Source organism: Natrix helvetica (genome assembly GCF_964273705.1).
Source record: "Natrix helvetica genome assembly, chromosome: 2".
NCBI classification, from domain to species: Eukaryota; Metazoa; Chordata; class Lepidosauria; order Squamata; family Natricidae; genus Natrix; species Natrix helvetica.
The window spans coordinates 261,050,827-261,122,915 of NC_138552.1; positions in this window are offsets into that span (position 1 = coordinate 261,050,827).

A 72,089-nucleotide genomic window follows, 5' to 3' on the forward strand; every position below is an offset into this window, starting at 1 on the left:
TTCCTAACATTTTGGGCAATCTCTGCCAGAACCATTCTGCAAGCACACCTGCAAACTATTCTCAAAAAGTTAGTTGTCAATTGTTCTGCAATATAATCCAATGCCTTTCTCAAACTATGTTCCACTGAATTCACTGCAACCTACTCTTGAGTAAGTGTATATAGAAGTACAGCCTTAGTTGATTAAAGCCATCTAGATTAATCTGAGACAAACTTTGAATGGTATAGAAGAATTAAGAGCTGATAGAGAATTCAACAGGAGCACAGGGAGCGGATTAATATTCCATCCAATAACTCTTCCTCTCCCATCGTCTCTCTTCTCCTATCCTTCTATTTGTCTTATGCAAAAATGCACAATGGTAGTAAATAATCAAGAGTTGGCTTGGTGCAATGCTTATGGTATTGATTACACTTAGCATCAGGCTAGAAAACAGGAACCATGAGTTCTAATCCTGCTTTAGGCATGAAGCCAGCTAGACGACCTTAAACTAATCACTTTCTCTAAGCCTTAGAAAGAAAGCTATGACAAACACTTCTGAAAAACTTCATTTAAAAAAAATTGCAAGGAGTTGTGTAGGCTGTCTCTAAGAATTGAAAAAAAGGAATGGTAAGTAATAGCAAACAAGTGAAATTTGAAATTAAAGGTATGAGAAACAAAAATAATTCTAGCTTTATCACCTCCGTTCACTATACCTGTCTAAAAAATTTTATGTATGTAAACCATTCTTACTGCCATTAGATCTCCCTCCCTCCCCCTTCTCTTTCTCTCTCTCTCACCATTCAGCTATACCAGGGCTGTCAAACTCGTGGCCCACGGGATGGATGTGTCATGTGCTGACCATGCCCATGCCCAGTTTAGCGAAGGGAGGGAAAGTCCCAATATGTCATGTGACATTGCTGTGATGACGTGAGTTTGATACCCCTGAGCTATACCCTTCGGTGAATACCTGGGACTTTAGATAGTTAACAAATAAATATACACAATATAATATAACCATGGTAAATATGAATAAAGTATCAATAAATAAATAACTCTCCCACACAGGAATGCAAACTCAGAAAACAAAACGAAAATCCCAGAGGGTAGACACTCACTCCAAAAAGATGTCTTCCAAAATGAATATACTTATTGATTTCCTTCTTTTGTTTTTTTAGATTTCTACCATTCTCTTCTCCAGAACAACTCCACTCAATCACAACTTCTCAGTCCTCTTCCTTCTCTTAACCTTACTCTGCCTTTATAAATACAGCCCTCCTTTATTTTTCTGTATGACCAAACTGTCTTGATGTACTTCTTTCGGGGGGGGGGGGGGCTCACCAGAGGGGTGTTCCTTCCTATATGGTCCTGTACTCCAAAAAAGGTAGTGAAAATCTGGTGTGCCAGATAGGACCAGTAGTAAAAATGGTGGGTTGGCCACGCCCCCAAAACTGTTCCCTGTCAGAATAGATAATGCTGAGAAATAAAAGATTACTCAAATTGGAAGGCCATGACCTCCAAGCAGGCTGGCATGCCTTTCTCTGGTATGAAAAAGGATCGGCACACAAATATTTTAGTAGACATTACATCAGACAGTCTCTGTTACTAATATGGAACAAAATTAAACATGACCACTATACCAAAATACCTATTTGGCCATCTACGATGGAAGCATACATACACCCAAATTTAATCAATATGGAAAATATAGTCACATATAAAGAGTTATTGAACAGGCAGGGGGAGATCAAAACCAGATCAGAATTGACAGTACAAGTAGAATGGTGGTCTTATTTACAGATACAATCAAGGTATGCACAGGATAGGAAGAAGGAAGGTATTGCCAAAGACTACACAATATTAGATAAACTTTTGATACAGTCAGAAAATAGACTGATCAAAGTGCTGTATAGATTCTTGTTAAAATATAAGCTAGAGGAGGAACATGTCAAAGAAACCATGGTCGCCTGGGCGAAAAATTTTGGTTACAATGTGGAATTGGCTAAGTGGGAAAAACTTTGGATACTTAATCAGAAACTAACATTGGCCATGGCCTATAAAGAAAATCTTTATAAGATGTTCTACAGATGGCATCTCCCCCCAGCACGGCTTTCCAAAATGTTCAAAAATCTGGCCTCAAACAGTTGGAAGTGTAAAAAAAACACCAGGCACTTTCTATCAATGAGGCAAAAAATATTGGAAAATGGTTCAATCATGGTTAGAACAAATGGTGGGAGAACAAATTATGTTTAAACCAGAAACTTTTCTCCTAGGCATAATACCGGAGGGGTTTAAGAAAGATACACTTTATCTAATTATACATATACTAACTGCAGCGCGCATAACCTATGCACAGTATTGGAAAAAAGAAAATACACCATCAGAGCTCGATATAATCAGAAAAGTGTTGGCCTGTGCAGAAGCAGCTAGGCTCACTCTTGAACTTAAAAATAAAGGGGAATCAGAATATTTTGTGGTATGGAATAGATTTTATGATTGGTATAAGACAAGATGTCAAGACTGGAACAAATGTATATATTGTGATTGGACAGAAGGATAGACAATGTATTAAGTAGTTTAACTGTTAATGGTTGAAACTAGCTGTATATAATGTGAATGTATGGTCACGCCGACTCCGCGGTATTGCATTGTTTTTAAATGTAAAAATAATAAAAATATATTTTAAAAAAACTGTTCCCTGTCAGAAGCTTTAAAATAGCTTTAAAAAGTGAGAGTGAGAATAAGAGAGGGGGGAGGGGGGGAGATTCAGCAAAGGAGAAAAACAAATGCTGTCACTTTAAATCAGAACTGAGCATACCTGGTTGTGGAATTCTGGGAATTGAAATCCATAAATCCTAAAGCTGCAAACTTTGGAGTCCTGCTTTAAATTGAAAAGCTGCTGAGGTTTGCAAAGTGACATTCAGCAGTTATTTGGGGAGGGGGTTGTTTCCCACATAGGGAAGGGAGAAAAAAAGAAAGAAAGAAAGAAAGAAAGAAAGAAAGAAAGAAAGAAAGAAAGAAAGAAAGAAAGAAAGAAAGAAAGAAAAACAGCACAGTAATTTAGGGCTAGATGGCTACTCAGATGTCATCTAGTCCAAACCCCTTGCTGCAGCAGGAAACCTTACATTGTCTGGATTATTTTGGTGCCTCTAACAGACAGAAAAATTGCCAGAAAGGAGAAGGAGTTTACTAGGACAAAACTACCATGCAGAGGAAGGCAGAGATACTCCTTGACTTATGACTACAATTGAGCCCAAAAATTTGGTTACTAAGCAAGAGCGTTGTTAAGTGAACTTCACCACATTTTACTCAATCCATGACATCTCCTGGTGAGTGACATCAAGTTGGCCACGCTCACCCAGTCACATGACTGGCAAGCCACACCCATAAAATACGCCACGTCCACAGAATTGGTAGTAAAAAGTTTTAAAACCCACACCTGTCCCTCACTTTTGTATTTAGTCTCCATTCTTCAGTATTTGTGCATCCTAGCTCGTGCTTTAACACAGATCCTTATAAGTGCCCCATGCCCACAATATTTGATATATTACCTTTATGTTTCTTTTGACAGACTAAACTCTCACTCTGATGTAATAGTTCTCTGGGTTTTCAAGAAGCAGTTTTCCCATTTTGTCCTGCCAGTGCTGGAGTCTCCTGCATGCAAACCAGGGGTGGGTTCCTGCCAGTTCTAATCTCTTCTATAGAAGAGGTTCCACAAATCTACAGTGCCGTTTAGAACCGGTTCCAGCTCCCTCCCCCCACCCATCCGCACATCATCAAGATGAAGAACGAGAGGAGGAATTCTGGAAGTTGAAGTCCACAAGTCTTAAAGCTGTCAAGTTTGAACACCCCTGGGGTTTTTTTTCTAAAGGGTTAGGGATGCAAGGGCCTTGTAACTTGACAGCTTTAAGACTTGCGTGCTTCAAATGCCAGAGTTTCTGAGCCAACATTTTGGTTGCTAAGCAAGAGCGTTATTAAGTGAGTTTCACCAAATGTTACAAATTGGCCATACCCACCCAGTCACATGGCTGGCAAGCCACTCCCACAAAGCAGGCTACACCTACAGAAGAGGTTCTAAAATTTTTGAAACCCACCACTGATGCAAACCATTATCTCTGTCACTGATCTAGTCCCCAAGGATTGCCAATAATGAGAGAATTCTAAAAAGGAGGTTTATCAACAGACAAAGGGAAAATAATTTAATAAAATGACAGGCTATTCAGTGGCACAAGCATATAAATTCCTACAACTGTATATGAAAATAATAGTAATGAAAATTAATTCTTAAATGACTTCAGTCATGACAGGTTAATGAACATTTTACAGCCAGTTACTCTTTACACTTAATGAAAAATCTGCTCACTTTCAACCTTTTCGTTCATGAGATTTGAAATTCATTGGATTGAATAGCATTATTATCATTACAACTTTAGATATGAATGCTCTTCTTTTCATTTTCCAATTGCTGGGGTGGCAGTCTCCAAGAGGCCTGATTTAAAATGAGTTCACTTCTTAATGAAGAGTGGATGAGGCTGAGGAAGGACCTTTCTCTTTGGGACAAACAACCAGATCACATGTGAAGAATTCACTTAACTGTTTTATTGCTTTAATACAGCAATCTTCTCAACCCAATGGTTTCTATGTGGGTGAGACTAGGTAAGCTTCAATAGCATTCAAGGGAGTAGGGGTGGTGTCAAATACCACCCTCTTTTGTCCATATGGGGATTCCAAACTAATTCCCTGTTTGACTCTTCGACTCCCACTCCCACACCCGCTTCAGATAGACCCCCTCCAACATTGCTCCTCTTTCTCAATCCCTCTTCCCATATTTTTCTGGAAAGGAAAAAGGAAGGAAACAGCAAGCAGGAAGATGGATATCTATATTGCTTCCTTTCTAAAATGGGGACTAAAACTCCATGTGTAATTTCCCATTGGAGATATTAACTCATGATTTTTGGAGTCATAATTCCCCCTAATTGCTCTAATTTTTGAAAAAGTACAATTGGAAGAATTCCTTAGCAATATCTTCTTTGGAACGCATAGAAAGCATGGGAAGTCAGGGCATCTGTATACCACTACAATTATTAATTGTACAATAAAAAGACTTTTGCATGCAGGGACATCTTATTATTTGATAAGTGAAATGAAACCATATTCTATCCATGATGATCCACATGAATTTCTCTTCTTTGAAAGAACAACCAAGCTGCTTTTTATTTCTTCATAGTGAATGAAAACTGATAGACAAAATTTGTAGGAAAATGTCTTTCTAGCTGGGAGCCCAATACAAGGAAACATGGCAGAACTTATTGGAGAATAGATATAAAGAACTGCAGAAAACAAAAGTAATGGATTTGCCCACTAAGGGCAGAGAGTTTGAATATTCTTGAATTTAGGTTTAGAATAGAATAAGAGAGTTGGAAGGGACCTTGGAGGTCTTCTAGTCCAACCCACAGCTTAGGCAGGAAACCCTACACCACTTCAGACAAATGGTTATCCAACATCTTCTTAAAAACTTCCAGTATTGGAGCATTCACAACTTCTGGAGGCAAGTTGTTCCACTGATTAATTTTTCTAAGTGTCAGGAAATTTCTCCTTAGTTCTAAGTTGCTTCTCTCCTTGATTAGTTTCCACCCATTGCTGCTTGTCCTGCCTTCAGTGCTGTGGAGAATAATTTGACTCCGTCATCTTTGTGCCAACCCTGAGATACTGGAACACTGTTATCATGTCTCCCCTAGTCCTTCTTTCTCTTAAGCTAAACATACCCAGTTCCTGCAACCGTTCTTCATATGTTTTAGTCTCCAGTCCCCTAATCATCTTTGTTGCTCTTCTCTGCACTCTTTCTAGAGTCTCCACATCTTTTTTACATCATTGCGACCAAAACTGAATGCAGTATTCCAAGTGTGGCCTTACCAAGGCATTGATAAGAACACCAAATAATCCTTTTCTTCTTCCATGTATTCAGAGAAGACTATTTGTTCTATTTCTTCCAATAGATAATTTAAAAAAAGGAGGGGGAATATCTCGGAGTGAATGTTATTCTGTAGGAGAGTGTAAAAAGAGGATATTGCCGAAGGCATATTCTGAAGGAAAGACATTAAGAATCCCCAGAAGGATGTCTTCCCACTCATATAGTAGTTCAGTATTTTTCAACCTTAGTGGCCTGCTGGCTGGGGAATTCTGGGAGTTGAAGTCCACATATCTTAAAGTTGCTAAAGTTGAGAAACACTAGTACATGATCTCAACAAGAGTACTGACCCACAGAAACAGGTTAAGCGTATGCATCCTCCTTGCTAATTGAAAATGTATTCAGGTATTGCGTCTTGACCTTTGTGCCCACAATTCCATATTCCCTAGCAGTAGTATCTTAAATGTTTCAATATTTACCCTTTGAAGCCATGTATTTGGCTGTAGAGCCAAAGTGCAGAGAAGTTAACACTTGTGGGGCAAGAGCGAAACTCTACTGAGCGCTTAACCTTAACTCTCCAATTTTTGCTGGACTCAGTAACAAATTATCAATACGGTTTTTTTACACTGGAAATAATATGGAACATGTTCAGTGCCAGTCCAAAACTTGAAGAATTATAGGATTATTCCTGACCTTTTCCATAATCAAATCTGTTCTTTTATTAGGTAATACAGAGAGAAGAGAATTTTCTTTGTACATTTTATATTTTCCTCAAGTATGTAGCTATTTTCACATCTCTCTCTCTCTCTCTCTCTCTCTCTCTCTCTCTCTCTCTCTCTCTCTCTCTCTCTCTCTCTCTCTCTTTCCCTCCCTCTCACACACACACATGATGAAACTGTTAAGGGAGACATGCCAGATTAATATCAATTTTATATGATATGAAAGGTTTTCTCCTTTTCTCACAACGTCATGATTAGGGATGTTCCATTGAAATAAATGTGGGGTCATTCAGGAAGATAAAAGCATGCATCTTGTTATATAAAACACAGTTAAACTTTGGAATTTACTGCCACAAGATTTATGATGTCTATAAATGTGAACGAAAGGAATTCATGAAGGATGGGACCTTCACTGGCTTCAGGTTTTAATGGATTTTTAGTATCTGTTTAAATTGCAAGCAGCATATTTGAAATACCAACTGCTAGGCAGCAACAGAGAAAGAGCAATATTGGCCTCCTACTGTAGAGTAAAAAAGGCAATGGCCTTGAAGGATTGGAGGAAGAGCTGCTACCAAAGAAACAGTCAAAACAAGGGGATGAAGGTTTGAGCCAGCAAAGTAACATGCATACACATCTCAGTCAAGCCCCTCCCTAGATTGCACAAGATAAAAGGAAGAGTGAGGAGTGCATTCAGACTTGCAAGATTTGTTTATAGATATACTTGAATCATATGATGATGATGATGTCTGCCATGCAGTGGTATATTAACCATTAAGCAGACTAAGCATGTGCTTAGGGCACCAGGCCCAAAGGGGACACCACAAAGTTGAAAAAGAAAAAAAAAACAATGAAAATTTGTACAGTAAGTACAAAGGAGGGGGGGTACCAACATTTGTCAGTACTTAGGGCACCAGGGAGCTTTATTCCGCCACTGCTGCCATGGCTTCCTACACAGGATCTTTTTAACAGGTTGAACTGAGCAGTTCCAATTAAGCATCTTACCTTCCCTGACATCCTTTGTAGCAGTTGCCAGATTCAGCTTTGTTGTGAACTTGGCAGTTGCGTAGAATTTATATTGCGCATAGCAAAATGGCAAGGTTTTCCATGTTGCTAGCATTTTACCAAGTTAATAGGAATATGGAATATGTTTGGCATCAAGAGACTAACTTTTGAATACAATTTGTATATTGCACCTCTGAATTACGTTCTTCTGGAATAATTCAAGGAGTGGCTTTGGATAGACTTTGCAAAACCCTAGCTTATTAAAATAACATAAATATGAAAAGAAATGAGGATACCTCTTTTGTAGTTAATATATTCATCATTTTAAGATTGCTTTTTGTGCAAGGGCTATCAGATTTTATTGACTGACTGATTGATTGATTACATGCCTTCAGATCAGTGTTATCTCGTAGTGATCATTCTCCAGGCATTCTCCAGGATGTTCTATCTCCAAACTCTCTTTTAAATATATCCATTACTACGGTAATCGAGTCCTTCCACCTTACTGCCGATCATCCTCTTCTTCTCTTTCCTTCCATTTTTTCCAGAATTATAGACTTCTGAAGGTAGCTATGTTTGTGTATAACATATCCAAAATATGACAACTTAAACTGGAACCTTTTGGTTTTCAAGTGAGAACTCAGAGGTACCAGATTAAGTATTGTTGGATGTTATCACCCAGCCCTCTCCCAGAAAAATGAAATATCCTAGGAAATTTGAAAAGGCAGAATATTTCTCTAGAATATTTCTCTGGATGTGAAAAGAAACATGTTTCAAAAAGACAAGGTAACTCTCCTTGTAGCTTCCTGCCCCCACCTTTTGTCCATGAGCCATTAAAGCCCGAACTAGTCCACTTTACATAATAAAAGACTGGATGGGAATGAAGGCATAGTAATATAAGCCTTTACTCAACTGACCACATGGCATCTGAACTCAACGAAACCTGGATTCAAAACTCAGCCTAGAGGATTGCCCTTGCATGGGCCCAGGTGAGTCTGAAACCAATCAGAATACATTTCTTACACAGGAACAGGAAACAGATAGATGGGACCGAACAGATTATAAAAAGCCCTGCAAGCCCTTCTTCGACCCTTCTTCCCTTTTCTTCTTCTTCACCCAACACCTGGAAGCATGTGATCACCTTTTTCCCCAGGACCTCCAGTCATGCGGTCCTGTCCTCCATTAAAACATTAAACCATCTTTGTAAGCAGCCTCCATGCCTCCAGTGTATTTTTCCCCACTTGGGGGCGAACCCAGAAGGACATTTCTTCCAACAGTATCCAAAGCCAAAATCCAAATGACCACTTGGTGGCAGCAGATAACTGTCTCTCTTTGCTACAATTCTGCAGCCCACAGTCAGTATGCCTATTTTAATCTTACCTTTCTTAAAGCAGGATGGCAAAACTAAAATCACATTTTCAGTGAAAGCAGTGAAAATCTTTTACAAGTTTTCAAAAAATTGAAAACTTTTGAAACAAAAATGGGGCCCGAAGCTTCTCAGATGTTTACTGATATAGATACTTTATTCAAATAGGACAGACTACTGTTACTTCAGTATGCTAGAATTGCAAATTTACCTATTAGCACTCTAACAGGTACAAATAGTGGTGGGGAATGTAGGGAATTAGAGAACAACAAATTGGGAAAAATTGGATTAGAGATAAAATCTCTAATCGATTTTATCAAAAGAGAATAGTTTTTTAAACTCATTGATTTGTGTGTGTGTGTGTGTGTGTGTTCAAGTCATTGTTGAGTGAACAATTCCTTGCAGCTTTCTTGGCAAGTTATTTGGAAATGGTTTTCCCTTGCTTTCAAGGACTGAGAAAGAATGACTGGTCTGAGGTCACACAGCTGACTTCATGCCTAAGGCAGGACTTGAATTCACCATCTACTGATATCTAGCCTGGGGCTTTTAAGCACAATACCAAACTGGCCCTCCATGGAAATTTAGGTCATAATAAATCTATTAATGTGTAAGACACAGTCACACGATTTTGCTTTGAAAGTTACATCGCACTAGGAAAGAATATTAGAACTGTTATATGAAAGAAATTTAAAAGAAGCAAAATAGATCCAGTATGCTAGATAAGAAAATATTGATGGAGAGCACAGACCTTGAACAAATGCCTTGTTCACAAAGATGATGAGGACACTTTAGCACCCAGAATGTAAAATCTGCCTTCAGTGAAGCCAAATATCAATGCTGAGGCATCAGTAATAACCATTCCAGTCAAGCACAAATCAGAGTCAGAATAATTTTGGACTCTATGGGAAAGTCAAATTCAGGTTATTACCTTGACTATTTGGTACTTTGTGTCCCCTTTAGTCCTTAGTTCAGACATTGTCTCTATCTAGCAAATGGACTGCTTTCCTGGTTGCTATATTTTCCCAGTTCTATATTTTCCAGATATCCAGAATTTATTTCGGATCTAGTGGAGTGATTCTTGTTTAGGAATGCCAGTGCTTGCATACTCATCTCAGCTTTCATCTCATTTTCCTTCCTCTCTCACTTCTAGCTCTCAGCTTTCTCTCCTCCTACACAAACATCTGAAATGGATGATCTCAATCCTTTGGACCATGATTTTTCCCCCAATCACTATGACCTCCCAATTCTTAGTCCAATTGCTTTGCCACATGCAGTTCAGGCAGTTGTCCTAGATTCCACCAAGTCTCAACCACAATGTTATAAGAATATTATCAATTATTTGCTTTTAATAAATTCTGTATGCATAGATGTTGACCTGTGTATATACCACCAAATGCAGCATCTTTCCTTGCTTGCTCATCAGGCAGTGAATTTCTCAGCTATGCTTGTTTATATACAGTATTACATATTACAGGTTTATTCCTAAAGCAAAATTTTATTTCTATTCTGGTTTACATTATGTCTGACGTTGAGCTCAACATGAGTAAGTAGCAATTAGCTTTCACACATCTGAATGCCTTTTTACCTTCTTGTCTTTTGTCAGAAAATGAATGAAAGAAGACTGAAGAGTTCAGTTTCACATATCGAAAATATGTATAATACATGCTGCATTTGTTAGTATTTAGAGTATCCTGAATTCTCCATGACACCACATTACCTCCTCTGCTCATTACCTTATAATGTCTGATCACCTACTGTGAACTGTCTGTGGCTGGCATCCAACTAAGATGTGTCACACAGCAGTCAAAAACCTCAAGAGAGTTAAGAAGCAAAACCAGTTTGGGCAAACAGTTTATAATTGAGATATTTTATGCCCAGCTAGTAAAAATGTATAATATTTGGGATTGCAGTCTGAAAAGATTTTTACTTATTCTTTTGGAGGGGAAATTTATGTAGCATGGTGATCAAAGAAAGAAAATTGTAAAAAAGAAAAAAGGAAGGATATCTGTTTTACATAGATATGCTTCAAGTTAATTTCTAACCTAGATTCTGAATCCAAAGGGTATTATGGGCAGGTTCTGGCAAAAATATTCCCTGTGAGAATTTGAAGAACTACACCTAGTAGGAATGAACTGAGACAGAGTTAAGAGTTAACTCTAGCAAACCCAAGTAGCATGGCTAATAGTTTTACTTGCTGGGAGTTTTAGTTCAGTAATGTTTAGAAGGTCACAGATTCTTCATCCTTTATAGTACTAGGTTATACAAATTGAAATTCTTTCTAATTATAAGATGCTATAGTACTTTCAAACCATAGTGCCAGTTACTAACTTGATTATACTCATGATCAAATACCTCTTCATACCAACATTTCAGGATTCTAAATTTCTATGGAGATTCTCAGTCATCCAGGTCATGGTTGTCCCAAAGGTGCTTTTTCGAAAGGCAACTGGACTTTCTGTTTTTTCTTTGAAGATGATTTGCTTTTCATCCAGGAAGCTTCTTCAACTCTGACTGGACAGTGGGGAATGGAACGATTTATATTCTTTGAATGCAAATGACCAGATGTCTGCAAGGAATATAGATCCTTCCATTCTTCACCATTCAGCCAGAGCTGAAGAAGGTTCTTGGATGAGAAGTGAAACATCTTCAAAGAAAAACAAGAAAGTCCAGTTGCCTCTTGAAAAAGCCTCTTTGGTATTTCAGGATTCTCTTAAATTTCACTGAGTACATCAAATTGCTTTTCCTAAGATTGACAGAAAGATCACTGCCTTGCTTATATGAACAGTTATCTTGAAATGCCTCCTATAGTAATCTAGAAACAGGAAATATGCTGTAGAAATACTGTACAGTGTACAGAATTGGTCAGCTGAATGAAAGGAGATATAGCAAAACTCGAGTTACTAAAGCATCATAGCCTAAAATTTATAATTAAAAATACATGCATGATTGAAAGCCAAAGTAGTTTGTGGATCCTTGACATTTACAAACATGGAATTGTATCCATGGCATTTGAAATAATACACATCTTAGGTTCAGATAACAAAACTATTTGATATTTTGGCTATTCTGTCTGAAGATGAAAAAAAACCTGGATGGGTTTTTCAGGCATTTGGCAGGAAGGATTGAACAACCTCAATAGTTTCTACTTCAGCTTCCGGTGGCACCGTAGGTGTTGAAGGGCATTCTTTTGGGAACGCCAGCCTCGTGATCACGTTTAAGATGCTAGAACAGCGTAAATCAGCTGTCAAGTGGCTTGAAAACTCTCCCCTAGGGAAAAGAGGGGGAGGAGAGCAGTCGGGCAAGGGTAGAGCTCCCCATAGACCCCCAGGAGCAATTCTGGGGCTCGAAGGGTGAGAGCCCCCAAGCAGCCCGACAAGGCTCCGCATCTCGGGACGCTTCTGCTGCAGCAGAAACAAAATGTCACGACCACCCCTGCAATCGATGTTTTAATCTACAATTGAATAAGAAGCAGGAAGAGCAAAGACAGGAGCGATTATAATTGCAAGTATAAACTTTAACAACGACGCAGTATCACTTCCTTCTGTGAAGATTGAGGAGAACAAAGGGTAATAAAGATGGCGTCTGCAAGTCAAAGGGTGTGATCAAAGTGAAACTTAAAGGGAAAGTATTTCTTAAGTGTTTGTTAACATCATTCAAAGACTCAAGAGCTGGAGTCAACTTCTGGTCCCTGCAGGCGATGGACGTTTTGTCTGCCACTTGTCCTCTCGGTGGGCTCTGTTTGGAGCACAGGGGACCTTGGAGGGGACCCCTGCCATAGGGCAGCTTGTTGGAACCCCCCAGACTCGGCGGCAGCTGGTGGGGGGCTTTCCAGCTTCGCCCAGGAGCTGGGGAGCAGAAGGGGGGGCATGCTTGCCCCTTCGCCGAATGGGTTCCGGAGGAAATAAGCTAATCAAAGGAAGTGTGGCTGAAATGTTGGTTGTGGAGGATCCTTCCTAATCTCTTCAACTATCGGTAACGGACAAGCAGCAGGCTATCGTAAGTTTCTGTTCAATCTATTTTAAACTGAAGATTGGAGGGGGGAGTTTTTCTCTTCTAACTCCCCCTCGGACAAAGCAGCATTCAAACTCTCTCTCTCCACTTCAGAATGGAGAGAGAACAAAGGCTGACTTGCCAGTTGAATTAACTATGTGAGAAAGACTGAAATCACAGTCGCAAGACTGCTTGCTGAACTGTTTTTAAAAATTAAAACTTTTGCTCTTCTCCCTGCGGAAAGGAGGAGTCAAGATGGCTCCTCTCCGTTCTCGTTTCTGTACTTATAAATGAAGTCTGCCTTTTTAAACCACCCTGGGGGAAAAAATGACAATTTCTGGCATCTTTTAATATCTCCCTTGAGGGTGCTCCGGATCTCTTCTGCTTCGTGGACTTTCTGGATTTGATTATTTGGTTTTTCCCTTCCTGGTGTACCTCTGTGTCTTGGAACAGTGAAGGAAAACTAACTTTTTACTTTCAGATTTGCCTGCTACGTTGGACCCACCCCCGCCCCAACGACAACATTTTCTTTGTAAAAGATTTACCATCTCTGAACTTAGACAATGGGACCTAAGAAACCACCAACGGGCAAGTCACTTTCAGCTCCTGCATTAGCGACTTCCAGCCCAAGTACCCAGCAGCCAAAAATTACTTCATTGCTACAAAAAGAAGCGGCTGGAGAAAATTCAAAAGAATTATCTGTTAACCAAATGTTTCAGGAAATTATGAGAGGCCAAAACAAACTGAGGAAGGAAGTGGCAGACCTCAAAAATGAACTCAGAGGGGTACAACTTAACACAACAGAAAATAAACAGAGGATTGTGGTGCTGGAGGAGGCGGCAGCTGGGATGGGGGGAAAGGTTAAGGAGGTCCGAAAGGAAAATTTAGAACTGGAAAACTTTATGGCCAAAATAGAATTGGAAAGAATGTCTTTTTTTCTCAGGTTCCAGAATCTACCAGAGACAGAAAATGAAGATCTTAAAGATATTATGAGCAGAATTTTAGCAGAATACCTTAAGAGAAACAAAGAGCAGATGTGGTGGGATATGGACCTGGTCTATAGAATTAATTCAGCATATGTCAGAACTCATAATGTTCCAAGAGAGGTACACGCTAAATTTCTCAGGAGGACCACGAGAGACGAGGTGTTGGGGGCCCAAAGGGAGGGACCTCTAAAATACCAAGATAAAGAAATTACCATTCTTAAGCAAATTTCAAAAAAGATTAGAGAAAAAAGGAGGAAGTATTCTTCCTTATCAAAGAAACTATACAATAAAGGATACAAATACAATTAGGTTCAGATGGTTATTGCCAGAAGGAATGCTGATTTTCTGGGAGGGAAACCGAATTAGAATTAAGACAGTGGATGAGGCAGAGACCTTTATTAAAAAACACTTTTCCCTCCCAGAGGATGAAGATAGTGGAGCTGGGGAAAAAGCCAGCAACGTACAAGATATGGAGAAGGGGAGGGCATGGCTCCACCTGGGGGCAGGGAGGAGGGAGTAATATCAAAAAGGCTCAGGTCACAAAAATAAATATATCTGAAATATTATTGTAATTGTTGATATACTAGAAAGTGACAAAGAAAGAGATGATTGAACACATTGTTGATATAAAGTAAGAATTCTGTTTATGCTACCCTTTACATGTTATTTCTGAAATTGTAGAAGTGTGACATTTGGGGGGATTTCTACTGCCAACATGGGAGCTACTAAAATTTTCTATGTACCCTATTACCTTTTCCCTATAAATGTTTTAAAACCAATAAAAACATTTTACGAAAAAAAAAAGACTCAAGAGCTCAAGATTAAAGAAAACAGTTTTGGTTTACTAATGAGCTATAAGATTTAACAAGTTTGGGAATTAAGTGGACTTTTTGGACTCAATAATTTGGTTGTTGGAAAGTGTGATTTGAATATTCGGAAATGTCTTCAAAACAAATCAAAATAAGTGCGTCTAAGAGTGCTGGAAGTCACCTGGCCCAGCCACCTAAATTGCAGTCTTTATTATCTTTAGCGGATACACAAACAGTGACATTTGAAGCTCTCCAAGGCGCTTTAAAGGCACAACCCTCGTTTTTGCAAGAAAAAATTACATCTGCCCTTAAAGATGTGTCTGATGAAAAGTCTGAAATTAAGGACTTAATTCAAACCCGCAATCACAAATAAGAGAGGATATAGTGGATGCATTTAAGGGTTTGTTTGCTTTTGTAACATCATTGGATGACAGGGTGGAAGAAATTACTCAGTCTAATGTGAATTTGGAGAATAAAGTTGATGAGATTCAAATCAAGATTGAAAAATAAGAGGCAGAAGTTACAATGATACAATACAGAGCGATGGAATTTGCTTTGAGAATAAGAGGCCTGAAAGAAAATAACCAAGAAAATTTGAAACAAATCTTTGCAGAAGCTTTCACTCAGTTAATTGGTGAACCAAAAGCAGAATATGATTGGCAGATTGAAAAAAAATATCGTGTTAATTCATGAATTGCTAGACAGAGACAACTACCAAGAGATATTGTAATCTACTTTGTTACCAGGAGAACAAGGAATGGAATATTACAAGCGACTTACGAAAGCTAACTACAGGTGGCAGGACAGGAGGTGGCAGTACTGAAGGAAATTCGTTTTAAAATATTGAGATCCAGAAAGGATTACGCATTCCTAGTTAATGAATTTAGAAATCGTCAGATACAGTGTAGATGGGAGGCCCCAGCCGGATTGGTGGTGAATTATTTAGAAGAAAGATATCATCTTAATTCAGTTTGGAAGGCAAAAGATTTTTACATTAATGTACTAAAGGCTGGATATCCACCATCCCCCGGATAAATCCAAAAGAAGAATCAGAAAAATAACAGGATGTGAGATAGTAAAAAAAGGTTATCTACTTAGGAGTCTATATTACAATTTTAAATGGTCACCTCATGGCTGCTGCTGTGTTGCAATATTTTAGGGGAGGGCTTATTTTGGGGGGCAGGGCTTATTTTAGCACATGTACTCAAAAGCTCGATTGGGCTTATTATCTGGGGAGGTCTTATTTTTGAGGAAACAGGGTATTACATTGATTAGTAATGGTATGCTGGACATTTTCTTCTGTCTTTCCTCAGTCTATTACTAATCAAGTGCCTTTGCTGACTCTGGGCTTTAGCAAGATGGGTGAAAGAGGAATGTTTCCATGTATTTGCTGCCTTCATGAATCAATTCTGAACAGGTATCACAGCAAGGTAAGTGTTCATAGTTTTCAGATTGACTTAATGGACCATTCTGTTATTAGTAATGGTAAAACAGATATACCTATTACTGATGGGCAAAGGCCAAAATTAATACCCATTTATGCAATACTTGCCATCCTGTTATCCTGTGAAATGCAATTATGTCTTGAACTAATAGAATTTTCATTGCTGAAAACCTCCCAGATAATTTACTGGAGGAGCATTTGTGAGTAGAACTCTTTAGCATTTATAGTATTACCAAAGATTATGGAATGGTTGAACATAATGATGGGAATAGACAATTTTGCTTGTACATGTAATTATTTTAACTATACAATAAGACATATCTGGATAAAGTACATTGCAGAAAGATCAAGCTGAATATCTCAAGTGTTTAGGGAAGAGAAAAATGAGACACAAGAGGGGTTTATTGTACCGGTAAGTACAAATCAATGAAAAGATACATAAGAATAGTGCCAGTTGCAGTAGTTTTTAGTTCATTTTCTCTAATAAGATTAATAATCTTAAATGAATAATTTAAGAAACAAGGAGTAAGAGTCAGCATCAATTGAAAAAAAAAACATGATGTGTGGAAACTCTCTCTGTCTCTCTCCATGGAAACAAAAAAGAAACATATCGTCTCCCCCCGCCCCCCCAACAAACATATCAGGCTCTACAGAATATTGAATATCAGTCAGCCCTACTTCACATTCAATGACATCACCAGGAAACAAATCTGCATAGAGATTTCACTGCCACATTCTCCAATTTATGGATGGGTTATAACAATGATGGCGAACCTTTTCGGCACTTAGTGGGGAGTGCATGCATGCATGAGCATTTTGCACATGCACACATGCTTGTCTGGGCTGCAACCCTAGAAGAGGAGCTGCCCAGGAAGCCTGCGCGCAGGAAAATGAACTTCTGGTTTGTGGCATGCCCATACGTGCTGGCCAGCTAGTCTTCCAGTTACTGTCATGCATGCACACATGACGATCAGCTGGCTGGCGTGCATGCTCTTGCCAGAAAAAGGAAGACCATGTCTTCCAGTTTCTGGCACTGCCACACGCATGAAGGTCAGCTGATCATTGCGCACATATGTGTGCCATAAACTCAGAAGAGGAACGGTGACGCCGCACATGCCAGGTGACATGGCTCCACATGCTACTTCTGGCATGTGTGCCATAGGTTCATCATCATGGGGTTATAGCATAATTTCCATGGAGAAAGATCTAAGATTTAGATTAAAATTTCCACTTGGGTAGAATTTAGGTAGTGAGACTGGATCTTGTGTGGAATGGAAGCTACCATCCATCAAAGAATGCGACTGATAATCAGAAAGAAACTATTGTAATTAGGGGTCTTGCTTGGTAAAAGCAAGACTCCATATATGAAGATTTCAAGGGATTTCCTTAAGTGCTAAATTCAAGACAGTGCCAAATGTATACTCAGACCAGCCAGGGATACTTGAAACCATGGAAAAATTAAATATCTCTGATTTACCTCTTGTTTTACTGATACTTTATTCACTGTTTTGAGTGAAGGAGGTATTTTAAAATAATCCTGAAATATCATTATCTCCCTTAGGGAGGGAAAGATTGACTTTTTCTTATTTCATAAAATTTTTATTTTCAAACAAACACAAACAAACAAAACATATAACATTAAAAACCTCTTCAACTACATACGTACAGTGTGTCGATTGGTTACAAGGTCTTTCTGCATCCTTTCCATAGTCATCACTTGAACTTTATCAAAATTCACATATTGTCAATCAAATACCTTTGTATACATTATTGTTATAATTCATTTGTTTGATTATCACTATTGTTCCTCCATTTTAAACAAGGTATTCTAAACATGTATCCATTTATGTTATAATGATTCATTATATCATCTTCAATATATCCAATAATAAAGTATTTTATATCCTATTCTAAGTCATTCTATTATTTTAGCATTGATAACATTCTCTAATAATTTTCAATTCCATGTTTTTTCCATTATTAGTATCATCAATCTAATATACATGTATACAAATTATTATGATTATTAAGCATCCATTAGGCATAGCAATTATTACATCCTTTTTATATGAGGCGTACTAAATTTGAAGTAAATTTATATTATGGCATTTCATTACGTCTTCCTCTAATCATCCAATGATATTACATCTTTATATTCTATTCTTTATAGAATTATTTATCTTTTATAAAAAGGCTTTTCAACATCATCTCCATAGTCCTCACTTACAATTTGTAAAAAAATGCATATTATCAATCTAGTATATATAAATGCTTTATTATCATTATTGATCATTTATTTGACTATAGCTATTATTATTTTGTCTTATACATAGTACTCAAAATCTAACTATGTTTAACTAAATTTTATTGTGACATTTCATTTCATCATCCTGTATGCTTCTCTCTGTCTCTGTCTCTGTCTTTCTGTCTCTGTTTCTCTGTCTCTGTCTCCGTCTCTCTCTTTCTGTACCTCTCTGTATCTGTCTCTGTTTGTCTGTTTCTCTCTCTCTCTCTCTCTTTCTGTGTCTCTCTGTCTCTCTGTCTCTCTCTGTCTCTCTCTCTGTCTCTGTCTCTCTGTCTCTGTCTCTGTCTCTGTCTCTCTATCTCTCTCTGTCTCTGTCTCTGTCTGTCTCTCTGTCTCTGTCTTTCTGTTTCTCTCTGTATCTATCTATCTATCTATCTATCTATCTATCTATCTATCTATCTATCTATCTATGTCTCTATTTTTGTCTCTTCTCTGTCTCTCTCTGTCTCTCTCTCTCTCTCAAAGTGATTCAGTTAATTTCCAAAGCTGAGAGTGGATTTGAACCTAGGTCTTCCTAACCTTCTTAGTCTTAATACAATACCTTAACTACTACCCCACAAATGATCAACTTGAGAAGCCTCTGGAAGTATAGAATCATAGAATCATCATAGGGATGGAAGGGACCTTGCAGGTGAATATTAGTAAATAAAGTTCATCTTCTCTATTCACTATGATTTTGCAGTGAAATATCATTTCTTGTGGCAGGAAATTAATTTAAACATAAAAATGACATGTAAACAATTATTTGAGTACATATTTAGTTTGAAGCACTACTTTTTTTAAAAAAAAAAGATCAGAGATATTGGGGTTGGTACATAAATTATGTCTGATTTGGGACTGGAAAGTAATATAAGTGAACAGTAAAGGAAAATTTTATGTTCAGTCTTGAGAAAAATCACCTGGAGAAATGGAACATGATTAACCTATTCTGGTTTCTGGCATTAAAGAAAGCAAAAGTAAAAACCAGCATTAGATGAATTAGCCATAAACTAGTAATCAGTAAAACTGGTAGAAATCATCATAATCTGATTATGCTGTTTAACTCAAACCCCAAAAGAACCACATAAAACTTCTGGATTATTTTCTAAGACCTACATAAGGCATTTCAAGATGAATCATGTCCATTTTTGACTAAGGACTGGTTATGCCCAAAGCAATAAAAACACAGAATGGGACAACTTGCTGCAGCCAACAAGCCATAGCTAACTCACAATGATTAACTCGCCATGGCCAATTCACTGTGGGGCAATTTAACAATTCAATTTAATTATTGAAAATAAAATAAAAAAATATTTTAATTATTGACATTCACACATTTCATCCTGTCTCTCCTTTTGCATCATTTATTGATTCTATGCCAACATTTCTTTGATATTAGAGTAACTCTTGTCCTGTAGTGAGTTGTCCTGTGGCAAGATGGCCATGGCAAGTTGACCATGGCTAGTTGGCTGTGGCGACTTAGCCATGATGTTGTATAAATTGTGTTGTACTCCAACCTGACCCTTTAAAAAAAGTTTTAAACAAACTTTATTTTGGCAATGTACTTAATTTACTGGATACAATTTGTTGACTCCAGATACTCTGTTAGCAGAGGAAAATTTCATGAGTTTATATATATATTCAAAAATACTCACAAATAGACTTCTCTTTGTCCATGTTTTAAAAATGTGCTTTTTGGCAACGTTTCAACTGTTAATGTCGCAGCTTTCACTGATGATTTGTTCATTAATGCTATTTCCCAGATCTTTTAATCCTTCAGCTATTTGGCATCAATTAAGAAATAAGGATTTACTAGAAAATGATTTTTACAAATGGTAACAGTGTCCTGCAATAATAATTATGTTTCTCAGAAACATAAGTCTTAAACTGAATCCAAAAGGATTATTTTATAGTGACTTACGGATATAATATTAATTCCAATTAATGCAGCACATAGAGATATTAATACTGGAAGCTGCCTAACATTCAATTGAATGATCCATCCTGCTTAGAACTATATGCAGAGGCTGTTTATGGTTCTCCAGGGCATTAACAACTTTGTACCTTCCAGATGTGTGGACCTACAACTTTAGAATCCCAAGCCAGTAGGCCTCCTAGAATTCTGGGAGCTGTATCCCAACAGATCTGGAGATTAACAGATTGGGGAAGATTTCTCTTCACAAAAGTGCAGCTTGATGCCACATGGAATCTGCCTCTATTTGTGGCCTAAAGCCAACATTTTGATGGTTTGGCAGGTTGAATAGATATGGGTTAATAAAAAAAATCTGGCAATACTTAAACATTCATTAAAATACCTAAACCATCTTTTGGGCTATGTTACTTGTTTAGACTGAAGGCTGCAGGGAAGAAGAGTTATATGCAGGGGTGAAGTGCTCAGAAGTCTGCTACCAGTTTGTGTCGTGTCTGCATGCGCGCTTCGCACATATGCACACTGCAGGCACTTCAAAGCCTTTTCTGAATCTGCAAAGGTAAGTAGAACAGCGAGGGGGGGGGGAACAGCTGTGCCATGTGATTTAGATTTGCTAGAAAGCAGGATTTCCTGCTTTCTACAGAATATAAACCACGAGGCACAGGTGATTATCGCACAGCTGATTATCGGAACTTTTAAAAACTTTTAAAAACTTTTAAAAACGTTTTAAAACTTTTAAAAGCATTTTTTTACTACCGGTTCAGGTGAACTGACCCGAACCGGTAGCATTTCACCTCTGGTTATCTGTGTTGAAGTGCACGGCATGTAAAATTTTCTTTAGCAAAAAGAGTAGACTAATTCATCCTGTGTGTTTACAGATAGTCCTTGACTTACAACCACAATTGAGCTCAAAATTTCAAAATTTCAGCAGGACAGTTAAGTGAGTTTTAGCCCATTTTATGACATATATTTTGCCACTGGAATTGTGAAGCTAATAACATGGCTGTTAAGTGACTCTGGCTTCCTCATTGACTTTGCTTGTCAGAAGTCCGCAAAAGTTAATCATTTGACTCTTGGACTCTGCAGCCATCAAAAATATGAGCCGGTTGCAAATGTTGCAATTTTGATCACGTGACCATATGTTGGGATGCTACAAAGTGTGTAGGTCGCAAGTGTGAAAAATGGTCATGACTCACCTTTTTCAGTACCGTTGTAACTTCAAATGGTCACTAAACGACTGGATGTAAGTTGAAAACTACCTGTATATATGTGTGTTTGGGAGAAAATTATTCATTTCACATAGCAATACATGAAAAATGTATTGCATAACAAAGGATTTTTATATGGGAAAAGATTCACAGAGAACCATAATTTGCCTAGCTGAAAAGTGTTTCATGCCCTGATAGTTATTTGTGCCTCTAATGTCAGAAATGGATTTGGAAGAATGTCCACGCTACAACTTAATATTTTAGGATGAGTATAAGGAAAAATATATCTGTCCAAGTGGGCAAGAACTAGCACTGCTATTTTAGTTTCCTGTAGGAAAAAAGCTGATGTGCTGTTGTTATTATTATTTTTCTAGTTCAAGTTCCATAATGGTGTGATGGAATTGTATGATGATGATGGATGAAATCCAGTTTTGGTGCTGTCCTTCAAATCACAAAGTGTCCTGGAATGACCCCGACTGTTCATTTTGTGAGAACAAATGAGATCCAATGAATTGAATTTTTATCAAGAGAGTTGCAAGTGCTAGAGGGGACAGCCATTAACAAGCTAGTTTTATTCATGTATAAATCAATACTTCATTCAGTCTATGCTGTAAGTGAATATGTTGTTGCAGTGATTAACTAAAATTATATTTTTTCATCAGGTTCAATTCCACTGCTCGCATGAATCAAAGTTCTTTGGCAGAGGAAGAGAAAAAGGATCAAATGTTCTAACAGACCTTTCTTAGACTTTTTGACTAATTAAGTGTAATTATCAACAACAAATCACATGCATTAATTGGGTGTTCAGTCTTCCATAACTGAACAGGCATCAGGTACTTGTCAGAAGAATGTACGCAAATGGAGGGACAGCACCTACAAAAATTGCCTGTTTGAAAACATCATTAGTAAACTAAATCATTAGTTTACAAGTCAAAGTATTGTCTTTCTCAAGAAATGTCTGGCTGATTTTGGTGAAGATATGAAAGAACTGTTAAAAGGAGGGCGGGAGGAGAATGAGCAATTAAGGACTGACTTAGATAAGATCTTACACAGTCCAAAGATTAAAGCACGTATGAGAAAGAAACTCAAAATAATCCTGCCCTAATTTTGCATAAATGGGACAGAAAAAACAATACCTTGGACTGGCTTTCAATATTCTGTTTTTCTATGCTAAAAGTAGCAGTCTTGGGATCTCTTCGGAGGTTCTTGATCTGGCCTATCTCAAAAGGGTGAAACTAATTCAAAAATAAAGGATGGCTGAATTCTTTTCTTTGTGTTTACTTGTTGTTTTTAAAAGAAACAGGTAGTAAAAGAACCTAGAGAGAAATATTTAAGTAGGGAGGGGAGAAGGAAAAAGTTGCTTTATCAATGATAGTGGTTTAGTTTACTTTTGATTCTCATATATTCACTTAATAGGAATGATGGACTTCCAAAAACTGAGCATCTAACTATGCAATCATTAAGTAATTCCGTAATGGTGAGCGAACGGGATTATTCTTTGCCAGCAAATACAGCAATAGCGATAGTACTTAGACTTACAACACACTCTGTGGTTTTTAATGTCAGCATATTGCCCCCAACAATCTGGGTCCTATTTTACCAACCCTGGACAGATGGAAGGCTAAGTCAACCTTGAGCCAGTCAACATTGAACTACTACAATATGCTCTAGAAAGGGCTATCCTTGAAAAGATTCTGAAAGCTACAATTGACACAGAATGCAGTAAAATGGGCAGATTGCAGAATGCAAGTACATGGACTCCTAGAGTAGCCCATGTAACAACTACAGTTGCGCAAACTACACTGGTTGCCAGTTTGCTTCCACCAATTCAAGATGTTGATTATTACCTATAGTGGCATGGACCCAGGCTACGTCAGGAACTGTCTCACCCCTATGGGATTGGTCTATCCTACTTGCTCTGACAGAAGGGTATGTTGCAGACCCAGTGGGTCAAGAGATTTTGGCTTGCAGGGTCCAAGAGAAGAATGTATTCTGCTGTGGTGCCTATCCTGTAGAACAGTGTTTCTCAAACTTGGCGACTTTAAGTCCTGTGGACTTCAACTCCCAGAATCCCCCAGCCAGCATAGCTGGCTGGGGAATTCTGGGAGTTGAAGTCCACAGGACTTAAAGTCGCCAAGTTTGAGAAACACTGCTGTAGAACATTGTGCCCCTCAAGGTGAGATCTGCCCCCAGTCTTTTGGGCTTCCCAAAGTGCCTGAAAATGGGGACATTCCATTTTGGGGGTGTTTAGTAGATTAGGAGACACTCCCAGTACCACTATATTTATATAATAGTCCTTTTTATCTTTTATCTTATTAATTTTAATGTTTTAACTTTTAATGCTAAATGTTTTAATGTTTTTAATTTTCTAATTGTTTTATATTGATATTTTATGGTATTGGAAGCTGCCCACAGTTACCTGACAGTGAAATGGGCAACATACAATTTAAATAAATAAATAAATAAATAAATCCATCTGACTAGCAGTACTGCATGCTCATCTAACAAGTACATAAATGATCATTCTTTACAAGATGGTATAGTAGTACTGATTATCATCTTTGTTCCTGTAAGAAAGGACATAATTTTAGTTTGAGAAATGTGAACTAGGCTTTCCTAAGAAATTTTAAAGAAATGTAGAAACCACGTCTGATTTAAATTCCATTTTAGCTAAACATCTATGCCAAGTTGATGGATATATGGTGACCTCTAATATCAGTAATATTAGGGAAATCTTTTTGCCTTTCCTTTGAAGTACTTCTGGAAATTTAGTTGAAAAGTTTTAGAATTTCAGGAGGATCATTTTTGCCATTCAGCAAGGTGAGGATATTATGGAAAAAGATGATATAGTAGATATACAAATGAAACCATTTGATTTTGTAAGATATTATTTGAAGGGATTATAGGCTAATATTGTTAAAAGTAAAGTGAAATAAATTAAAGTTGGCTTATTTGATCAAGGTTTAAATAGATATAGTGCTATCTATGGTAATCCTGAATGAAATTTTGCAGATCAGGACTGAACACTGAGGCTTTAAGATTTTGTTTGTGGATAAAATAATAGATGGGAAGAAGATATCATTGGTTGTATTCAGGGATGGGATCCTACCGGTTCAGACCAGTTTGGGTGAACTGGTAGCTCCCACATTCAGCTGGGAGCGAAGCAGTCACTCCGACAATCAGCTCAGCCTGCCCACCCATCCCTGCTCTATCCTGTCCTCTATTTCCTGTTTTCTAGCTCATCTCAATTGCACTGCACAGCTGATTCCCCTCCCAGCTGTTTTACTTACCATTGCTGACTTGGAAGGTAAGCAGCTGAGCTTTTGAATGCTTCATTTTCAGTGCTGCATGCAGGCATAAAGTATACATGCATGCAAAGCGCGGGCTCACCTAACCAGTTGTTCAACAGGCAGCATCCCACCACTGGCTGTATTTTAATAGAAGATGATACATTACTAAAATTGTTTATACTTATAACAAAGGAAGAAGTCATTTCTTTAAATATTTTTCTATTCCTGATGTACATGCTTATTTTTTTCTTTCTTTTCTATTTTTCTTTGTGTTTTTTCTGCTGTTTTTATTTGTTTAATTTGTATTAGCGTTTACTTTTTCAAGTGTAATATTCAATAAAATTAATACTAAAAAAAAACAAATAAGAAATATGGGAAGCTGTCATGGGTATTAGTTATTAGTTACCATGGTTGATTTGTCATCAAGTTGCTTCACGAGGACCTCACAAGACCAGTAAAAAGCCCACCAAGGATTTAATAGATGTTGGGTCTTAATCCCAAAGCCAAAACTTTTTGATCTATGCTATGAATCAAAACCTTAACGGAGAATCCTCTACTGCCCTTCCACATCTGCAGCATGCAATCAGGCTTCTGGTCACCATGTGATGTCCATATACCCTGCCATAAATGAAGGACTTGTTTTTATTTGAGGAAGACTCAGGATTAGCATGGATAAAGGGAAGATAGATTTAAAACTAGTTTTGGTTTGTTCCCCACTGAACCATTTAAGCATAAATAATTTTGAACTTTTATTTCAAATAGTTATTCTTGCACAACACTGGCAACACTGAGGAAATCTATGTAATAGCTTTGCCTCAGTATAATTGGCAGTTACCATGTATACATTACTTTAGCTTAAATTTTACATCCATCCACTGTGTGCTTCCTTGTATAAATGTTTACTCCCACACATCTTCCATTAAATTGCAATCTAAAAATATATCACGACTTCATCAAACAGCGTATGTTTATTTCATTGTTATTATCGCTTTTCTATTGGCTTTTGAAAAGCACTATTCAAACCATAGTTATGTATGTCAAGTTGAGAGAGTCTTCTTACTATTTCCTAACTCTCTATGCCGTTTTTCATAATTACTAAAATCTAATTGGCAATTCCTTTGATCTAGTTTTAGACTTACAAGGTGGTCTTATTTCTTATCATCTAATATCAGATAGCAGGGGCATCCTTGCTAATTTTCTGCATATACTTGAGACTTGAATATTTATGAGCAACATGCTTTGAGAATTATGTTTGCTTTGAATGTGTACATGTTATCAACATCCCACTAACTCAGCAGCCCTCAACCTTTTGGACACCAGGGACCGGTTCCATGGAGATGTTTTTCCACAGGATGGAGGGGTTGTGGTTTGTGTGCTGCCTGCATCTTGTGGATGAGCCTTCACTTATTTGTGCAGCCTGGTTTCTGGCAGACCAGTTGTGGTCCATGGACTGGGATTTGAGGACCCCTGCCCTAGTTGATATTGGCCAAAGCAGGGGAAGAATTTCCCTAATGAAATGTTGATGTGCATAATTCCTCCTCCTCCTCCTCCTCCTCCTCCTCCTCCTCCTCCTCCTCCTCCTCCTCCTCCTCCTCCTCCTCCTCCTCCTCCTCCTCCTCCTGTTCTACTCTCAACTTTGGGGAGTGGCAAGTGCCAAAAAGTGGACAAGGATGCTTTATGCACATTATCTGAATTTTTAAAAATAGTTGGAGTGGAATGTTTGTAGAAATGAAACCCGTTTCAGGGCCATTATGACATTATATGGCCAATCAGATTTATATATCAATGTCAGAAAACCAATTAAAAATGAGAAGACAGTTCCTTCATTTTGAATGTGAGCAGTTGTCTCAGAATTCATTGACAGCTGATATATTATTCTGAGGCAGTGCTCATGGATACAACTCCTAATAAGTCTTAGAGATAATTTAACACACACCCTTTCTCTTTTCTCTCCCCCCATCTATAACTGGAATATGTAATATTTCATATTTGAAATGTAAAAGAATGGATGCCAACTATATCCTACTGTAGTTCTGACAATAAGACCACCCTTAATTATTTTAAATATAATCTGAAACTTGGCCATTGTGTAACCATTGCATTTACTATGATGTAGAAAACAAAAATAAATTTGTACCCTCTTTTGTGTGAAGCATATTAGAAAGGAGAAAAAAATCATGGAGGATAAACTATAAAATATTGAGAAGGCCACTTTGTTTTCTGCTCAAGATGGACATGACTAATGGCTTGGACCAAATCTTTTTGAACTCAAGATAATATCTATCAGATTAAGATAAAACATAGGTGAATTATATTTGCACCATGTACCAGAAAGCATTCTTTTTTAGACTGAGGTCTATCCATCAACCTCTTCTCTCTTACTTTACCTCAAGTCCAGATGTTTTCATTTCCTTTTTGTCATTCCTGCCATCAGCTACCTTTTTATTGTACTGTCTTGGCCCTCAGGTGCTGAAGCAAAATCATAAGACTATATGCAGGATTACACCTTTATATATATACATACACACACCAGGGACTTTGAGCCTCCATTGGGATATTTAAGAAGCTTAGCATAACCACAGTATCAGATTAAGCTAAGATTTCATCATTAATAATGCTGCTGAAAGCCCCCACAAAATTATATTTATGATCCGTAATAGGCTTCATTAGATACACATTTCCATATCATGAAGTTTATTGTGTCTCCATTCAACCAAAACTTCTTTCTACACAATAAAATGAAAGAAATCTATCTCTGTAGGGCTGGTTCTTCTGTTAGGCAAAGTTGGACGGCAGCTTCAGGCATAGTTTGAGCTTTACTGAAGAAGACAAATGCTTTGTTGTTATTGCCTTTTTATTGTCATTTCTGCTTTGTATAGCAAAATAAATTAACTGGCAGGCTTTGAGTTTAATGCATTTTTACGAGGCATATATTACTGGATTTACCTTTCTATCTCAGGCAGAAAAAATAATTTGTGGTGGACTTACATTCCTGCAATGCAGACGAATAGGTAACAAACAATCTCTTTCTATAGGGTTCAAGGCTAAGTGTTCAGTCCCCTAGTTCTGTTCACATTTTGGTTCCCAGAAAGATATTTCTGATCTTAAATGCTTAGGCATTTTTTGAAATGAGAGATAAATGTGTGACCTCATCAAGTAACACAAGGCCATGGAATAAGAACATCTGGAATATTAGATAGCTGTGTAGGGATCTTCTACTCACTAAAATGGCTGATGGGAGCAACAGAAGAAGACTATTTTGGAATATATGTACTCCTCAAATGAACAACAGTTCATTTAGTGACCATTCAAAGTTATAATGGCATTGAAAAAAGTGACTTATGACTATTTTTCAAACTTACAACCATTGTGCTCTTCCCGTGGTCATGTAATCAAAATCCAGACACTGGCAAATGAGTCTTATTTATGGTGGTTGCATTGTAATGGGGTCATGTGATCACCTTTTGTAACTTTCTGACATGAAAGTCAATGGAGAATACTTAACAATTGCAGTGACTGACTTAACCACTGTGGCAAGAAAAGTCATAAAATGGTACAAAATTCATTTAACAAATACCTCACTTAGGAACAGAAATTTTGGGCTCCATTGTAGTTGTAACTTGAGGATTACTGGTATACTTTTTTTGTTTTTTGTTTTTGTTTATCCTGTTTATCTCTAGCCCAGGCTTCCCCAATCCACTATCTGTTTTAAACTGATTCCAACTGCTAAAATTCCACAACCATTTTAGCTAATGCTGTAATACACTTTTTTATTTATATACTGTACCTCGAGAAACAACATGCAGGTTTGCAACTTTTATTTTTCCGTTTGTGAACTAAAAGCTCAAAGAATGAAAAATTTAACCGATCTATATATAATTAACCAACTCAAAGTCTAGTCTAGCCAGGTTACATTTGAATTTCAGAAGAACTGAGGAAGAACGATGCTTGGGTATAACATCCTGTTTCATTTAATAGTACTAAATTGCAGCAGTTTCCATACACATACTGTGAAGTTTCCAAGAGTTGCCCTAATTAATTTACGAGCCCCAAGACAAGGTTCAAAAAAAACCCCATTCATTTATAAGAACTAACATCTTGGCACGGACTTCTGTGTAGCTGAAACTAAATCACACTTAATGGCGTCTGACCTTTGACTGAGGTCATCAATCACATTCACCAACAGGACGTTATGGCAGGGTTCTGGACATGAACATTCACATCCCAGTACAGAAATATGAGACTTTTACTCTGGCCAAAATTATGCATGGCATTCCCCCCTCCCTTTCTCAAGTTGATGTAGTCATGGAAGCGCCTTAGGCATTGACATCCTGCTCCCCTCACTTCCTGAAAGTGACCTGTATAAAACAAAGCAATTTGAGTACAGGTGCATAACTTAGGGATGTGTCCCACCCCTAGGCTTGCTTGGATTTTCTGCATCAAATTTTGCTATAAGGCAATCAACCCTATTTCTACTTTTCACCCAAGATGCCTCTGATAAGGGTAGCGCTTCCACTTGATTAAGTATTGGAGTTGTCTCCTGTGCCACCTTGAATCAAGGATACACTGACCATAGGCCTGGGGGCTCCCAGGGTAGTGGTCTCAGAGTGGATCCAATCATGGGTTTTAAGAGACTGCTATGGAATGATGGGTGTATCTTCCCCAACAATCGAGGCAGTTTCAATTGCACTCTAACTAGGTTGATGATCTTTACTATGGGGAATGGTCCCATAAACTTTGGCCCCAGTTTCTTGCTAGGCAGTTTTAATCTCAAATATTTTGTGGAGAGGTAAACCTTCTCTCCCACCCAGAATGGCCGTTGCGGAGCCCAGTGTTTGTCTGCCTATTTCTTATAGGTTTGTGTCTCTTTAGCTAGTGCCTTTTTGACATTTTCCCAGGTCACTTTCAGCATCAACATCCAGTAAGCCAAGCTGACTGAGGAGGGGGGGATCCCTTGGATACTCAGGCATTGGGACGAAGTCCATACTGCTCACTATTTTGAATGGCGTGAGTCCTGTGCTACTGTGGACAGCATTATTGTACGCGACCTCAGCAAAAGATAAAAGGTCTGCCCAATTGGACTGCTGATAGTTCACGTAACACCTCAGGTATTGCTCTACTACGGTGTTCAGTCTCTCTGCTGCCCCATTGGTGCTCGGATGAAAAGCTGAACTAAGACCCTGAGATGGTCCAATGGACCGCAGGAACTCCCTCCAGAGCTTAGCCGTGAACTGGACTCCTCTGTCTGAGATAATTCTTCAACGTAATCCATGCAGTCCGAGTGCATACTTCACGAACAGTTTAGCCAGCTTGTGAGCCAAGGGTAGTCCGCTACAGGGTATGAAGTGTGTCTGTTTGGAGAACAGGTCTATTACAGTCCAAATCACTGTGTTTCCTCCACTTTTTGGCAACTCTACTATAAAGTCCATTGCGATCTCCTCCCACAGCCTCGTTGGCTCTGCTACTGTTTGCAGTAGTCCAGGGGGTTTTCCTGGTCATCTCTTCATTGTGGCACAAATGGTACAACTTTTCACGTAACTATCTACATCTTTCTTCATGCCAGGCCACCAGAATTGCGTCCGGGCTAAGTGTAAAGTCTTTAGGAACCCAAAGTGGCCTGCTGGTTTGGCATCATGACTCCTCTGGAGAACTAGGGTACATAGGGATTCTGGGACGTAGTGTTTCATCCCCTTCCATGCAAGGTCATCTCTCTTTGTTAAGATATGTTGGTTGGTTTGGAACCAGGGGTCTGCTAGCAGTTCAGTTTTGAGCCTCGTGGTTAGGTCGCTTGCAAGTTGGTCTTGCCGGTCATGGCATTGCTGTCTGGTGGTCACTTGGGCAGCGGTTTGTGTAGAGGGAATGATGGCATCCACTACGTGCTCCCATTCACATTTGTACTGAGGCACGCGGGAGAGGGCATCATCTAGAAAGTTCCTCCCTCCTGGAATGTGCTTTAAGATAAAATCAAAATGGTTGAAGTATTGAGCCCATCGGACTTGTTTGGGTGGGGTCCTTTTGGCAGCCTGCCTGCTGCATGGGAAAGGCACTTGTTGCTGTTCTGGGCTCCTTCTCCTTCCATCGGGATGGGGAGGGGGGGCTGCGCTCCAGTCTGCATCTCTTCCCTTCAACAAGATCAGATGTCCCTCCCCTCACTTCCTCCCTCCGTTGCTCTTTTGCACTCCCTCAGGATTCCATCTGTGGCTTTGGACTAGGACAAGGGAATTTCCACCAGTACTTATCTTCTCTTGCTTCTGCTTCTGAGTTTTGCCGCATACCTCCAGCTGCAATCAATCTCTTGCTGCCTGATTTTCCCTCCAAGCAACCCAAACATTGGGGGAGGCAGTGCTTGGAGAGCCCGGGCTTCAGGGAACCCAGAAAAAAAATATTTTAAAAGTCAGTTTCAGTTATCTGTGAAGTTTCCAAGAGTTGCTCTAATTAATTTACGAGCCCCGAGACAAGGTTAAAAAAAAACATTCATTTATTAAGACTAACATCATGGCACGGACTTCTGTGTAGCTGAAACTAAATCACACTTAATGGCGTCTGACCTTTACTCCTGTGCCCCCTCCCCTCTGGCTGAGGTCATCAATCACATTCTCCAACAGGACATTATGGCAGGGTTCTGGACATGCACATTCACATCCCAGTATAGAAATACTTTTACTCTGGCCAAAAGTATGCATGGCATTTCCCCCCCTCCCTTCTCAAGTTGATAGTAGTCATGGAAACGCCTTAGGCGTTGACATATACAGGTTTACAATTTCCACCAGTGCTCAGCTACTCAACCTTGGCACGTATCACATACTTCCTGCAAATTTTCCTTTTGATTTTCATTGAGCTTGAAAATATCTTTAGTTTTGAGAACCATATCTTATATCTTCTTTGAAGTCATCCTTTATACATGCTATAAAAGGTAAAATCTTCCAAAAGAGAGTTTTTTTCTTCTATGGTCACCCTTTGAACAAATCCCAAATATTCCAACTTTCAACCATGTCTATTCATAACTTTACAATAATACATAACATGAAACTGCAGAATACCATTATTGATTGATTGATTCAATATGCATCAATTTGTTTTTGATTCTTAGCTACCACACAGATAGATTTTCTCCATGATGAGCTGTCCCTAACTTGGTCTTTCAGATCTTGCAATGTTATTCCCACACTTCCTCCACCTTCCTGCTGAACATCTTCTTCTTCTTTTTCCCACCTCAACTTTTTCTGGAAAGTTGAGTCTTCATCTAATAGTAGAACATCATTATACTCTGGCATTATATAATGATTGGCATTACATACTAGTAACAATATGGTTTCATTAATGTTTGACATTTTCTGACATACTTATTCTATCATTCCTTAAATATATTGTTCTCATCAATAATATTGTTTGCAAAATTAATTTGAATACTTAGTACAACTGCATGTATGTATTTATTTTTAACTAGCAGTTATTGGCAAGAGATTATAGTCTCCAGTTCAAAGTCTTCATTTATTTTTCTGAAATACACATCATGCCACCAGTCAAATAATATTTCCATTCACCAATGCTGGGATTTGTACCTCCTCATTTAAACATAATATATTGTCATGCTTCTGATTTTTATTGTGGTTGTCTCAAATTGAAGGCGTGAGGGACTTTCTGTAATAGCTTCTTTATTTTTTTCTTTGTCAATAATCTTGTTTTGAATAACATTTGTCTCAGATCTTAAATTTCTTTGTCCACCCCCTTTGTTTTAATTTTAACAGATTTATATTCATACTAGATTTCATCAGGCTGAGAACATTCAATCCAACCAATATATTAGTATGCAAACTTTTTCTCTTGTATTATTTTATCTCTAGACCAATTCTCCTAAGTCAGTTAACTAATTTTTTTATATTCTACACCCAGCTATGCTACTCTCTCTGGCACAGATTTTTCCCAGAGCTGTTTCATAGATTTAAAAGGAAAAAAAAGTTCATTGTGACCAAAAGAAAACACAGAGAATAATAAACATGCTGGATTCTCTATGGAGAGGCATCTCTGGGATTATTAGTGGGAGGAAATTATCCAGGGAAAGAATCCAAACTTATCTTGCTGACTTCAAATGTACCTAAATATGATGGGGCAAAGTAGGAGAGAGGCAGCCCCTCTGTTTGTAGAAGGAGCCTGGGAACAACCTGTCTCCTTCCTCTTCTATACAAGGAAGGGCAATGAACAGTTGGGTTTTGGATAATGAGCATTGCACCTGATGAGTGACAACATGTGAAGTGTGGAAAAAAATGTAGATAATATATAGATTTCCCATTTTTCTCAGGATTCCTTTCTTTCTGAAATGTTGGAGAAGTTGAAATAAAGAAAGGCAAAAATGCAGTTGTTGGTTTTGTTTCAGAATAATTAGGACAGTAACTAATTGTCCTCATTTATTGCTATCCTTTACTCCATTGGTTACATCTTTCTGATAACATTCTAACAATCTCTAGCATAAGAGTGCAGAGAAGAGCAACAAAGATGATTAGGGGACTGGAGACTAAAACATATGAAGAACGGTTGCAGGAACTGGGTATGTCTAGTTTAATAGAAAGAAGGACTAGGGAAGACATGATAGCAGTGTTCCAATATCTCAGGGGTTGCCACAAAGAAGAGGGAATCAAACTATTATCCAAGGCACCTGAGGGTAGAACAAGAAGCAATGGGTGGAAACTAATCAAGGAGAGAAGCAACTTAAAACTGAGGAAAAACTTCCTGACAGTTAGAACAATTAATCAGTGGAACAGCTTGCCTCCAGAAGTTGTGAATGCCCCAACACAGGAAGTCTTTAAGAAGATGTTGGATAGCCATTTATCTGAAGCGGTATAGGATTTCCTGCCTAGGCAGGGGGTTGGACCAGAAGACCTCCAAGGTTCCTTCCAACTCTGCTATTGTATTGTATACCAGAACACTAATCAGTCAGATTTTATCCCCCGTTATTAGAATCAGTTTCCTATTGAAAAGATAAATTGAAATAGCCTCAAAAGCAGAAACTGGCAAGAGCATCAATAGTTGAGGAAATAATAAACTATGTCTAAAAGTTTTACAGCGACTCCTGCTTTCATCTCTGTTTCAATAAAATGTAAGTGTATGGAAGAAACTAAGAATAGAGTGTTTTATCTTTTCTTTATTATTATTCTGTGGTTTCCACTCTTTTCAGATTGTCAGACTGATGCAATTAACAACAGATCCTATGATTCTAAGAGGTCAGCAATTTATAATTCCACTTGTTTTATATTTATCTATATTAAATAAGTAAAACTAATTATTATATATACATACAAACATAAACTATAATCAGGTTATAATTTAATTTATCAGCCTGATTAACCCACTGCAGGATGAAGACCTATTCATTGAAGATTATGGCCTATAATTAACTAAACTGATCCTGTGCAGATTGGTAGATAGATTTTTTTTCCAATTTCCTAGTTTAAGGCTTAAAAAATGTGACTGGGCCAAAGTCACCCATCTGGCTTCTCTGCTTCTTATAATTGTTCATCTTCCTAGAGGATTACATGTCATGCAGTTTAGTCTTTAAGCAAATAAAAAGAAAGGCAATTCACTACAGAGATAATATAACACATTTACTTTATCCTGGGCTGAACTATATTTGCCCTAAGACATTAATGGTCTTCTCCATATTTAGTGGGAGAGTTCTCCAAAATTACCTTCTTAGGTAACCTTTCTACCATTTGTGCTGCTCATACATGCTGCATTCTTCTCATCCATAAAACAAAGAGAGGAAATATTTTATCTCTCTTATTCCTGGCACAGCACCCTTATTTTAAGAGGCAAGTGAGCAGGTAGCAAAAGCAGGAAGGTGTAATGTCCAGCTTGGGTTTTATCTGGGTACATCTAACTAGTGGATGTACCCAGATAAACTACTAGAACCAGTGGAACTAACTAGTGGAAAAGTGCAGTACAAAGCATGATGGATTTGGTAAAGCCAGCAAACTGATGACTGATAAGTTCAAGCAATAAACAAATGAATGTCTCTACATCTACAATGTCTGTACTCCAGTCATTAGAGTACACCTACTTGTAAGATACTTATTCACATGCAGCCCATTACTCTTGTCTCTGTTGTAGGCAGGGATGCCTTCATCTGGCCTTTTTAATTTATTTCTAAGATCTAGAAACTACCTCACTGAAGAGTCCACCAATAGTTAACAACAACAACAACAACAACACAATGAAGCAATAAACAGTAACATTTTGCTTTTCCAGCTTACCCTCAATAGTTTAGGCAGTGATTAGAGGATTAGAAAAAAGTACTAATTGATATAGAAAAAAATGTCTTGTTTCAATAATTTTCTACCTCATGAACCCTTAGATCTGCTGTGCATAAATTCTCCATAAGTTAAAATTGAGTCATTACAGTATTTATGTATTTTTCCTCTTTCATATGTTCTAATTTCTGCATTGTTTACGTGGAATTCTGTTCATTGACCATAATAAAAGATTGACTGACTGACAGATTATATTGACAAAACAGATGGAACTGTTATGTTTTCTACAATATATTGTACCAGTGACACCAATAACTGGTTCCAAAATGATTGGTAAAATGTAGGAGTTAAAAATACATTTTTTAAAAAAAAATGGTAGATCATAAAAAATAAAACCTAACTGATCTTATAAATGGTTCATTTGATCTACCATTCTTGAAATACTGCTGAGACGGGTTGTTAAAACCTGTTTTGAAGCATTTCTAGTGATAGAAAAAACTTCCAAGGTTAAGACTTCCCCTCGTTTTTCTTGTTTTATGAATATTTATATGATATATCTGAGCTTGACTGTTTAAATACATCCATTCTCTTAATCCTTCAGATGCAATCAAGCTAATCTGGTCCTCTCAAGATAAACAAGCAGTAATGGAAAGGACTTCTCCACATCATATGATTCATTCTTCTTGCTTGATCCTTGGTTAATTAGGTGATGCCAAGGAGGCAGATAATAGGATAAAGAAGTATAATAAAAGACTGGTAAAGCTGACTTCCTGCTGCTTCCTCTATAAGCATAGGCAACATATCAGTAGTTGCATATTATAACAAAATTTATTTTATTTGGCACTGGCAATAATTATTGGCTCAAGAGATATTTATCAAACGAGGAAGGGTTTTTCAAGAGGCAACTGGACTTTCTGGTTTTTCTTTGAAAATATTTCACTTCTCATCCAAGAAGTTTCTTCAGTTCTGACTGGATGGTGGGGAATGGAAAGATTTATTGTTCTTGCAGACAGCTGGACATTTGCATTCTTTTAGCAGGTTGTTAAGGTCACCTAGAGGTTTATCTGTGTCATCACAGATCACCTGGTGTAAATTGGCATGGAGCCTTTTGGGAATGGTTGAAAGGACTGTGTTGTAGATTGTAGATAGATGATCCCTGAAAGAAACGACATCATCTATCTACAATCTACAACACAGTCCTTTCAAGAACGGTTGCTGGAATAGGGTATGGCCAGTCAAGAGAAAAAAAGTAGGGGTGTCATAATAGCAGTGTTTCAGTATTTGAGGGACAGCCACAAAGAAATGGGGGTCATCTTATTTTCGAAAGCACCCAAAGAAAAGACAATGATCAAGGAGAGAAGCAATCTGGAATTAAGGAGAAACTTGAGCAGGAGATTGGACTAGAAGACCTCCAAGGTCCCTTCCAGCTCTATTCTGATTTGATTCACTTTGTATAATGTTGTCAACTTGTCCAGCTAGTTGCCAGGAGTCAACGCTGACTCAAAAAAAGAAAAGAAAAGCATTTTTATATAATACTTGCCCAAATATATGCATATCATAAACAATATGATCCACAAATTGTGTAAATGTTTGCAAACAACAGATTCGGTCTTGCTATGATTGGCTTGAAAATATTTTTCCAATAGATTTACCTATAAGCAATAGCCACAGTGTAAACCTTTAAAACTTTATTCCAGTTCATGTCTCCTGGGTTTCTTACAAGGAATTCTGGGAACTATACTAAGTTCAGGAAAATTTCTTACAGGAGGCTGAATGAAGTTGAGAAATTTGATGTGCTCACAGAAGAGGCAGAATTTTAGAACATCTGCTTCATGTACAAATGATGAACAGAACACTGGTATCATACTAGTGAATTAATTATTTCTCAGTACTTTCTCCCAACATATCTTCTGACAGGATTTGGAAGAAATGTGAAAGTACATAATGAATTTTTAAACCAAATACATATCAAAGCTCCCTGCCTAAAATCTTTGGATGAGCTACTGCACTGGTGTTCTTGAAATCCATAAATCTAAAGGAATCTTCAGGAAGTAAATGTCTTTTGATATTTTCCTTTTAGGATTATGCCACCAAGTATTTCTTGAGTTGCTTTTAATCATCCCTTCTTTCTTCAAGAGCTTTGGAGAAATAAAGTGTTAGTGATCCTCCAGTTCACTTTCATTCCTTGGTATTTTATGTTTTATATACTTGAAATTGTGAAGTTTCTTCGGAATATGTCATGGTGCAACTACATATTCTGAGAGAGCATATTAGGTCATACCTGAGATCAGTTTATCTGGAGAGACACAAAGAGGTAAAAGGAATGTAACTTGCTAATGCTTTAGGAACCTCATAGGCTATCTGTCTGTTTCTGCATAGAATTCAAAGTGCTTTTGCTTAGCCCAGGTCTTACATAGGTGGCATTCATGTGCTCAATTGCACATCAACTTGCTGATATGTAGAGTTTATCTTCAGATTAAGAGAGATCCAGGCAAACTCAGGTTTTTGAGCCTTTAGCTGTGAGAAGGTAGCATCTGAAGAACCTTGTGTGTGCTGAGTATAAACGGGCCTCCTCAATACTTGGAAGAGAAAAAAAATGATAATTCCTGGACTCTAGATTATATTGGAAGATGAAAAAGTATCTTGAAAGAAGGCAATGATAAAGTACTTTTTAAAAAGATTTGTATCCTTTTAGGTGTTGACTCTTAGAGACCACATAGATGGACTTCTGCAGGCTGCTCTCTTTCCAACTTCACTCTTTAGGCTGTCACATTTTAATCTAGTTTCTCCATCTTTCTACTAGTCATCCTCTCCTTTTTCTTCCACTTTTCCTAGCATTATGGACTTCTCAATGGAGCCAGGTATTCATCTAATGTGTCCAAAATGTAATGGGGCAAAACTCACTTAACAACTGTCTTGCTTAGCAGTGGAAATTTTGGGCTCAATTGTTGTCATAAATTGAGAATTACTGGTATGATAACTTAGCTTGGACATTTGTGTGAGAACTTTGGATTGATATTTGTTAGTTTTCTTGCCTAGCTATGGCATTCTCAGGAATAGTCTTCAAAGAGCCAACTTGAGAAACATCAATACTCTTTCTATCCTGCTTCTTCAAATCTGCAAAATGTCATGACCCTTCACTGCTATTCTACCAAGTGATAACCTGTGGCATATTTCTTGACTGCTGGTTCTTTTATTGTTAATAGTTGATCCTAAAATGGGGAAGTTATTCATCTCTTCAATCTCTACAGTGTATCGTCAGTTCTCAGATTGGTTGCTGTATGTCTTATTAGTTTGATTTAAAAGGTAAAAGTTCCCCTTGCACATATGTGCTAGTCATTCCAGACCCTAGGGGTGGTGCTCATCTCCATTTCAAAGCCGAAGAGCCAGCGCTGTTCGAAAATGTCACCGTGGTATGTGGCCGGCATGACTAAATGCCGAAGGTGCACGGGACACTGTTATCTTCCCACCAAAGGTGGTTCCTATTTTTCTACTTGCATTTTTACATGCTTTCAAACTGCTAGGTTGACAGAAGCTGGCACAAGTAATGGGAGCTCACTCCATTACATAGCACTAGGGATTCGAACTGCTGAACTGCCAATCTTTCTGATCGACAAGCTCAGTGTCTTAGTCACTGAGCCACCGCGTCCCTTTTGTTTGATTTACTTTATTTTTAGTTTGATTTAATTTATCTTTAATCATAGTCTCATTTTTTTTCCACTGTGCTCCATGATTATCATGGCTATATCATTTGCATTTTCAGATATTATTCACATATTCAGCTATTTAAATATATATATTTTAAGGTGACCAACTGTCCTCCTTTAGGGAGGACAGTCCTTCTTTTGTAAGTTCTGTCCTCCCTCGAAAAGTGTCCTCCTACATGTCCTCCTTTTCGATATTTGAAGACTAATCTGTTGCGCGTTATGTGACGTATTTGTATTTGACATGACAATTCGTCAAGACTCGCTATAGTGCGGTATAAGACACGATTATGAGATGCATGCGCTCCACACGGGAGACCTTGAGAGTGCCGCGTGCAAGTGGCTTTGTTTACTTCTTACCGAAACACAACATGGCACATACGCACGCAGTAGACTAACGACAAGTCGTCAATTGAATGACTCACGGTAATTATTTCTTTCTCAGTGAATATTCAATTATACAGAGGTAAGTACAATTCACGTTTAATTAAACAGTTTTTAATGGTTTTTTTTTTACTTCATCACAAGTATATTGGAGAGATATTGAATCTTGTGTTGAATTTTTATCTAAAGAAATGCTAGACATTAAAATAGACGACAATTGTCTCTTTGAAGAAATTAGAAGACTGAATGTATATTTAAATTCTGAAAAATTAATACAATGGGAAAATCAACATGTTGAAATTGATAAAAGATGGGTGGATATTTTCAGCCATTTCAAAAATGAACATATTCCATGTGAATATTTATTTATACTTGTTCAATTTACATTGTGCTGCCCTGGAACTAATGCAGCAGTTGAAAGAGTTTTTTTCAATTGCCAATGATTTTTCGACAAGTGAGAAATCGAGATTGAATGTTGATAGTCTAGCTGCAGCACTTGCCGTAAAATTCAATATGAAGGATATTTCTTGTTCAGATATTTCCAGTATATTGTTAGAAGATGATACATTGACAAAAAATATTAATTCAATGGAAAAGTACTCATTTAAATAATAATTAACAGGCATGTAAGCATAATTACAATATAAAATGTTGCAAATGTTTTTATTATGCATATATCATATTTTAGTGTATTATTGTTGCAATGAATAAAATATTTCTTTTATTTACGATATATTTTTTCCAATTTATTTGTCCTCCTTTTCATTGTAAAAAAGTTGGTCACCTTATATATTTAAAATATCTAAATTTGGACCCTGTTGAATTTAAGGCCCATGCAAAATAATCCCTCGACCCTCTGACTAGCAAAATATTCCAAGACTCTTTTCTTGATGCACTTTTTATCTGAAATAGAAAAAAATGGTGTGCAATGGGAAAAAAGAATGGCATGGACAGAGCCTTCTTGGATATGGCACCTTGCTCTTGGAATATCTGCCTCAGGTTGGTTTGTCTACACTTGTCCTAAGCTAAGAAACTTTTACAGTCCTTCCTTTTTTGGTTTTTAAAATGCTGAAAAATGTTGGAACCTTTGTGCAGAGTGATTCTCTTTAATAAATTCTTGTTAAGACTGCATTATTACTTTAATAGCAATAGCATTTAGACATATACCGTTACATAGTGATTTGCAGCACTCTCTGAGTGGTTTACAATGTCAGCATATTTCTGCCAACAATCTGGGTCCTCATTTTACCAACCTTAGAAGGATGGAAGGCTGAGCCAACCTTGAGCCCTGTTAGTAATAATAGTTAATAATTTAGGGTTTAGTCATACTTACAATATTGGTATAGTAATCAATGTAGCCAGTCTTAGTGTGTGTCAGTGACGTGCGGTGAGGTTTATGGCTGGCGAGGCAGCAATTTTTTAGACTTGTGGGCTTCAACTCCCAGAATTCCACAGCCAGGCATGCTCAGTTCCGATTTAAAGTGACAGCATTTGTTTTCCTTCTTTCTTTTTCCTTTTCATCTCCCTCCCCTCCTTCCTCCCTCTCTTCCTCCCTCCCCCCTCTCTCAACACACACACACACACACACACACACACACACACACACACAGAAGTTGGATTGTAGTGTTTAATTCCATGTAGCTGATTTACAGTGCAAAGGAGGAGTTATTTTTGCCCTGTCCAATCAGCTTTTCTCGGAAAGATGGTCTTTGTGTTCCCTCTTTGAATGAAAGAATCCGTTTTACTCAGAACGTTCAAATGTAATAAAATGATCTTCCTGTCTCGATCTGTTTCATTGGAAAAGATGCCCGCCTGAGGAAAGAGCTTTCACGTCTCTGAAAGCCAGCCCGGGGTAGGATCCCTCCAGGATGTGTGCAAGTTCGGCTTCCAGAGCGGGCGGTATGGGCGCCGGTGGGCTCCTCCGGACTCCCGCCTTCCCAAAGCACGTCCCCGTTTTTGCAGAAAGCAAAAGAATAGAGAAGAAATGGGAAAGCTTCGGGTGTGAAATGAGGCCACGTTCACCAGCAAAGGGCAAAACTCTCTTCCACGGCCTCATTTTACACCCAAAGCTTCCCCATTTCTTCTCCATTTTTTTGCTTTCCACAAAAAAGGGGCGCGCTTTGGGAAGGCAGGAGCCCGGAGGAGCCCACCGGCCCCTGCACCACCCACTCTGGAATCTGAACTGCCGTCCGGGACTCCTCATCTTAGCTGCTTCCCGGGCCGGCGGCACCTGCCAGATGGGGCAACAGGAGCTGGGAGGGAGCGCCATGCTCAGTGGAAGGGCTCCCGGGGCTCTGAGTGTCCACCTGCCACCACCCACCTTTCGCTCCTCAGAGAAGAGCCAAGCGGTGCCGGCCTGGCTCCCCCGACCGCGCCCTCGGCACCCGAGCCCTCTGGTCAGGGTCAATCAAGGCTGCTCCAGCTCGGGGGAGGCCAGCCACCCCATGAAGAGTCCGGCCTGGCCTCCCTGCTGCCCTCCGCCCCAGGATTCGGCCACGGCACTGCCCGCCAGAGCTGCACGGCATCCGGGGCATGCTTGTCGGGCGAGGGCAACGCAAGTGGGGCATGGACGCAGCGGAGGAAGCCTCTCCCCCCCACCTCCCCCACCCGAAAGAACAAAAGGAAACTCTGCCGCCACCTGGGAAACCTGGCCGGCCTCTCTCACGGCGGCTTTCCGGCGCCAAGCCTGGGAATCCCTGGAGGAGCTGATGGGGGCTGCAAGCACCACAGGCTGGACTGGAGCCGGAGGCGATGCCCCTCCGGTCTGGTAAGGCGGGCTGCCCTCCCTGCCTCTCCTACCCCCTTCTCTCTCTCACTCAAACAAACTCTCTCTCAAACACACACACACACACACACACACACACACAAAGCTTCTCTGAAGAAGCCCCACCCAAATGAGCGCCCTCTACTATGAGGCAGGAGAACTGGGTGCCTCCCCAAGTCAGGAATTTTTAGGCTTTTAACCCTGGCTTAACTTAAGGGTTAAAAGCCTAAAAATTCCTGACGTAGGAGTGGCACGCAGTTCTTCTGCCTCATAGTAGAGGGTGCTTTTTAGAGGCTTTTTTAAACAGTTAAGCAGTCATCCATGGTGAGGCAGCAACTAACTCAGTCTGACCTCAGCTCTCGCCTTTTTCCTTTTCCTTTTCTTTTCTTTTCATGATGACAGTGGTGAGGCTGTGCCTCCTCTGCCTCCCCTGATTGCACATCACTGGTGTGTGTATATGTGTGTGTGTCAGTGGTGGGTTACAGGCGGAACGCCCCGGTACGGGTATACTGGAGCCTGGCCGGAGCACCAGGTATGATTCTGGTACAGTGCTCCGGAGAGCCCAGCCACCCGCCCGAGCTCCTTACCTGTCCTTTAAGCCTTTGTCGCTTCTGCGCACATGCATGGTGCATAGGGCTCCTGTGCTATGCTCTGCCGAGCAGCGGGAGCATCGCAGAGGCTTGCAGAGGCGTCGCAGGCAGGTACGATGCATGTGCATGCTGCATGTGTGTGGCGCACAATGTGAGCGTCCATGTGAGCAATGCCAGGCCCATTCCAACCATACCAGTTGAAACGGGATCCGGAACCACCACTGGTGTGTTTGTGTGTGTGTTAATATTAACTCTAAGTAGCCAGAGTAGCCATGCATGCAAAATCTGGCAGCTAAGTAGCCATGCATGCAAAATCTGGCATAGAAAATTTTTTAATTTGATCTCTAATGTCTTATTTCATGTTACCTAAACTGAAAAGGGTTCTGAAAAGCTCAAACAGGTGCAGAGACACCCAGAAAATCCTTGATGCACATAAAAAAGCAGCCCTTCAATCACACAATTACAGCTACCATATTGACTTTTCTGTCCATTCCTGCAGTTGCCACTTTCTGGGACTCTGATCATTCTAAGTCTGAACAAAGATTCAACAAATTTTATTTTCAAGCCACTCTGCAACTAGAACCATCTTTAGAAATATGACAGTTTTTGTTGATTCTCTTTTATGGATCCTTGTTAGAATAATTTTCTCTAATCTTGTTGTTTTTGAACGTGTTGAGGTTTAATCACTCAAGCCCAGTGTTTTTCAAACTTAGCAACTTTAAGATTTGTAGACTTCAATGCTTAGAATTTCCCTAGCCAGCATTTTGGGAGTTGAAGGCCATATGTCTTAATGTTGCCAAGTTTGAAAAACACTGAGTTAATATCTACATGGAAGACTCCTCTTTTATAATATACTATAAAATTCATTTCAGAACCTAACAACATATTTTTGAGCACTTTCTATTACTGCTACTGGCAGACAGAGTAATATATAGTGGAGGAATAGAGAAATATTGTGTAATGGTATCAGCAGGTACAGGATGTTTTGAACTGCACATTAAAAGGACCAGATAATAGGCCCCAGCATGAGCCTGTAGCTTCCAGTGGCCTCTCAGTGTTTATTATAATTATAGTTCTTCTCAACAAAACACTAGACTTTATGTGGATTTATCCATTAAACTCAAATGCTGGGCAAACCTCACTGAAATTAAAAGGGAATGTGTAGGACAACATGGGCTGCCTATAACAATCCATGGGAACAGAGAAGATTGAGTGATGTGCATGATTCTTTCTGGTCCTAACATTTGAAATTCAAATTGTTTATTTATTTACTACCATATTTATTTCCTAGTTCTAAACAAATGTCTCTTCTTTGCCTGCCAAGATCCCATGCTTTCCAAACTGTCTTTGTTTATTACATTTAAGTCAGGGGTGTCCAAACTTGGGACCTTTAAGACTTGTGGACTTCAACTCCCAGAATTCCCCAGCCAGCATGGGGAATTCTGGGAGTTGAAGTCCACAAGTCTTAAAGGTCCCAAGTTTGGACACCCCTGATTTAAGCTTTCCCTTAAAAAAGTTTACCCTGAAAAGGCTTTTCATGGATTTATAAAAAGAGATTAGTCACCTCCTTTTCTGTGTAGAACAGAAGACTGTTTTTCCCCTCAATTGTTCTTTCCACAGTGCAGTGATGGCTAACCCTTTTTTCCTCGGGTGCCAAAAGCATGTGTGTGCATGCGACAGCCCACACCCACAATGCAATGCCCTCCCTGCATACCTCACCCCATCCGCATGCATGTGCCCCCCTGTGCTCCCCTAGCCCCTCAGCGCATGCATGCATGCCCCTCCGCACCTCATTTTGGGCCTAGCAGGCCTCCCTGAAGCCTCCCGTGAACCTCCATTTTTGGTCCTAAGAGGCTTCAGGGAGGCCTGCTAGGCCCAAAACAGGGCCTGGGGGGAGCACTGCATCCCCTCCATCCCGCACATGCATGCATGACCCCCCTGCTTGCACGCCTGCATGCACGCACCTCTCCGCAGAACCCCCAAAATCAGTTGGCTGGTGGGAGGTGTGTGTGCATGCACGGTGGAGCTGACCTAGGGCGACGGCTCGCATGCCTGCAGAGATGGCTCTGCATGCCACCTATGACACGAGTGCTATAGGTTCGCCATCACGGTCCTAGTCCATTTATCATAGCTTTGGATTGTAAATATTTCTTTCAACTTGCCCCAGCACTGAGGTACCCTCTGTTGGACACAAGTGGAAAAGAACAGACAGTGTAGAGTGGGAAATTACAGGAGAAACTGCTATTGAACTTGGGTTAGTTGATCTCAAACACGGTGTTTGCTTTTCTTTCAGAACATGTATCTTTGTAGAATTTAGCAATATTAAGTTGAGATGTAAATCTCACCCATAGGAAATACAAAATAATTTTACTCATTTCATTGAATTATGCATGGGAGGTGATTATAACTGGCTAACTCTGCTTAGATTACTGTTCAGGGACCACTATAAATCTGTACTATGCTTAGGCGAGATAAATTGCACCCAGTTGTACAATTATATAAATCTCTCTCTCCAACATCCAATCTTATTCATCAATTATATAGGTCAAAATTCATAAAAATATGCATTCCACTTGGGTAAGTTAAAAGAAATCTAAGAAACACTACAATCAAGACAGGTAACTTTTTTATAAGTTGGACTCACACTGGAAATGCATCATCACATGTTTGAGCAGAATGCATAATTTACATATTTAATCATGTACAACAAACATAATTTGCATAGTTATTAGTTACATTTGCATACCCTTCATGGAAGAAGTTCAGTGGCATTTTACCCCTCATAGTATCTATTACAATTCAAATACACAAGAATATACAAATAAAAATAAACATTTCCTTCTTGGGGGAATTTCTAATGATAATTACAGGCAGGTACAGGGGAAAAAAGATTTATTTCTCCAAATACTTTCTTCCTTCTTGCAATTTGGGAAAGCACGCAAAAGTAGAAACACATTTCTTTGCAATGCAGATACAATGTTCTGAAAGAAAAAGAAATACAGTGTAGAGTTTGAGATCCACCAGCCCAAGTTCAATAGCAGATTGGGTAGTTGTTTCCTTTTTATTATATCGTGGGGCTCATTAAAAGAAGCATACATTCCAGATCCCATGATCCCCGATCTCAGAATAATCTATAATTATAGCTGAGTTGCTAAGCCTTTCAAGACTCGTATACTGGATAAAGAATGGGCAAAGTTAGTTTCCAAAAGCAAAGTCTAAAGTAAGTGTCATCATCAAGAATGGGAATATCAGATATTGTAATAACACAATAGTCATGTTGTGCTTGATGCCAGACTTTCTGGAAGTGACTGGGATATTTTATCAACCAATTAAGTAAATTAATTATGACCAACAGTATACAATAGAGATCTATAAATAAAGATGTGATGAGGAACTGACTGAATGTTCAGATCTCCTGATCTTGCAGAACCAGAGATCAATTGTTTGGGTGGGGGAGGGCTTCAATCAGAAGAAATCAGAAAAGAGCTGGAAGGGACCTTGAAGGTCTTCTAGTCCAACTCCTTGCTCAAGCAGGAGACCCCATACCATTTCAAACAGGTGATTGTCCGGTCTGTTTTTTAAAAACCTCAAGTGATGAAGCACCTGCAACTTCTGAAGGCAAGCTGTTCCGTTGGTTAACTGTACTCACTGTTAGGAAGTTTCTCCTTAATTCCAACTTGTTTCTCTCCTTGATTAGTTTCCATCCATTATTTCTTGTCTTGCCTTTTGGTGCTTTGGAAAATAAATTGGCCCCTTCTTTTTTGTGGCTACCCCTCAAATACTGGAATACGGCTGTCATGTCATCCCTAGTCCTTTTTTCTAGACTGGCCATATCTAATTCTTGTAATCGTTCTTCATATGTTTTTGTCTTCAGGCCCCTAGTTGTTCTTCTTTGCCCTTTTCCAATGTGTCAACATCTTTTTTTGTGATGTGGTGACCAAAACTGGATGCAATATTCCAGGTGTGGTCTTATTAAGGCTTTATAAAGTGGTACTTCTCGTGATTTTGATTCTATGCTTCTTTTTATACCTCCAAGGATTGTACTAGATTTTTTGACTCCCACCACACACTGCTGGCTCATGTTTAATTGATTGTCCACTAGGACTCCAAGGTCCCTCTCACAATTATTGTTTTTGAGCCAAGTTTCACCTAATCTGTAGTTGTACCTTTGGTTTTTCCTGCCTAGGTGTAAAACTTTGCTTTTCTCACATTAAATTTCATATTTTCGGATAGGGCTCATTCTTTAAGTCTGCCAAGATATTTTTGGACCCTGAGCTTGTCTTCTGGAATGTTGGCTGTTCCTGCCAGTTTCTTCAAATTTGATGAATTCCCCTTCTATTCTGTCATCTAAGTCATTTGTGAACATATTCAAGAGTACTGGGCTAAAAATGTCACTGTGGTACCCCACTGCTTACTAACCTCCATGCAGATGTATAACTATTAAGGACTACTTGTCGAGTATGGTTTGTCACCCAGTTACAAATCCACCTGGTGGTGATGCTGTCTTTTCTACATTTTTCGAGTTTACCAAGAAATAGGTTGTGGTCTACTTTATCGAATGTCTTGCTGAAGTTTAAGTATACTATGTCCACAGCATTTTGCTGGCCTACTAATTTAGTGACTTTGTCAAATAATGAAGTAAGATTGATTTGGCATGATTTGTTTTTGACAAAGCCGAACTGGCTACTAGTTATAACTTTATTTGTTTAATAAAATGCTACTTACATGCATTTTATACATACTGTACATACTATCACTATCTCATATTCATTCAGTGTTCTTCACCTGCAAAAGATTGTGAGAAATATAAAACAATTGATTTTTTATTTCAAACATCATTTGTAACTCAGCACAAAAATTATAACCACATAAAACCTCTTTGTATGGTTTTTTCTATAAAATAATTAATTCTCTTATTCCAATTGCATAAAAGTTTATAATATAATTTCATATTGTAAAGGAAGGTGTGGTATGTTTTATTTATCAGTATTTTGAGAATTATGCCATCGTTTAATAAATATTTTGGTATTCCAGTCTAGATCCTTTATTCCCATTTGGAATAAAGTCTAAAATAATTCATCAATCACTAAACTCCTTCACTAAAAGCAAAATCTGTTTTGATCATTTGACTCTTTGCTCTGGATTAGTTTTTAATAAGGCCAAATACCCCATTCTCATTCCTAAATAATCATTCAGTTATTTGATCTGATTTGTTCTTTGTCATGCTCTCAACTCAAAAGAAGGATAATCCTATGCAAGTAGGGCATTATCCAGAGATACCAGAAGGGGAAGGGGGATGAATCAAGAGTGATGCTAAATGGAAATCAATTGATGGAAAGCTCCACCCTTCTGGTAATATGCCAAGATATCCCACTGCTATGTGTATGAACAAGGTGGAGTTTGCAATGCCACAGCCTAGTCCTGCTTTCATTTTTTTTTAAACAAAAATGACTGTAACTAACCATCCATACTATTTAATTAAAATTAGAAAATTATGTGAGTATCAGAAATAAACTAAAAAAAACATGCTCATTCCTTATCTGCCTAAGGATTTTCAGACAAGAAATGAGATAACTGGTTAGGTTTTTCTTGCCATAGGGGCATGGTTTAATTAGCTTAGCTTTTTTGGCCTATTCTGATATTGACTGCAAGCAGTGTTATCTGCAGAGGTGGTTGAAAAAGGACAGATGACGTTTGCAACTATACAATCAAAGCCCTGCCATTTCTTAGACATGTAGCATACATGATGTGTCTCATGGACATAAAAAAGGCACAGGGATTCAAGCTTGTCATCTGTTATTCCTGTGAATACCCCTTGTGGGAAAGGGAGGCTTATCTTTAGCGCTTCTTTTGTCTTCAAAACAAGCCTGACTTTCTACAATTAGATGATAGTTGAAAATACTGGATAGCCAAGTTATTTTTAAAAAGCTCATGCTAAATATAAGTCTCCACTTGATAGAAGAATTATTTGACTCATATTCTCTCTCTCTCTCTCTCTCCCTCCACCCCCTCTCTCCAAGCATACAAATAAAAATTGGGCACATTACTGAAAATGCCTCTACTGAGGACCCAAATGTATTTTCCTCATTCTTTTTAAAAAATCTAGCGTCTACAGCTTGTTAGGCACTAGTTCCTTACGGGTAGAATTCTGAGTTATAACTGGCTTCCAGTACACATTTTGAAACATAAATGAAACCTTTCCAAGGGAGCTACAAACAGAACATAAAATAGAAATATGGAGCATATCAAAAGTTGAATCAATACAATGTGATTTAAAAGAAAAATAGATTTTCCCAGCTAGGACATAACTGGAGATTGCAGCACTTTGTAAACAACATTGCTGTCTGCTAACTACCAACAATGCTGAAGTAAAATATAATAGTCACTAATAATGACTGATCACAAACACGGTCAGGTGTCAAATTATTATTTATTTTCAGATAATTGCTTGAGCATGGCACAGGATAATAAAATAATTGACTTAAGAGTTTTTTTCCCTGCAGCAATAAACAAAAAACAAGATTAATTATAGCACAATAATAGTGTCAATTCTGGGCTCAAAAATTGTAGTTTAGTTCTGTCTTTGGTAGGTGTGGTAGTACAGTGAAGCAAGTGTTTCAGATTATGGCTTTCAAATGAGTTCAAATTTGTTTTTTTCACTCTTCATCTTTATGGACTGCATGTCCTTCCCTTAATGAATGCTTGGACTTTGGACAAGCCATCATAAGTCAATCACTTTAGAAGAATACACTCTAAATGCTTTTTAATCATATATTGAACTGTAAGCTGCCAAATATCTAGCCATCAAGTGAAGAACATATACATAATAATTAGCTCTTGATATTAATCTGGGTACAATTTAGATTGAGGGATATGGTTTAGATTTTTGTTTCTGGTGCAAAAATATGGGGCTGTGTGAATAAGTTGCATGATTTCATGAAGAGAGGGAATGGATTTTTTTTCTGGACTACAATATATATGCAGAGTCCTTGGTACTTTCCAGCTTGATTGTTTTCTTGCAAATATTTCATTACCTGACTATGCAATATTATCAGTGCTATTGATTGTGGGGTTTGCTCTCTGTTTACATACAGTATTTTACCACGACAAGCTTCTCTTTTTCAATATTTTTCTGTTCTCAGCTTCAACCTTATCTTCTATTGGTATAATGGATATAATTGGACCTGACATTGACAAGGACAAGAGCCTTGGAAAAAATGGCAGACCAAGAGCTAGATGTTCCCATAAAGCTAAAAGTGATTCCCAACTACTGTTACATTGGTGATGCAGAGTGGAGGGAAAATACCTAGAAGACCTGGGGACTGCCATACTTATAATTAAGGATCACCGTGTATTAAATTATACTTAATAAGAGAAATCAAATAATAGATGAAGTGGAGATAAGTGGAGATAAGTGTAGCATCTGCTGAACTGCTAAATCAAAGCAGATTCTTACAAAATGCTTACTGGCAGTATCTGTGTGCCTTCAACTCAGTTTTTGACTCCTGGTGACTTCTTGAACTAGTCCCTGCAGGTTTCTTGGCAAGATTTTAGAAGTGGTCTTCTTTTTTAAAGAAGAGCTCAGAGGTGTACAGCAGCAAACAACATAAAATAAACAAAGAATCGGTGTGCTGGAGGAGAGTGCAGTCGGGCTGGGGGAGGAGGTTAAGGCAGTCCAGAAGGGGAATAGTGAATTGGAAAATTTTATGGTAAAGATAGAACTTGAAAGAATGTCCTTTTTTATCAGATTCCAGAACCTACCGCAGACAGAAGGTGAAGATCTTAAGGATATTATGAGTACAATCTTAGCAGAATATATTAAGAGAGATAAAGAACAGTTGTGGTGGGATATGGATCTGGTTTACAGGATCAACTCAGCATATGCCAGAACACATAATGTTCCAAGGGAAGTACATGTTAAATTTCTTAGGAAGACCACGAGGGATGAGGTGCTAGGGGCCCAAAGGGGGGGACCACTAAAATATAAAGAAAAAAATTACCATTCTTAAGCAAATTCCAAAAAAAAAAAAAGAGAGATAAGAGGAGAAAGTATTCCTCCTTATCAAAGAAATTATATAATAAAGGAGTTTGGTTTAGATGGTCATTGCCAGAAGGAATGTTGATCTTCTGGGAGGGAAACAGAATTAGAATTAACACAGTTGTGGAGGCAGAGGCCTTCATTAAAAAACATAGTGCCCTCCTAGAAGACAAAAATATAAGAGGTAGTGAAAAAGGTGACAATACACAAGATATGAAGGATGGAGGGGTTGCGGCTCCACCTGAAGACAGGGGGGAGGGAGTAATATCGAAAAGACTCAGGTCACAAAAATAAATGTATTTGAAATATCATTGTAATTGTTGATATATTAGAAAGTGGCAAAAGAGATGATTGAACACATGGTTGATACAATGTATAACAAGACAGTGTTTCAAGACAGTGTATCTTTTGTTTTTTCTTTTCTGTAAAAGTTGTGAGATTTGGAGAGATTTCTACCTCTAGCACGATGGAGCTGCCAAAATTTTTGTATATCCGCTTACCCTTTCCCATAAATGTTTAAAAAGCAATAAAATTCTTTTTTTTAAAAAAAAGAAGTGGTATGCCATTGCCTCTTTCCTAGGATGGAGAAAGACTGACTAGCCCAAGGTCATTCTGATAGCTTCATGCCTAAGACTGGACTAAAACTCATTGTCTCCTGGTTTCTAGTCTGGTGCCTTAATCTCTACACCAAACTGGCTCTTTTTATTCTGTGTACATTGATAATCATGATGACTATTCCTATCAAGTTAATATCACTTCCCAGCAACCATACACTTTCTCTAGCACCGGTATAATTAGACAGACATAAAAATGGATGTGATCAAATTGATTAGATTTTCCAGAGCAAGATATACATTTCTTCATTTGAATGAATCTGCCCCTTTTATTTCCATGGATATATTTTTCTCGTTTGAGTTTAGTTCTACACTAGAACTAGAAAGAAGTGTACACTAGTAAGAAGTGCAATAAGAAGTACACTTGAACCACTTCCACTTGATCTGCCTCCATAGAATTCTGAGGATCTCGTGGCAGAACGAAGTGCCAGACACAGAACAAAGTGCCAGACACACTTCTCCAGAGCAGGCCTACCATCAGTTCACACCCTTCTGATGAAAGCCCAGACATGCTGGGCAGGCCATGTTGCAAGGATACCGGACCATCACATCCCCAATCAGCTCCTCTATGGTGAACTGTCTCAAGAAAACCAATCATGGATGACAAAGGAAGCAATACAAAGACATGTTGAAAGCCTCCTTCAAGTCCCTGGATATTGACACCACCTCCTGGGAAACCCTGGCACAAGATTGATCAACATGGCACACACTGATCCACCAAGGCTCCCAACCATAGCACATGAGAAGTGAACACTCTGTAAAGCCAGAGCTGCAAATGTTGCAGCAATGGTGCCCACACATGTCTGCCCGATATGTGGCACAACATTTCGTGCCCATATAGGCCTTACCAGCCACCTGCAGACACATCATAGACAGCCCACAACCTGTTAGATGTCAAGGTCCTCTTTGAACATGATGGATGAACATCATCACACCAGTAAGGTTCATTTCTAATCTCCCTCCTTTTTATCATTTGACAAATTTAAATTCAGATTGAGTGCTATATGTTTTGAAGTCATTCAGTATATGAAATTGTGAGTATATATGAAAAACAAAAACATTCTCCCTAGAATGGGATTCAAGGTCCCATAAGTCAACATTTATTTATATGGAAAGATTCCTTGTAATCAGCAACAGAAATATGGTGAAAATGTTTGCTACTTCTATTGTCCCCTGCGTCATCCTCCAATATCTGTTCTGCCAGAAAATGGGATACAGAAAAACGTTTATTACAATAAAATGCAGTGAAATCCTATTGAATAGGTTATTAAGTGGATTAGGTTGAATCATTGAGAAGGCTAATAAAATAACTATGTATTATTTCTGATATCAGAAACAGTATGTCACTGGTAGTAGAAGACATGAATGGAGCTGTGCCATGCTTTGATTGTGGGCAGTTGATCAGTTGCTATGAAATAAAGGATGGTGGACTGCAATGGCCTTTTGACCAATTTAACATGGGTCTTCTTATGTTGTTTTACTAATTTAATGCTTTGTATTTCTTCCCTTAGTCTCTACTTTAAGTATAGATTTGCTGCAAAGAAAATGCAACAGTTTTGTATTCAAAGTGAAAAATCATACATATTCTAAGCCTGCTAAGTAAACCATAACAAAATAAATCATGGATCCCATTATCAAATATATTGTATATATAATCCTCATTCTAACAGCTTTAATTTCTAATTGCAGAGCTTTCCAGTAATAATGTTGAGAATGTGTGTTATGTCAACAGTTTTAACAGTCATTCCCCATTGCAACCGACATTTACACATTCATTACTGATGGGGTGTGAACATGGTGTGCTTGTTGATTACCCATTTCATTAGTAACTGAAGGGGAAAGGATGATACTAATTATAATTCAAGGCAATTAAAGCAGCACTTCATAGATTCCTTCAACTTGACACAGTCTATGTACAATGGTCAAATCTTGATATGTTACTACCTACAATTACTGCAGTCTGTTCTAATATCCAATTTGTTGCTTTTAGGAAGAAAGAACACAGTGGAATATTATAATAGCAGTGTGATTGTTGGTATGAAACAATTCCTAATTAATTTTAATTGGCTGGGTTAGACTTGTGAGCCCATTGCCTTTTGCTGAGATGTTTTTGCAGCTTCTAAGTCTGCTCTATAGCTCTTCAATTCCCAAAAATTTTCTCAGCCAAGTGCTAATGAAACCTGATATTACTTAACTTTTTTTTTATTCTTTATTATTTCCAAGATTAAAATACAGAATAAAAAAATACAGTTCAAAAGTATATAAAACAAAATATTAAGCATACACTAAAATGTTTCTCCTGGCTAACAATGGTATTGTCCGCTCCCTGCTCCCTTCCCTGCATTATCTATGTAATTAGTCATGGCAGACAGCCAAGCCTGGGTCTGCCTATTCATTGGAATCACAGGACAGAACAATATTAGACAGAAAGTAGGTCAAATTGGTTGATTGATAATAAGTATATACGGCTGGTATTTTTTAAATGTTATATAGCAATTTTACAAACACTTATCTCCACTTATCTCCACTTCATTCATTATTTGATTTCTCTTATTAAGTATAATTTAATACACTGTGATCCATAGTTATAAGTTTGGCAGTCCCCAGGTCTTCTAGGTATTTTCCCTCCACTCTGCATCACCAATGTGGACCAGCAGTGGCGTCGCCCAACGAGCTGCAGAGCTGGAGAGTAAGCTGATCATAAACCCCACCTTATCTTGGTCAGTAGGAAAATCCTCTGCTCTCAAGCTGATAAATAGCTGGCATTGTCCCAAGAAAGCTGGAAACATGGCTTGGTTGCCATCGAATTTATCAGGCACTGTAACCAGGCATTTCCTCCGAGGTGGGGGTGGAGCAGGTGAGCTTGGAGCTGTGCCACCTGGGCAATCAACATAGCCACCTGTTGCGAAAGTTGCGCGTTTTCGGCATGCAACTGCTCCATAGTAATGAACAAACAAACAAACTGTTCTGTCCTGTGATTCCAATGAATATGCAGACCCAGGCTTGGCTATCTGCCACAACTAATTACATAGATAAAGCCACCCCTTGGCTGGGAGCCTAGAAAGTTATCTTCACGAACCCAAGATAACACTTACAGAAGGCTTTCGCAACGGTTCGAATATGGATAGTTGTTTCCTGCAAAGATTCCCCTCCCATCGCTCCACTTATAAACTCTTTGGGAGGGGCCACACCCTCAACCAGCTGTCCTTACTTTCTTCTATGACGTCTTCTCTACAGCTGCTCCTTTCTCCTACCAATTCGATGCCTACACACATCAGGGACAACCTCCCTTTGTTCCTCCTCACTGCTCTCTGACTCAGATGCCACCTAGTGGCCAACAGGGTTCTCTAGTTCCTGCTCTGACTCCAAACAGCCTCCAGAGTCTTCCTCATCCTCCAGAGAAGTCCCATAATGGTCTGAGCTGTCAGAGTCCACCAACAGCTCAGCCGGCCAGCTTCTATTTTCTCACAAGACAACGATTGTCTCAGATCCATCCAGGATCAAAAACCATTGATAAGATTCTTGATAATAAAAACAGTTTCCAAGTTTTCATCTTTGCTTTCTGTAAAATTAGAATCTTTCCACAGTTGCTTCTCACTTTTCAAAAAAAAAGAGAAGATCTTCACTGAGAATATCTCCATAATACTTGTTGCTCAACAAATCTTCCCACAAATTGGAACCCAATGTATCTTGACAGACATCCTCTGACTGCATGTGTCTGCATTCCACAACTCAATCAACTTTTCTGAGAATGTCAAGTTCATTAATGCCCCTTCAACCTCCTCTAACAAATCTCTAATTTTCAAATAAAGCTCCTTCTCTTTAAAATCTGTTAACAGCAAATTAGCTTCCAGTCCTTCCAATTGTATAGCTGGTTTAGCTATTTTTTTGTGTGTCTGGATGTCTTCTTGATTTATGATTGTTATGAATTCATCAAACCTTTTATCCAGTTTTTCATTTAAAACCTGTAAATTGGAAAACATTTTTTTTACAAAAGTTTCCAATAAAGCTAATATTAAAGTTATCTGAGTCCCATCTCCCTTTTATATCTCTTTAGGGAGGCATTATAAAAAGTATATGATATGTAATATTAAAAGTCCTTAATTTATTGTTACTTTGCAGTCAAGTTTTCTCAGCAAGATATAAACTATTCCTTTCAAGGACAAAGAAAATGGATGTTCTATAACAAAGGAAGCAACAAAGTAGCTGAGCTAAAAACTCTCACAACAGAGTAGATGGGAAAAAAATTAAAATGAAGCAGAGTTATTTTAGGAAAAACTAATAAAATACAAAATCCTTAAAATAAAAATCCAGCATAGATCAAATCAAATCATTTTCACTATAAAGAAAAACAAAAGCTCTCCAGTTATCAACTTCCTTGGGGTGAAAGAGAAAGTATTTTAAAGCATCAAAATAGAACAATAAATGTTTATAGTTACTGGAATGTAAGGCACATCAGTGTCCACAGTTAAATCTTTTGGGCCATCTGTACTTAAGGTAAAGGTTCCCCTTGCACATGTGTGCTAGTTGTTCCCGACTCTAGGGGGTGGTGCTCATCTCTGTTTCAATGCCGAAGAGACAGCGCTGTCCGAAGACGTCTCTGTGATCATGTGGCCGGCATGACAAAATGCTGAAGGCGCACAGAACACTGTTACCTTCCCACCAAAGGTGGTCCCTATTTTCCTACTTGCATTTTTATGTGCTTTCGAACTGTTCTAGCTGGGAGAACATGGGTGGACAAATGGAGGTGAGCCAGGACTTAACAAATGCTAACAGTTTATTGCTAACAGGTTGCCAAACGCGGCACTTCACATTTCGCGTGTCTCAGCTAACTGGCAACAGCTGAGCCCTGTTTGACAGCCCTTTATATAGGCTGGCTGTCAAACAGTCAACCAATCAGCGTCGAGCACAGTGCCCCCTAGCGAAATGGACCAGAGGCAAAAGTATGATACATAACACTCCTTCACACTTAGAACGCGCATGCTTAGTCTTCCAAATAGCCTGGGCGGCGTCGGATCCGCCCTGATCTTCGCAGAGTGACCTCTGCCTCGGAGTTTGTGGCCACGGTTCCCATGGCCTCAGGCCTTGCCCCTTCAGACTCTGTCAACGCTGGAAACTCACGGGGAAGATCAGGTAAGTGTCCAGTTTTTTCTATTCTATTATGTGATCGCTCGGGGGAGGTAGACCGGGACCTAGGCGTTTGCTCTGAGCTCTCGGTGGCTTGCCTATAAGATTGGCCCTGTTGTTCCCCCACCATGTTTGACTCCCTTTGCCGATTTTGTAGCTGATTGATATGGCGTCTCCATACTCGGCCGTCCTCTAGCTCTATCAGGTATGAGCAGGGGCCTGTGATTTTTCTGACTACCCCCAGGGACCCATAGTGGGTGGCCGGCGTAATTCTGCGCATAAACTGTTGTGTTTAATGGAATCCCCTTAAGCTGGCTGTGCGAGTCTAAGGGCTTTGAAGGGGCATACTCTGGGTGTAGCCTGTCTAGTGTTGTTCTGATTCGCCGACCCATTAATAATTCTGCCGGGCTTTTGTTTGTCGTGGAGCATGGCGTGGCATGCTGCCATAGCAAGTATGTGTCTATGTCTTCCTGCCAATTGAGGGAGCCAAACCTAGCCAGCGCTTCTTTCGCTGATCTGACAGCACGTTCTGCTAGGCCATTTGCCGCTGGGTTGAAGGGGGCTACAAAAGCGTGTTGGACCCCTAGTCTAGCAAAGAAATTGCCTAGCAATGCAGCAGTAAATTGGGGCCCATTGTCATAAACGACCAGATCTGGTAACCCATGGCTCGCAAACACCCTCCTTAACACTTGGATAATGGCAGGAGCAGTGGTAGAAGACAATAATGCAATTTCAACCCACTTAGAATTTCAACAATAACAATAAAAGTTTGGCCCTTTACTGGCCCTGCCTGTCACTACGTTAAAAAGTTTGCTAGACATGAACTGACTGAACTGACACTAAAGAGTTAAACTGAGAAAGAGTTATTGCGCAGGTCATAAAAGTTCTTATCTGACAGTGATTTATTGTGCATGTCTTCACACATTCCAGAGGAGAGAGAGAGAGAGAAAGCTACTGCTGAACTTTTGTCCGGCTGCTAGAAAAGCTGGCAGACGGAACTTTTTTTTTCAAAATGTAACAATTAGTTAGTTTTCTGTTTTATTTACATTTATTATTTTTGTATTAAAGTTTGTTTATTAATTAGAATATGCTTCCCAAGACTTTTATTTTTTTTTCTTCACATCTTAATGCATATGCTGTTGGAATCAGCCACGATCCTAGACCTCATTTTCTTCAGGGTGAAATTTTCCCCTGACACTGCCAAGTCCATATGAATCCTGGACCATGGAGCCCTTGGCTGCTCCCAATTCTGGATGGGAGCTCTGGGACAGGCAGGTCGGGACTCCTGGCACTCAGAACAGCCAGAGACCCATCTCACAATGTCCTGGTCAATGCCCGGCCACCAAGCATAGCTCCGGGCCAGTGACTTCATGGGGACAGTGCCCGGGTGGCCTTCATGAAGAGTTGTCAGCACTGCTTCTCGCAGGGAGGCAGGAATGATCACTCGGCCACCCCACAGGAGGCAACCCTGCTGAGAAGAGAGTTCATGTTGCCTGGTTGAAAAGGGTTGCCACTCGGTGCCCAGTGGCTTCGCTGGCCATCCCCGTTCAGTCCAAACCAGCACCTTGGTGAGTAGTTTGTCCCGACTCGTGTGCGCGGCCACATCAGCTGCTGTTATTGGTATCTGCATCTCATCGATCAGCAAAACCTCAGAGGCAGGAGCTGGGTCTTTCATTGTGATGGGCAAGGGGCACCTGCTCAAGGCGTCACCATGGCAAATGTGCTTCCCCGGTCTGTGATGCAAGGTATAGTTGTAGGCAGCCAGGAACACAGTCCATCTTGTGAATCTGGGAGATAGAATTTGGGGCATTTGTTTGTCCCCAGTCATGATGCCCAGCAGTGGCTTGTGGTCCGTCACTATGTGAAAATGGCGGCCATAGAGATACGAGTGGAAACACTTCACCCCGGCTACTATAGCCAAAGCTTCTCAATCTAGCTGGCTATAGTTCCTTTTGGGCGAGGACAGGGTCTGAGAGAAAAATGCCACAGGGGCTTCTAGTCCTGACTGCAGACGGTGGCTTAAGACTGCTCCGACCCCGTAAGGAGCCGTGTCACAAGTCAGAATCACAGGGAGGGATTCATCGTATTGGAGCAGGACATTCTCAGAAGTTAAAACTTTTTTAACATTGTCAAAAGCTGTGGCTTTCTTCTTGCCCTGCTCGTTCGCTGAGCGGTCTAGCAATCTGTGCAGGGGTTCTACAATAGACGCTTTGTGAGGCAGGAAAATATTTTAAAAATTGAGCAGACCCAGGAAAGCTTGAAGCTCGGCTTTGGTTGTTTTAGGTGGAGGAGCCTGACTAATAGCCCGCATTTTCTCAGGAGTTGGATGAATTCCATTCTTGTCTACTAAAAAACCCAAAAATTCGACTTGGGGAACTGCAATCTGGCACTTGGTCATTTTAAGTTTTAAGCCAGCACCCTGGAAACGCCGAAGTACGGTTCGCAATTGGGCCAGGAGGTTGGACAGGGAACGGGCTGATACCAGGACATCATCAAAATAAGGAATGACGCCTGGTATCCCCTGTAGCAGCCTTTCCATTAGATTTTGAAAAAGTCCAGGTGCTACGCTGACCCCAAATTGTAAACAGTTACACTTAAATGTGCCCCTATGTGTAACTATAGTCTGGGCTTCAGCAGTTGCCTCATCCACAGGCAACTGCTGATATGCTTGAGCTAGGTCAAGCTTTGCAAATATGGTTCCCTGACCCAGGGAGTGCAGCAAATGCTGCACCACGGGCACGGGGTATGCACTCTGCTGTAAAGCACGGTTCAAGGTGCATTTAAAGTCAGCGCAGATGTGCACAGAGCCATCATGCTTAACTGGTGTGACAATGGGAGTTTCCCAACGGGCATGGTCAATAGGCTCTAACACCCCTTGGGTCAATAACTTGTCTGTTTCTGTGTCTACTTTAGGTTTTAACCCAAATGGTACCCTGCACAGCTTCAGACACCATGGTGGTACCTGGGGGTCCAGGTTAAAAGAGATGGGGGTGCCAGAGTATTTTCCCAATCCTTCCCCGAAAACTTCGGAAAATTCTTTGATTAGCATGTCAAGTTATGGAGTGGTCTGAACCTGATCTATTCCCGTTATGGCCAGACCCAGGGCTTCAAACCATTCCAAACCTAACAAACTGGGCCTGGGACCCTTGACTACAATAAGAGGAAGCCTCTTATGATATTGTTCAAAAGACACCCTACAGAAAAACGTTCCCAGCACTGGAATGGAATTTCCCTGAAAATCCCTCAACTTTAATGGGCACGGTTTCAATCTTGCTTGGGAGATGTCTGGCACAAGTCTCTTAATGCCTGCCCACGATATTATAGACACGGCTGAGCCAGTGTCTACCTCCATCTGACAGGGTTTGCCCTCCAGTCTAACGGTGAGGAATATTTTCCCTCTCGGGATATGGACAATCTGATCTACTTCAGATTCATCTCTGTCCTCACTGACCACAAACAGGAATCCTGCTTCCTGAACCCTGCATTCCTACCAAAACTGGAGGGTTTTTTGAAACCCTGGCTGGTGCTGGGAGAGTTCCCTTCTAAAGCACTTGCACAAGGCGCAGCTGCTCTACAAACCCTTGCTAAATGGCGCTTTTTCCCACAACGGAGGCAGTACACATTTTTAAAATGGCAGTCCGCTCTATCGTGCCTACCCCCACACCCTGGGCAATTTGTTCGGGACATGGCTTTACCCTGCCAACCTTTGGATTGCTCACCCCTTAGGCGATGTACTTCATCATTCCCGGAGGCCCCGGTGTCATCGATAACGTCATCATAGTGCACCTCGGTAGTCTTATCTGCGGGTTGTGGTCTGGAGAATCTCTGGATTTCCTCTGCAGATTTCATTGACAGCTCTACTGCCCTGGCTTCATCCAGGGCCATCTGTAAGTCGAGTTCAGGTTTGGCCAGCAGTCGGCGTTGTATATGGAGGTCTCTAACACCCCCCACAATCTGGTCTGTTAGGGCTTCATTTAAGTGTTTGACTCTACAATGAACAGCTGCAGCTTGTAAAGCAGCCACATAGTCATTTATTGTCTCTCCTTCAAGCTGAACCCTTCTGTAAAAGGCAAATCTGTGTGTTGTGCGGGACAGCACTGGGGCGTAATGATTTTTTAACTTGGACATTAAAATGTCCCAGGTCACATCGTGGACGGAGTGTGGGGCAACTAGGGTCTCCGCAAGATTAAACATCTCCATACTACATAAATTTAGGAAACATGCCTTTTTCCGCTGTTCAGTTAGGTCTGTAAAGCTGTTGGCTTCTAAAAAACACTCAAATCGGGAAATATAGGAGCCCCAAGTCTCTGCGGTCATGTTAAAAGTGGCTAGTGTGTTCATTGAGGCCATCTCTGAGGTAACTTCTTTCTTCGTCGATTAACCAGAGGCAGTCTTCATAGGCAAGTGACTCACTCGACCTCTTGTCGAGTGATTCCCTGAGGGAATTCAGCTCTCAGTGACTTAGCTCGTAGGTTAGTGACTTTTCACAGCTCTGCCTGGGCTCCGTCTGTTGATCCCACCTTTGTCGCCAATGTTCTAGCTGGCAGAACATGGGTGGACAAATGGAGGCTAGCCAGGACTTAACAAATGCTAACAATTTATTGCTAACAGGTTGCCAAACGCGGCACTTCACATTTCACGCGTCTCAGCTAACTGGCAACAGCTGAGCCCTGTTTGACAGCCCTTTATATAGGCCAGCTGTCAAACAGTCAACCAATCAGCATCAAGCACAGCGCCCCCTAGCGAAAGGGACCAGAGGGAAAACTATGATACATAAAACGAACTGCTAGGTTGGCAGAAGCTAGGACAAGTAATGGGAGCTCACTCCATTATGCAGTGCTAGGAGTTCGAACCGCTGATCTGCTGACCTTATTGATCGACAAGCTCAGCATCTTAGACATTGAGCCATAGTTCTTTCTGTCTAAATCTGGGGAGCACACTGCCAATGAAACAGCTTTGGCAGCAAATCAGCTGCTTGTTGGCAGGGAGAAAAAACACCCCACCTTCAGCATGCCATTTTTGGGATTCTGATACTGCTCAACTTTGAAGCTTAGAGGAAGTTATCCAGGTGCTGTCACCTGCTGAAAAACTATTAAAGAAGTCTATACTAAATTAAATATATCATGCTATTTTGAACAAGCGTAACTATGAAAGCTATTTGGCAAATAAGATGATAGTCTTTGTGGAAGATGTGGGTGAAGGAACAGGTTATCTAATTTTCAGTGATAACCTAGAAATGAATAGACTGACAGCTTTCATTTACGTTTATTAAATTCTCAGATAATATATTACACACTTATGATTTGTGGGACACTTATTAACTGGAGAAAATATCCTTTATGAATCTTTATTGTTATTTTATTGTATAGATATAACATTATAGCTCCAAAATAAATCACAGTAATACTTGAAGAGGAACCATATCTCTTGCTTATTTTATTATTAAGTGGTTGGTGAATGAAATGGAATTTTTGGTATCTTTAGAGAAGGTTTTTTAAAAAAAGATATAGTATTTGAAAACTGAGCAACTAATGTTTAGCAACCCTCTCTCTAACTGAGATGCAGAGAAGATTTATGGTGCCCACAGTTCTGAATAGTCAGAGAAATTATCTTGAAAAATTAGGAATCACTTTAGAAATTATGAAATTATCAGGGCAGATGTTTCTGTATTTCATCAAGTTGCAAAAAGCTTGCTATAGCTTGTAGACTCAGGCAGCTTTTCTTACCTTCCACCCAATTTGTGGAAAGGTCATTTCAACACATTTTCTATCCTGAATAGTTGGAGAAACACACACACACAGTCTCTCTCTCTCACACACCCACAAACATATACTCTAATAACTGATATACAAACATGGCTAGATTTTGGATTCTGCTTCCAGTTTCTGTGGATGACGGACATGTTGTCCGCCGCTTGCCATCCTGGTGGGCTCCCCCTGATTTGGGGGGGGCACAGGGTGCCTTGTAGGGGCGTGCTGCTGAGGGGGCGGCTTGCTGGAGCCCCCTGGAGCAGTGGCTGCTGCAGGGGGGCTGCCAGCTTTTCCCTAGGCACCGGGAGGCATTTGGTGGGTGCGCATGCCACGCGCGCCTTCGTCCTGAGGAGATCGGAAGAAAATGCTCTACGTGAAGGCAACAGCAGAAATGCGGTGAGGGGGGAGTTCCTCCGGGGTCTTTTTCTTGCTTCTTGAGCAACTAAGTAAATAAGGATTAGCAGTCTTTCTAAGACTCTTTGATCTTGGTAAAGTGTTAAGATTGGAGAGGGGGGGTTTTCTCCCCCCCCTCTCAGAAAAGCGGCTTTTTACGATCTCATTCTCGGAGGAGAGAGAGAGAACTGGGGAAAAACCCTTTTGATATTCACTTCTTTCAAGCAATGGGATAATGACTCTCTTGAACAATTGCGAAAGAAAGAAAGTGAGCTGACCTAATAAACTATGAATGGAAACTTTTTGAATAGTTGCTCTCCGATCCCTTGAGAGGGCTGAGCCAAAATGGCGTTTCTTCCCCCGTTTTTACTGCCGTTACAAATGAACTGTCATTTCTGAAAAATCTTCTGGGTTGGAATACAAAACCCCAGTGAACCCTAGAGGAATCTCTATGTACAATCTTCCTTGGATTGGGAAAAATTGACTACAACTGGAGGGGAGCTGTATTGAAAGACTAATATCCCACATTGGACTTTGCCTGCCGGTGGATCACCCCTGACAGTGCACTTCTGCAGACGCCATTTTTTCTGTCTAGACTTAGAACTTTATCTGAGTTCTGCAATGCCTGCGAAAAAGGCCCCCCTTCCTAAACCAGCCTCGGCTCCATCTTCTTCTGTCTCAAGTCCTGTTCCCCAACAAACACAACTATCTTCCTTCTTACAACCTAAAGCCTCTGAGGGGGAACAGTAGTCTCAAGAAATGTTTCATCAAATGTTCCAGACACTCTTAAAGGGACAGGACGAAATAAAAAAGCAGTTGGCGGACTTAAAGGAAGAACTCAGAGAAAATCAACAACAGACTTTACAAAATAGTCAGAAAATAAATGCCCTGGAGGAGGGTGCTGTGGGGGTGGGAGAAGAGGTGAAGGCTTTACAAAAACAAAATCTTGGGTTTGAGAACTTTACAGAAAAAAATGGAATTTGAAAGGATGTCTTTCTTTCTTAGATTTCAAAATATACCTGAAATGGAGGGTGAAGATTTAAGGGAGACTATGATAACAATGTTAGCAGATTATATTAAAAGAGATAAACAACAGTTATGGTGGGATATTGATCTGATATATAGAATCAACTAGGCATACGCTAGAACACACAACGTTCCAAGGGAAGTTCATGTTAATTTTTTTAGAAAGACTACAAGAGATGAGATTCTAGGGGTTCAAAGGGGGGAACCTTTAAGATAGAAGGACAAAGAAATAACCATTTTGAAACAGATACCAAAAAGAATAAGAGATAAGAGGAAGAAATTCTTCTTTCTAACTAAAAAATTGTACGAAAAAAATATCTGGTTCAGATGGGTAATTCCAGAAGGCTTGCTGATTTTCTGGGAGGGTGGTAGAGTGAGAATTAATACAGTGGTGGAAGCAGAAGCCTTCATGGAAAAACACAAGAATCTTCTAGACGAAACAAGAGACAGTGCACAAGATATGAAGGGGGGAGGAGCCATGGCTCAGCCAACAGACAGGGGAGAGGAGGCAGCAATGAGACTTAGGTCACAGAAATGAATTAAAAGTATATTGCAATTGTAAATATAATGAAATGGTTAGAAGTGATGTAAAGTATGATTGAAGATGTTAAAGAAATTGTAGTAAACTTAAACTGCCAATATGTATGTAATAATGATATTCTGATATATATATATATATAAAATAAGAGAGAGATGCATGATCCCGGGGAAACACCACCTTCCGTATGATGTAGCTGTCAAAAATTTTCTCCACACTTATGTACCCTTTTCCCCAAAATATTTGTAAAAACCAATAAAACTTTTCTTAAAAAAAAAACAAAAAACATGGCTAGATTTTTAGGTATTATATCAGATGATGTTAGGCCAATTTCTTCACATTTGTAGAAAAAACTGTTTCTCTATCTGAGCATCAACCTTGAATCTTTCATTGCTAAGCTCATCATGAATGTTGATCTGCATTCTTAAAGATTTCATACTGTTTGAATTTGTATTTATTTGCATTTATTCAGGGCTCATTCATTCTTTACATGATCTCTTACTGCTTTACTACCTACATTTCTTAAGTAACCCATTCCCATTCAACTTTCTTTTTATGTTTTTTCTTAACATACCTAAATCATTTCTATATAACAAAATGGGAAGAATCTGTTTTATAGGATTTCCCTTTTCTTTTTTCTTTTTGACAAATATTCATTCCTCAGAACAATCCATACACTATTAACTACTTTGCAGTCACCATTTATATAATTTTAATTTGTCCATCTATTTTCTCTTCTCTATAAATATTTTACAGATAGATAGATAGATAGATAGATAGATAGATAGATAGATAGATGATAGATAGATAGATAGGTTTATATATAACCTGCAGTATTTTGCTCCATTTTTCCAATCAAATGCACTTACTTTGGGTTTTGATTCATTAACTTTTGGTCAATACTCCTTATTGTGTTATACAATCTGTCTAAAGTTTGCTGAAAATAATTCATTTGTCAGGCAACAAAACAGCTTTTCCGGCATTCACACCTCAGTTCACATCTCCAATTGCCAATCAACACATCTTTAATGTTATCAATGTTCTTTATATGTTTATTCATAAGTGTAATAAATACCCAAAGGGATCTCAAAGATCCATGTCTTACTTGGTGCCCAGCAGCAGTAGAAGAAGAAGAACCTGGATTCTGATTGGATTAACCATAGAGTTGCTATCAGAGTTCCCTTTTCCAGTGTTTGTGTGCATTTGTGCATTCGGGGGGCAAAAAAAGCTTTCTAGCATTACCTTTCATTTTCTGCATGACCCCAAATAACTTTACAATAATTTTGTAGCAGTTAAATACAATTGACATCTACAACAGTTTTAGGCAAAATTAATTGTTGTCTCATCAGCTAAAAGGCATATTGAATGAAAGGCAAGCTTAAAAAATAGTTAACTTTATGACATCATTTGAAGTTTTCTGCCCTGAATCTTTCAGAACTAATTGTATGTTGTTAAATAGAGAATCATTTGAGACACAAGGAACTTAGGCATGTTGGATTTCAACATCTGTAATTATCAATCAGTATATCCAAAAGCAAAACTATGTCTGCTCCATTCAACTTCAGACTATATGAGAACATTAATCAAATACAGAATAATTTATACCACTATAATAGATCTCTTTAGCTAAAAAATAATTCTTAATAGAATAATAGAGTTAGAAGGGACCTTGGAAGTCTTGAAGTCCAACCCACTACTGAAGCAGGAAACTCTAACATTTCAGACAAATCGTTGTCCAATCTCTTAAAAATCTCCAGTGCTGGAGCACTCACAACATTTGAAGGCATCTCATTCCACTCATTAATTGTTTTAACTGTTTGGAAATTTCTTCTTAGGTTTAGCTTCATTCTCTCCTTGATTAATGTCTATCTATTGCTTCTTGCCCTGCCTTCAAGTGCTTTGGACAGTAGGTTGACTTCCACTTTGTGGCAGCCCTCAAATATTGGAATACTGCCATCATGTCACCCCTAGTCCTTCTTTTCAGTAGACTAAACCAACCCAATTCCTACAACAATTCATTTTTTAAAAAATAATGGGTTCAGTTAAGAAAGTCCTTCTCAAGTGGCCTAAGATTCTTTCTTCTTTAAACAATCACAAATAGTGATATTCTCTTCACATTCAGAGGAGCAGAATGAGTCCCCAGTCTGACCCTTTTTGCATTGCTCTTTGAATAAATAGGTCAAACATCTATTATGGAAAATTGTCCATTGGGAGCAATTGCTCTAGATTCAAAAATCTCCTTTGTATATCTATGTTTTAATTAAGCCATACATTTAACCTTTGTAGATACAATTTGAGTTTGTGAAGTACATTCTTAAATTTCTCTGGGGATATATATATGTTAGGGATTTATCTGAGCTGTATTTTGCATTTAAATTATTTTCTAAAGCAGAAAGTACAAATAAAAATTTATTTGAGCAGATTAAAATTAATATTATCAAAACAGTCCAAAGTTAGATCATCAAGAATCACCATCATAGATACAAGCAAATCATTAACAAAAGTATAAATCAAGGGTATAAAATATAAAATAAAATAATAGCTTACCTGATTTATCTGATCTACACAGTTATTAGAGATAAGTGAACTTCATATTCAAAATGATTCACGTGGCTCTAGCATGAATTCTTCCTTTATATTTTTTGCAATGTAATATTCATGCAATAGTTTGTATTTCATATTTGAAAGACATTTATGAGCAGATAATCTGAGATAATGCTCTCTTCTCTCCTAATTTATAAAGTATTCTTGTGTCAAACATCTTTATCAAAATATGTGTTCCTGAGGTAGATTCATGTAGCAAAACTGTACACCCTTATCTGAATTATCTGTGCAGTATCTTTTTTTAATAACTTTCTGCTCAGTTTCCAGACATCTGTTTAGCCAAGAATCAAACAAGTTATTTATGATCAAACACTCCTCATTTTATGGTTCCACCTGGTTCTGAGTTCCACTAATAAGGTGTCATGAAGTAACAGGGTCATAGTTAGGTTAAGAAATGTGGAATGCTTTCTACCAAAAGACCTGTCAGCATTTTTTCCCCCTCCTGTCTCCTTTTGTAGATAGGATTAGCCGGTATAACAAAATGCTTTTTCATTCAGTTTTTCTGCATTTGATTTTCTCAGATGCTTTTCCAAATTAAATTATGCAGATGGTGCTTCTTCTGTCACACAAAATTATCCATGGAAGATCTCTACATGATTAAAAGTCCGGATTGAACAGAATTTACTTGCATAGAATCCTCTACAAATAGAAGAGGCTCTTCAGGGCATGTGAAAGTTAATGTAATCCTGAGTGAGCAAACAGGAAGAGCAAAGTAGAGTTCAAGAGGAGCAAGAGACAAAGAAGGGAAGAAATTAGCCAAAGAAGCTCTGTGGATTGTCCTTTTAGCTCTGAAGGACCACAAAGTTATGTCTTATATAACTGAATAATGAATTATAATACAGAATATCCTGCTTTATAACTCATGACGCTACTAGCTAGCCATTGTAGGTGACTGGGTGACTGTTTCCTGCTGAATAAATAGAGCTTAATGTGGAATTTTAAAGGGTGGTGTCCTCATACATTTTCCTTCTGTGGGAAATGTTCATTTTTAGTTAACCTGATAGCCTGAAGAGGAAATGTGAAAGAAAATTTTTTTCACTGAAAGTGCTTTAAGAAATAAAACTGAAGATAAATTCAATAATCATGAACTACAACACTTGTGGCATTTTGTGTTCCTGCCTGAAAATAACTTGACATATATTTGCAGAATATAACTATTACAAGCTTGTAGCAATATTTGAGGAAAAATTCGGAGCAGTAGAATGCCGAATTTTCATGTCAAACAGAGGCAGCTAGCCCTGCAAGAGAGAGGAAAGAAAATAAAACAAAGCCCAGTGATGAGAGTGGAAACCAAAATCGAAAGAAGGTGATGATGTCTTGTAGTGTTGGAATTCTGAAATGTTTTTCAGGTCTTGAAAAAAGACATGGCAAAGAAAAGAGGTAATCCACAACAGGAGAAAGGACAGTTGATTCTTGAAGGCTTGAAAGAAGTGGCATTCACTGAGGGGGGAGACAAGAGGGATCAGACTGGTGCAAGACGTGACATTGTGTTATGTCATAAGCTCTGTCTCTTTCATATATGCACTGCAATGTCATACAGATGTACAAAAGACTGTATACACTACAGTCTGCAACCCTTCTTTCATTATTCTGACAATAGCAATAGCACTTAGACTTATATGCTGCTTCATAGTGCCTTTACAGCCCTCTCCAAGTGGTTTACAGAGTCAGCATATTGCCCCCAACAATTTTGGTCCTCATTTTACTCACCTTGGAAGGATGGAAGGCTAACAGTCAGCTGAAGTAACCTGCAGTACTGCACTCTAACCACTGTGCCACCTTGATGGACAAAATCAGCAGGCACTTGTATATGCTCAGTGAAGATCTGAAAACCAGAAATATGCAGAAAGTGGGAAGAAGAACTGACTTCTAAGGAACAGGACAGCCAAGTAATCCAATACTGTAGACATGCTATCAGAAAAAAAAACTAGGATTAAGTAGGAATTAAAGCTGTGTAAATATATCAAGAAGAAGAAAAATAATTCCTTCATTTGAAATATAAGATAGAGACCATTGTCCCAATGTCCCTGTGAAGACAGCAAAATGGTACCAGACAACAATAGCAGCAGCAGCAGAAACAACAAAACAATATATTATTTTAGCTCAATATTTTCTACAAAGAGGGATATGTTTCATTAGCAGTTGTGTGGAACAGAGGATGAAGGGGCAGGATGGAAACCTGACATTATTAGAAACAAGTTCAGGGAATGTCTATTTACAGTACTTTTAAGTGAGTTAAATCTTGAGGATTAGATGATTGCATTTACAATACAATACAATAGTAGAGTTGGAAGGGACCTTGGAGGTCTTCTAGTCCAACCCCCTGCCTAGGCAGGAAACCCTATACCGTTCCAGACAAATGACTATCCAACATCTTCTTAAAGACTTCCAGTGTTGGGGCATTCACAACTTCTGGAGGCAAGCTGTTCCACTGATTAATTGTTCTAACTGTCAGGAAGTTTCTCCTCAGTTCTAAGTTGCTTCTCTCCTTGATTAGTTTCCACCCATTGCTTCTTGTTCTGTCCACAGGTGCCTTGGAGAATAGCTTGACTCCCTCTTCTTTGTGGCAACCCCTGAGATATTGGAACACTGCTATCAAAAGTGAATTCTCTTTGAGATGTTCTTCCTGGTAATGGCTCAATCTCTACCCATTATCTTGGATAGGGAACTTGTGATGTATCAAAAGGTTCCTTCTCAGTGAAGGGAATTTCAGGAAATGAGAAGCTGGCCTTATAAGAAGGCAGTTGGCTACATTTGAGAAGGATTGTCAATAGTAGAACACAACAGCTATTGAATTCTTATTTTTTCATGAGTGAAACTACCTGTCCTCTGGGTCTGAATGAAGCATTGTTCTTATTACTCCTTGCACGGAACCCTGTGGAAGACATTTGGAATTCCATGATTCGATGAAATCCATGAACTTCCTTCAAAAAGAAGAGTTGCCATGGTGATGGGTGATTCCCTATTCAGAAGAACTGAGGTGACTGTGCATAAACCTGATGCAATGTCATGGCTGGTGTCATGGCCTCCAAGTTGTGATTACAGAAAATATTCCAATCCACCAGCAACTATTCTTTTCCCTTGATTCATGGAGAACAAAAAACACGACACAAAAAGACTCTGAAAGACTCTCCAGAGACTAGAAAGCCTGTGCAGAAAAATGGAAGAAGGGGAGCACAAAGAGCTTTTTCATAAATTCTTCCACAGAATGGAAAATAAATGTTCCTTTAACTTTCAGAAAATTAAGTAGGTTTTTGAGTTGTTTGCTCCTGTCTCTATTCAGCTTTTCAGTTTGCTAACTTTATAGACTCAGAAACTTTCCAGACGTTCTCCTTTTTTGTTGCCTTTAGTTCTGCTCTTCTCTTTTTGGAAACTTCAACCACTAGATTAACTGAGCAGCTGCAAACCACTTTCTAGCAGCATTTGATTCTTTGTTTCACAATTTAAACTTTTCTATAATCTCTTACTCAGATATACTGCAACACCTTATCTTCTAATATCTAGCACTTTCGCACCCTCCAAAAAGACCCCAGCTTTCACTTGTCCAAACAGCCACTGAAAAGTTTTTGAAGACATTTTGTCTCTATTTAAATCTTCTTGGCTCTATCTCTCACCTTTTAGAAAGACAAGGAAGTGATATGCAGTTTAGAGAGTTTAAGTGCAATGCATGAAATACCCCAACATATGTGTTAGGTCAGGGGTCTCCAAACTTGGGAACTTTAAGACTTGTGGACTTCAACTCCCAGAATTCCACAGCCAGCATGGCTGGCTGTGGAATTCTGGGAGTTGAAGTCCACAAGTCTTAAAGTTCCCAAGTTTGAACACCCCTGTGTTAGGTCATCCTATCACAGAAAAGTAAATGTTGATAGAAAATAAGTCAGATGCAAGTGGCTTGATATCCTGAAGAAGAAAGATGTTCAGGAAAATAGTAAATCCTATGAAATGTGATACTAAAAACTTAGTCACAAGCAGTTTTATCCATTTCTATGAATAGTAAGATTCAGCAAGGAATATATAATGGTGATTCCTTGTAAATAGATATATCCAGTGGTGGGATTCAGCCAGTTCACACCACTTTGGGAGAACTGTTTTTTAACTTTCGGAGCAGTTTGGTGAACTGGTTTTTGGAAGAAATCATTAGGGCAGAGAACTGGTTGTTAAATTATTAGAATCCCACCACTGGATATATCTAATCTTAACCTCTTGTGGACTTGGGATCTTTTTTGAGTGAAAGAGCTTCTGGACATAGACCAACCAGCTTAAAAAAAAAGGAGGGAGGGAGGGGAGGCATAGATAATAATTTTCAGAAGTCTGCTTCTGAAATTTATTAGACTTTTTTTTTTTTATAACTAGGCTGCCAGCTGCGATGCTCGCTGCCATGGAAACAGGCATCACTGGCAACAGGGCAGATTGTTCTAAACTAATCACTATTTTATAAAAGTATGGTTCCTATTTTGTAGAATTATTAGTTTAAGGCTTGATTTTTGAGCATAGCATTCTCACTTGCTGTGATTACTTCAATGGCTGGGATGTTAAATTTAAAAATATGTATCACTGATCTTTATCTGTCTATCTCAACACTCAACACAATATTTCTGCTTTGCACTTATTTATCCTTTTAGTTACTGGCCAGCAATCCTCTGGATGAAGGAGAAATAGAATGATTGTCTCATGTTAGTTTTCACTGATTTATTAGTCAACCAATGAAAACTGCTCTTTCAGGCCCATTTATAATAAAATAACAACCTTTTTATTATAAATAACTTTATAGGAGCCAGAAAAAAAAAACATACAGAAATTTATATGCATTCAGAATGCCTAGATTTAAATCAATGCTTTAAACTTAGAATCTAAAATAAGCATGGAACAGTTCCCTTAATGATGTGTATCCCAAATCTAAAGCCATATAAATAAAATACCCAACATTCCATAGTTTCCTTCTGTACTTCTGATATGGAAAAGTCTTGGAGAACAGGGGCAAAATAACATAGAATATGGACAGACAGGAAGGCAACCTTTGTTCATTTGCTTTCCAAGTGACTTAGGTTTTGACTTTTATCTATTCTTTAAATATAGAATAGAATAGAATAACAGAGTTGGAAGGGACCCTGAAGGTCTTCTAGTCCAACCCCCTGCTTAGGCAGGAAACCCTACACCATTTCAGACAAATGGATATCCAACATCTTCTTAAAAACATCCAGTGTTGGAACATTCACAACTTCTGGGGGAAATTTGTTTCACTGATTAATTATTCTGTCAGGAAATTTCTCCTTAGTTCTAAGTTGCTTCTCTCCTTGATTAGTTTCCACCCATTGCTTCTTGTTCTACCCTCAGGTGCCTTGGAGAATAGTTTGACCCCCTCTTCTTTGTGGCAACCCCAGAGATATTGGAACACTGCTAT